The sequence below is a fragment of the Dendronephthya gigantea genome, unplaced genomic scaffold (genome assembly GCF_004324835.1).
Source record: "Dendronephthya gigantea isolate DGI-Jeju-01 unplaced genomic scaffold, DenGig_1.0 000186F, whole genome shotgun sequence".
NCBI lineage: Eukaryota > Metazoa > Cnidaria > Anthozoa > Malacalcyonacea > Nephtheidae > Dendronephthya > Dendronephthya gigantea.
In genome coordinates this window covers 194,083-266,171 of record NW_021163196.1, presented here as the reverse complement: position 1 = coordinate 266,171, position 72,089 = coordinate 194,083, and the positions used below count along the sequence as shown (strand labels likewise).

Genomic DNA, 72,089 nt, shown 5'->3' with positions numbered 1-72,089 from the left:
CGTGTGTAGGCTTAACTTACTCCCTTATTTTTGGTTTTAATAGCAAACACTGATGATCTGACCGACCTATGGGTATCATTAGTCAGGATTTGGTCGAGTAAATTTCTTCCTCTCGTCGCAGACTTGACCAGTTTACGAGGGTTAAATTGTCTACACAGACTAACTTCATTTTGTTAAAATCCCCTGTTATGATCACTCCTACAGAAAGGTGATTTTACCAAGGAAAAAATCTAGGCAATATGAGAGGTTTTCATGCATCTCCTTTTCTTCTTCTGCTGTCTTTCCGGTGTCACGCGAAATTTATAGCGAAATATATGAGTGTCGCAGTTCTGGGCATGCGCAAATGCGCCCATAAATTACATTCTGTTCATAAATTTCGCAACTTGTTTTACTGTTCAACACGTATTCTCTGACTTGTCTCAAAGGAAGATTTTTTGAAGTTTTTTTTGTTTCCTAAATGGCTGCAAATTCAACAACTGAATCAGCTTGCTGTTCTGGCGTTATAAAGCGAAGAAACCTGACTCGGAAATCTGTAAATATAAGGTATGTCATTGTCGTGCAAACTCTGTTTAGTTCGAATTCAAATGTTCGATGACTTCGATCTGACACCGATATTCGGACTGTTGTTTTATTGTAATGATGAAATTATTGTGATCATACTGATCATAACCAAGATATTATTGTTAATGATATTTATTAATTTGTCGTTGTTTTGGCCATGTATTAACACTATATTTGAATGTCTTGCTTAAGAATGCTTAAGTGGAAGAAGTGCTGCACTTCCTAAAATCAGGATGCCAGGAACCTACTCATTTTGCCACTCTTGACAAAGTCGCAAGGAAAAAATATACACACGCTGTCTCGATTCTGGAGAAACTTTAAATATGAAGGTATTATTATTATTATTTAATAACTTCGGATTGAGGCATCGCATCATAATAATATGTGATATGATCTTATAAATTTTATCATTGTTACTTGTTTTATAGCTCTTATTATTCATTAGGCTTTTATAGCTCTTATTTTTCATTTAGCTTATATATTTACCCTTTATGTACACATTCAATAGTGAATCTGAAAACTTACACACATGTCTACTAACTACTGTTTGGAATTTTTGTTGCAGTGCTGTTGGGAGAAATACAGGTGTGTGCAAAATTTGCAAGAAAGATGATGGTAAGACTGGCTTGGGTGTACGTGACCGGTGCTATCAATTCTTTTACGCCAGTTGCAGAAGTGTGGACTTCGCAACAGCACTTTCAGGAAAATTTTAGTGCTAATGTGCAGCTACGGTGAAGTGATGCAAGGTGCAGATGTAAATATATGTAAATAAGACATAAATTCCAATGATGTAAATAATTTTAGTAGAACTGTTAAAATTATCTTGTCAGAAATTAAATGAAGCAATGTACCATTATACTTAAATTTTTGTGGTAGTATGATACCAACTATATTGCAATTGCTATCTGAATCCTTACATTCATTATTGTGATATCCTAACCAAACAAATAATCTAACCACTCTATTACTCAACTACTACCTGACTGTAGTACCCATATCATGAAATGAATACCATTCTGGTACTCATTGGGTAATTATATACCAGTAGATGAGTACCAGAGTGGTGGGGTACTAGAGTTAATTTGGCAAAGAAGTGGTTAAGTTTTTATAGAGTATTCCGCATGATCATGGTAAAATCTTGACAAATCTTGCATGATTTAATAAGGTTTTAGAAAGTTCTTAGCAGGATTTTGTGTAAGGTCTTGCTAGAAATTGACAAGTCAAAGTCAAGTTCTTGACAAGATTGTGATTTGTGAACCTTGGACTGGGTTAATATCGTATAAAACATGCCGTTTATACTTTTTCAAATTCGATAATCTATAGTATTTTAGCGATTTAAATAGCCTTCAATGATGTTTTATTTGTGCTAGTAAATCTTTGCCGGCTTTACACTTATTCCCAAACTTACTAAAATATTGATCAAAATTAGCCAAAACCAACTAAGTCACACTCGGCCGCCGAAATCATAGATTTCGCAATCGTCATGTTTTTCGCTCGAGTAAGCCGCGAAATTCGTGACTCGTCACGCGTGGTCATGTATTTCGCAATGGTCATAAATTTCGCTTGACACCTGGAAGGTGGTAGACACCGACGACGAACAAAATACAGCTAAAAGGTCTTGGAGTTCTAACTGGTTTTAGTAAGAGCCATATGACTTCTTTGTCAGGTTACCCCAGGTACCGGTTATTTAGACGGGTTGTTGGATTATTTTTATGCACATACGCAAGTAATCCCCCGACAGGCGTTTCTCGATCTCGCCGGTGGATATTTAAGTTACAACCCATAATAATTAATTGTAGAATCAGGGATTAATTCCCCCAACCATGATTCAGTTATCATAACCAGTGACGGTTTGTTGTTTAACGTACGCGAGGTTCTACCATTTTCCGGACGCTCTGTTTACGCGAGGTTATCTTAGCAAGTATTTACCCTATGAATACTCAGAAGGTGTCATTTGAAAGCTTAAAGTATCATATTTCATCTGATATATTTGTTTTTGCAATTCATAACTATCCCCGTCTAGATTGAACATAATCCCAAAATTACATGCGACTGCATCGTTTAAAATTGCGAAGAACGGCCACACGTTTGACTGAAAATCAACTAGAATACATCGTCTGAATGATTTTTACCGGTAAATTCGATTTCCGGAGCATCTGGTTTCCTAGGATACACCACTGAGCTATATAATAATTCCTGGAGGACCGGTTCGTCATTTTTCGGTAACTTCGCCGCCATCTTTTTGCACAAAAAAACATGGCGGATTTTGCCTTCTGCGCATTGCGCAGAAGTTTTGCTGACGCCATATGGTCCCCTTTGCCCAGGGTAATTACCAGGCTCAAATCTGAGCCCGCTACGAGAGATGCTCCCCCCTGGTTTATCTAAACAACAGTATTTCCCCCCTGGTTTTTTATGAATATTTTTTTTGCCGTGAAACATGTTGGAAACTTTGCTGTTTTGTATTTTTCGATTTATTTTTGTGCTACAAAGCGTTGCAATAAGGCGTTTATTTCAGTTCTATACAATCGTGGACGCTGTTTTGCGAATGCCAGAGAAAATATTAATATTAAAACGTAAAAAAAAATTGTGGACGAAGGATTTTTATATACGATTAGCTGACAGGTTATTTTATTTATTTATTTATTTTCATTATTCATACATTTCTGTATAAAATTTTTGAAAATACTTGAATATTTTTCGAGTCTTGTCAGAAATTTGGATTATCTTTCGGATATCAATCGCCGACTAAAGGTTACCGGCAGAAAATATGTTGTTATGTGATGTTTTCCTTAGAACATCATGCTTATGCATATCAGCCCATAACTCAAGGAAAAAAAGGCCAAACCTCATGCAAGATGCTGGGCAGCTGATTATATAGTAATAGTACTTCAAGTCATTTGCATAGGATATTTTCATTCAGGTCATTATAGCTAGCCTAAGTTACCCCTATCTTACTGTATCCCAAGTAATGCATTTTCAAATGATTCCCTGTTTGACTCAAGGATTTGATATGGAATCATATTCCAGATAATGCAAGGAAAGGCTATGGTAAATAACAAAAATTTTATTATAGTACCAACTACCAAGAAGAATATGGTACTAGTTGTGCTATTAAACAAATGTCTCATGAATTCATGAAAATGCAACTGAGCATATTCATTCCTCCATTAGTCTATAATCTATTAACCTTCAATTCCTGATTAGCCCCATGATAATATTCCTTTGAATGGTGGGGAGGGTAAAACTGTCCAGAAGTTGCTGCAAATTGAAAACAAACTGCTCAGTCAATGCATGTCTGTATAAATTTATTTTCCATTTAAATAACTATCTTAACTATGACTAACAAAGTCAACATGGTAAAATTAACAGTTTAATGTTCCAGTAATTTGCAAAAAAGCCATCCCCAAATTCAATAGCATCAAGTTTAACTGTACTCAATAGAGTACACCCAGAGGACAGAGCCAGAGGGGAATAAAAACCATTGCAAACTGATTAACAATCAAGCTTGTAGCTTGATCAACAAGGTGCAAGATGCCAAGAAGTCTATTAAGCCATGATTATTGACTTTGCATTTGACAAGGCAAACAAGATAACATACTAGACTTTTAACAACCACTGTTGAAATCTGACAGTAAAATATTTTGTATCAGCACTCACACAGTCATCATGTTTAATGTTTTAAATTCATCTAAAGGATCAATAGAGAGACTAGTAGATTCACTGGGAGGATTGAATATTGATTCATCTTAATTGTTTGGCTGAAAATACTCATGAGTTGGCATTAAATATGAGTGAAAGCTCCAGTGCAAATGTCATAAGAGTTCTATTCAAAAGCCAAAACTGGCAAAACATAGCCAAAACTCAAAAGATCAGTTATTGATCCTTTTTCATAAAGTATAGTTTTTCATAGCGTAACTAAGTCATGTACCATTGATCAAAAAGGCTGTACTCTGCAGCATATTTGCCGTTTTTAACATTAATTTCAAAAGAAATAAACTGCAACAGACGCTTTGGTAGTTGTCTATACCAAAGGCGAAAAACGAAAATGTTATGAAAACCGGCTTACCTGAGGTAAAAATTAATATCCCGATAGGTGAATTAGGCCATTCACAGCATCATATGTATGTAGAGCGAGAAATCACTTTTCCATTTAACTTGTTGAACAGGGAAAAAGAGTCTTTTTAGATGAAACGCGGAGAAAATATATGCCGAAAACAGTACCGAAAACCAAAAATATTTTCATAAAAATCGGGAGGGTGATGGACACGTTTTTGACTTTGTATCGCGGTATGTCAGTGGTAATTACCATGGGCAAAGGGGACCATGTGGCGTCAGCAAAGCTGAAAATCCGCCATCTTTTTCGTTACACTTTTTGGTGGCGAGCTGGTCCTCCAGGAATTATTATATAGCTCAGTGCGCCACATGGTTCCTTTTGCTCATGGTAGTTACCACTGACATACCGCGATACACAGTGAAAAACTGTGTCCATCTCCCTCCTGGTTTTATGAAAATATTTTCGGCTTTCGGTATATATTTTTTGTATTTCATATAAATCCACAGGCAGCCCGGTCACTGCTGTTACGTCATGCTATTATATATGTATATAATTACAATAAGGCTGGCAACTCTCTCGCAAAAAATATAATACATACATTAATACCATCGCTTAAAACAAAAATACTACGCTAGTTTCTTAAAAAAAAACCCATTCGGGCTTCGCACTCATCAACTATCACCTCATAGAAATCTCGAGCTCGTAATCTAATTGTTAAATAAGTAAATATATATAATATATTAATTATTTTGTAGATGGTAATCGGGAAGGGAAGGATTTTAGTAGGATATGACACCGAGTGGCAGCCTGCCATGGCAAGCAGATTATTCTACTTGACCACGGCAGGATTTGAGCCCCCAGCCTTCGGTATACTAGTCCGACGCTCTGCCAACTGAGCTACATGGCCAACACTCAGTTGCTCAGTTGGCAGAGCATCGGACTAGTATACCAAAGGCCGTGGCTTCAAATCCTGCCGTGGTCAAGTAGAATTTTCTGCTTGCCATGGCAGGCTGCCACTCGGTGCCATATCCTACTAAAAAAAAAATATATATATATATTATATATATATAATATATATATATATTAATTATTATAATATATATTATATATATATTTATATTATATATATATATATATACACATATACAAATATAAAGTTCAACTTATACATTGTTTGTATTTCGTGGGCGTGGGTTTCACACCTCGCGACAATCTTATTGGTTAAAAACGTATGACGTATTAGACCACTGACCTGTATATACAAGTCTGTATGGCAGATATTCAAAAACAACCCACGTTAATCATTCTTTTACAAAAGCAAACCACAACGATCTGTAAATTCCCTTAAATTTATGTCTTACGTAATGTTTAGAGTTTTTAATACTTATCAAAGCTGAAACGCAGGCCAAAGATAGGAATTTAAAGCAAAAAGTTAAATTTAAATGCGATGGAACAGCGTGAAATTTCCTGTGACTTACACAAGTAATTCCTCGTAGGGCTGACGCTTTTATCGACGCACTAAAATACTATAAGTAATAAATAAGGCCAATCAAGTATATTGTTAATAATTTAAAGGTGTGTTTTATAAGATGTGTTTCTTGGATGGGTCAAGGTGTGCTGTCAAACACACAAAGGTGTGTTTTCAGTGAAAAGGTGTGTTACTTTACACACCTTAATGAGTAAAAGAAAAGCTGTGCAAATGGATGTGTTTTCGCTAACACACGAAGGTGTGTTTTCGAACACACCAAGGTGTGCTTTCTAAAAGCGCGTAGAAAGGTGTGCACAAATTACACACCATTGCGTGCAATTGAGCACACCTTGGTGTGTAGTCAAACACGCCTTGTGTCTGTTTTTTTTGTGTATATATATATATATATATATATATATATATATATATATAATATATATATATATATATATATATATATAGGCAGTTTAGCAGTAATACAATATATTACAATATTACTTTTACAATATTTATAGGAAATTGGTTTCTTGGAAGGAGACTATAAAGGCAGGAAAAATATGGATCAGGGGTATTATGCAGGTGTTATTCTCGCCATGTGCCTCTTTCCGTCACTTATGTCATTCATCTTTGGTTTAATATTTTGGCGTTTAAACCCTGAAAGCGAAAATTTAATGCCGATATTTTTGAAAAGCATAATCACTAAAAAAATTATCGACCAAAGATTGACGTTTCTTGTTTGCAACAGAAAACTTACATCTGACAAAAGAAAATATTTTATGCTCAGTTCACTTCTAGTCATTACCTTGTGCGTTCAGCTATTTTGTCTTCTCGCTTTTGTTGACGTGACGTATGACTGTAATCACAGCCCAGACATCGATTGTTTCAAGAGGAAAGACGAAGTGAAATTGACTGGCACATTTAGTGCTTTCCACGAATCGCCTATCAACTGTTCATCAATATCTAGTGATATTTTCGTGACTTGTTACCGTATCACGATTTTTGACGGCGAGAGAGCTTTTATTGCCGCAGCTGCTGCATACCTTCTATTGAAGATGTTAAATTTTGGCTTCCTGGTCATTTCCCACATAATGCTACAGGCTGCAAAGAGATGGAAAGGAACAGCAAAGATGAATAACCTTAAACTAGGACTCTGGTTTACACTTACCCTCATTGTATTTGTTCCAATATTTTTAAGAATGTATTTGGACGAGGTTGAATCAGCATTTCGAAAGGTGTCATTCACATTACCGCTGCAATGCGGGTTTGTTGTTTTGTTCATCCTCTATTTTGTTGCAGAAAACCCATGGGAAGAATTCAGTGATAGTGAAGAATATTTTGACAACGCATCGTTACCAATCAACAATGTTACAGACAGCGAAATGACCGTCCGAAGTGAACGGAGCTCTCGAAATAGTGTAGGGATAGAATGAAACCATTAATTACCACGCGTTGCATCGCTATGCGGGCATAGCTCGCGGTTGCCTCCTAATACAATCAATATCCCCTGCCTGCATGCGGGCAGCTGCACTGTGCATTGTTTTTTGCCTGTTTTCACACTAGAGACGCATGACGCGTCTGGACGTAATATATTTTGTATGGTTATTCGTCTCCAGTATAAAGGCGGAGAACAAACACATTATCCGTCTGGAGGATTACCGTTGGTTACGCGTCTCTATATGACGAAAAACTGAATATTAATCATTTGGACGTATGCGCCTGTTGTGAATATTTATGCTGAAGATGAATAACCAGTGTGTACATCTCTAGTGTGAAAACTGCCAATTTGTTAAATAATGTGGTTTGCAATGTGCTATTCTTTTCTTCACGCTCACGTTACACACAAATACACACGCCGAGCGCAGTAATCCTGCACCAAAAAATGCCGAGCGATTTCGAAATGGTCTATTCTGTTGCTATCGTAACTCATCGCCGGGCAACTGCTGTTGGCATGTTAGAAACCTTTATTATACTATTAATCTGTGACCAAGGAACTAATATTAACCAAATAGCCCTCAACGGTCAGCACAAGCAACGCGAGGTTAATGTCTATAGCGGGCACCTTGTCGAAATATGTAAAAATATAACAAAATAAATATAACATAAAATAAATACAATATAATTACAACATAAGACATCTTTAAATAAGTGAAATTTATTCCACTTTTATTTGCACTATATAATTTAAAATAATTTATTCGTTTCTAAAATATTCGTCTTTTGCGGCTTATTCACTAATTTGACAAATTCACAGAAAGTATATACTGTGCAGAAATAACCCCAAAAAAACCCCAGATGATCGCAAGGGAAAAAAATACGATCGCGTTTGCCATTCGTTTCCGATCGGAATGTTATGAACAGCGAAGAACAACAAAACAATAATCAAATCCAAAAAATCTTAAGAAATATCTGTAAGGGTCAGTGAGATGGAGTTTCAACAGAGGTTCAACCTCCGTCTCACCGCGGTTCGACCTCCGTCTTACCTCGGTTCAACCGAAGTTTGCATGGCCTAGTTAACTGCATGCGGTTTTTGTCAGGTTATTTCTGGACAGTAGGCTTATCGTTTTTTTTCATTTCTTACTCCGAATTCAGTCCATTTAAAGAACAGGACGAGAAGATTGGGTGGAGATATGGATTTATGTCTTCGAGTCAAAAACGATACCTTATAGCCACCTTATATACCCTACCTTATATACCTTATACCAAGACGAAGCTGCTGATTGAGGCATGATGCTCGCGATGTTATTTCGACGGGATATTCTTGTGGAAAGATCTCTTTGCTCACTTTCGTCCCCTTCATCGTAGTCGTCAAGGGATTGTAGGTTCCGATGGCCAGTAACTTTAACGATGGACGATCGCTCGACGTTACTTTTTTCAACTTGTTCACCAAAGTCTTTCGAGCGCTGTGGTTTGTCAATTTCTTGCAACTGGCTTCTAATTGTGTTCCTGAAACGATTTTCTTCATCATTTCGTTGATTCGGTTTATTCCCATTGGTTGTGCTTTGTACCAAACCTCGTCTTGGGCTTCGGCTTTGTAGTTGATGGAGAGGTAAAAGGGACCCATTTCTTTCATTTGCACTGGTCGTCGTGACAAGTACTCCTTGAAAAGCGAAACTGGACATCTTTCTCCTCCTGCAGCAAACATTTTTGGTGTGAAATCCCGAGCCTTTTTGGATAAACCACCACCTCTTGTTTTTGTCAGCCCTTCGGTGAATTCAATGTATTCACGACCTTCGTCATCTTTGCCAAAAGCAAAGTCTTCGACTTTCATACTGTGGTGTTCCTGGCGACCACGTAAACCAAAGTATTGGGTGAGTATCCACCATATTGTGCTTATTAGGCTTTCTGGAGTTTTCCGGCCAAGTTCGTCAACTCTCCACAGTACCTCTTCCTCTTCTTCGGACAAGCTTCTCGCTTTGTTTGGACGCTTTCCTTTTCCTTCTTGACGAAGTCGTCTCGCTTTATCCTCAAGGACCTGCTTTGATGCAAAAAATTCTCTGTCCCGAATTATTGAATGTTTGTATCCGTGTTCTTTTAAATAGCGGTCAAGAGATGCAACCATAACTCGAAGACATCTGGCTCGTAGTCTTGCCCGTCTTTATTTCTCACTTCGGCGTAAAATTGTTGAAGTACTATGTCCAAGGCGTTGACTTCGTACAACTCAATTTCTTCCAAAAATCCTCTTTGTTTTTGCCCATGTCTTAAAAACGCTTAGCCAAAAATTAGTGCTGCTTGTTGTGTTTTTATTTTTGGCATTATTTTGTAACTCCTGTATTGTACTTGTCTCAACGTTTGGAAATCTTTGCTCATTGCTGGCGCCCGCCATGTTTGTTTTTAAAAAACACAAAAAATTGTATTTTGGAGGAAATTTTTGGTGAAATTTGATTGGCTATTTTCTTAATTCCAACCAATCAGATACGTTTGTTACAGATTTTTGCACTGTTGTTACAGATTTTTGCACTGTTGTTACAGATTTTTGCACTGTTATTACAGATTTTTGCACTGCTGTTTGAGATTAATTGCACTGAAATCGACCAATCACAGTCGAGAATCATTTCCAGTTATATTATTAGTTATGAAACAAATTTTGTTTTCATTTTGTGCCTCAACGGGCTCCACCACAATGGGTGGGTCAACAATATTTTGTGCTTCAATGTTTACCACCGTCACAGGTGGTGTAGTTTTTTCCTGTACATGGCCAGGCGATATGGTGTGATTTGATCAACATAAATCGTACGAAAAGTCGTTTGCATATTCATGCAATATGAAACATTCACAAAAATCGGTAAATTTCCCAAAGATCGGTAAAGATCCAAAAAATCTTCATCCGATTCTAACATTATAAAGCCACTATTCAGCGCTTTTAGGTACATTTTGTCTCCTTGTAATAAGACATTAAATGTAATTCTTGACCACGACGATAAGGGAAATTTCGGGCTGTAAGAAGCGCCGATAAACTCATAAAAGCACATTGCTTGCCTCTAGAATGATTACTAAAAAGTTCATCGCCTTGATGGATATCAGCAGAAAGAAATGAAGCCATACTTACCTTTATATTTTCAGAAATTTTTTCGTACAATGTCTTTGTGGTTTGCATTCAGACTCAAGCATGTCGAATTTGCATACGCAATAAAGATTATTCGAAGTCGAATCCCCCCTAAATCTCCCAACATACTTGAAGCCTAATATATGCCCCCGGAATTACGACAAACATCTTTCCGGACAGACACAAATCCAAATTTGACAATACATAAATCGGCGCAAAAGCCTGGGTCGACTGGACTCTGGAGAAACCTCAGAATGTCAAGAATAGTGTGCTGCCTCGCTGACGCTCGGCAGCAATAAGATATTTGATAAAATGTAAACTCAGATATTCAAGGGGATATTCATTAGTGCACACATTACGTTCGGATACAGCAGTACCTGTAGTCTCTAGCCGCGGTCAAACCTAAGGCTAAGGGCATTACCTTACGAATATTTTAAAATTTGGTTTAAATTTAATTTTCTATGGGCTGCGCTGCGGTTGAAATAAAATGATGCCTTACAAACTTAAATTGCGCACACCTAGCGCAAGAACAATACTTATACCCTGGCTTATACTTATATAGGCCTATATGATTTTGTGGCATGAGAACCTCCGTCGTGCTATAGTGTATTCATTTTAGTGGATAAAAATTTAAACCTCAACTATATAATAACATCATTAGGACATGGATATAAAAGAGGAGTCGAGATACAAATTTCCAGGCTAAGGACTCTATTCTACAAACAGCGCGCGCGAGGCACTACAAACTACAGATTTCAAACATGCATGGAAAATTTCAGCGCATTAATTTGAAATCCGTTTATAATACTTGTTGATAGGTAGCGATAAAACAACTGTCCGAGCGAGGAAATGTTTCCATGAGACACATAATCGCTATTAAAACAGCTAGGGCTATGAAATCTCATAGCATAAAATTTGAAACTGATCATTTTGTTGATTGCATAAACCATAGCCATATTTTCTTCGCATGCAACAGATGGACTGACTACCTAACTGACTACCTAACTAACTAATTAACTAACCAACCAACAAACCAACCAATCAACCAACCAACCAGCCAGCCAGCCAGCCAACCAACCAAACAACCAACCAACCAACCAACCAACCAACCAACCAACCAACCAACCAACCAACCAACTAACTAACTAACTAACTAACTAACTAACTAACTAACGATTTGGTGGTACATTTTCCCTTACAAATTGTACATCGAATTTGTTGAAATATTTAATATTCGCACTTTGGTTCCTTTTTAATACAAAGTTAATATAAACGTTCAAAATAATTAGGTATATATAATAATTATAACGATATAGTATGTAGCACTTCAGGAAACGCATACATGCATGTATGAGTGAGCGCTTAATTCTGGTCATGGTGATTCTTGTTAGAGACTGGCTGACAAAAGAAATCCACTGAATTCGGTGTATCCTGCACTCCAGCCATAAATGGCATAGGTACTACCGTTACGCAACTCAACCCAGAATGTTGAATGCATTTTACTGATCATATTATTATTCCTCATTAGCCTAACGCGAGAGTTGTATCCATTACGTTGAAGGTACGTTGCAGTAAACTGGTAAAGACCTGCAGTGGGAGCAGTAAATTTTCCGGTGCTTGGATTGTAGCCGTTTCCAATGTTTAAAGCCACGTCGATGAATTTAATTGCGCCGTCGGTGTAATTAGGTCCGATATTACTACTTGTAAGAGTAGCTTGGAAAGCGATCAAAGTCTAAAATTAATGTTAGGCTTTTATTGGGGTGATTAACAAACTATGATTAGCAATCCGACATTTAATTTCGAATTTAGTTAACTTTGCTTACACTATGAAACAATATATAACACTATATAAACATTTCTTATCAGTTAATGAAATCATTTACGGCGTAAAACTCGCTATACCTGTCCTTGAATACCAACGCCTTTTCCATTAACAATGAAATCACGCATACCCTCCTCAAAATTTAGCGTTATACCCCCATTCTATGCGGAAAAAAAACGAATCTCTTTCTCAGAAGGAACTGTGTTAAAGGCATGCGACAACTCTTTCTATCCTATTTTTTTTCTTTAAAGAAAGTATTTAGGTTCCAAAATATTTCATGACTTATCGGGCGGGATTTGTACACGTTCACCATATTTGATAAAACCCAAATCTAAGTTGAAACATATACACGGGAGCGACATAGAACAACTTACCAAGGGGACGTTTAAAGTCCTCCTTTCTGTTACAACGGTAGAGACGCCAAGTTGACCAGTGGTAACAAGCACGAGGCCAAGCAAAGCGAACTTAATAGACGACAGGGAAGACATTTTTTTTATAACCTTCAACTTAATAGACGACAGGGAAGACATTTTTTTTTTATAACCTTCCTTCTTCTTTAAAAGCTTCCTCAAAATGATCTTGACTTTTACTTTAATCAGCGAATTTATGTAAAATCGGGCGGATATGATTGGCTATAAAAACTGAGATATATTAATCTATTTTAAGAATCACATACGAAAATAATTATAAAAACATCTATACCTTCGAATTGTTAGGCAAGGCTTTATCGTGTTTAGAGAAACGCATATAAAAATAGCAGTAAAAATAGGAATATTAATTGCATGACAGGGATGAGTGAATGATTTTTGCCACAAGACGCCTGAGTAAATATAATTTTCGGCCATTAGAAAACATTAAAACGCTTCTCCCTTTCATATGACATGTCGTGGGATTAAATAAGTAATAGGGTGAAAATATTTATTATCCTGTCAGAACTAATACCTGGATAAACAGTCTTAAGTCGTCACTTATCATAATCGTCGCATTCTTTAAAAAAAATGTTCGTGCTGTAGGGCATTCAAGTTCTTATGTCAATCAATTGTGTTTAAAATGTTGCGCGGTCGAGCATGTAAAAGATTACGTCATCAAAAGTTCAATTCGATAAAATAAGAGTGAAAATAGTTTAAGTTGAAAAATATTGTTGACAGAGGTATTGTTTGTAAATTTTACTAGCTGTTGATGATAAATATTTTAAGTTGTGAACATTTTTAAGCATTGATCGATTAAGCAGAAGACCAACTCGACTAGTGCGACAACACCTTAGACAAACAAGATATGAGAGCTGAGCCACATTTCTAACCTACAAAGCTGATTTGTTGAATAAGGATCAGCCCACTCTGGTTGATGACGTGTGAAAGTTTCCCTCTACTATTACTATATAAAAGGGCGTGCACAACACCCGAACCTTCAGTGGACTAGAAGACCAAGAACACAACATTAATGAACATTTGTAAACCACTGTCAAGATCCTACTACTGTACCTCGCATAAATAGAAAATAAAAACTTCTTTTAACAAAAGGGTTTACCAGTGATCTAGACATGCATTGATGCATGTATAGGCAAAATGTTTTCATGTGTTTTAGAGGGAATGGCAGGAAAACTGATCATATAGAAAATGATTGACGAACATAATTTATGCTGGACTAATTCATAACACATACTGGCTCCTGAATTTGGTCTCTGATTGTTTTGTATTTTTCCAACTATATATATTAAGAGTTAGTCAGTTGACTCATTTTCCATTAACTGTTTCTGTCTTGAATTTGAAGTGTATGTAACTCCACTCGAAATTAAGACCCTTTAAAATTTAAATTCTATGGCGTATTACCATATTATACTGAATTCATAACATATTACAACACTGCAATGTGGTTCGTAATTTTTTCAACTATAGGAATTACAAATCTCAGTTCGGTCGCATGGAAACGAAATGCAGCAACTTACGAGGGGGGCGTTTATCAGTAGCAACAAGCACGAGTCCAAGCATTACTAAATGAACAGAAAACATGCACGACATAATTATTTTGGTGATCTTTCGTCTTTAAATGCATGATTACTCTAAATGTACCCGACGTTTATTTCAATCCATGAATTTATGTTAAACTGGGCAGATATAATCAGCCAGACTGCATGTTTATGACTTAATATAATTATCTATATATGCACGCTTGCATTGTGAATATCATTATAAAATTTACCTATATACCATCAAAGCAAGTACTAGTATATAATGTATAATCGCACGAGTTTTTTCGTTCAGAACGTAATTGGTTAAAAAATCGAATATTAATTAATCTTGTAGTATGCAACCTTGGATTCCAGCCCAGAAAGATACTGAAGCATGTGCATTAATATAGGTGATTAATTTAATTATTTTCTTCTTATCTATTAATATGCTGCATGTGGGCGAAATTTGTTTTAAAGGGAGTAGTGGCAGGAAAACTGAGATTCTAAGCGGAATCATATAATCTAATCGGAAAATATGGAATTCACAACACATTCCAGCACCGCAATGTGGTCTTTGACAGTTTTGTATTTTCTTAAACGATAAGAATTACAAATGTCAGCTCGTCCAGCCAGGGCTGTTGCTAGAAGCTTCATTGGGGGGGGGGTATATGATATGCATGCTTGTGAGTTGCGAAAAACAATATGAAAAATTTTTACCTTCAAGGAAGTATTATATTGTCCTCGACTCTTCCTTGAAAATATAATTTATCGCACTAGTTCAAAACATATAATTGGCTAAAAAATTAGAATTAATCTTGTTTATGTAACCTTGGACGCGAGCTAAGAAAATTGCTAAATCATGTTCATAAAAAAATTAAGTTTTTTCGTATACTATCAATTTATTACGCTGTATGGCCTAAATGTTTTACTGTGTTTCAGAGGGGGTGGCAGGAAAATTGATCCCGTGGAAAATGACATCCATTGAACCAAGACTTAGATTCTAAGCGTATTAGGATACTAATTAATAACACATTCCAACACCTCAATGTGATATCTGTTTTGAATTTTTTTGTTCATCTATAGGAATTAAAAAAGTCAGCTCGGCCAGTCTGCATGGAAACAAAATGCAGCAACTTACCAAGGGGACCTTTAAAGCCCTCCTTCCTCTTACAACGGTAGAGAGTGACACAAAATTGAGCAGTAGTAACAAGCACGAGGACTAGAAATACGAAATTAACAGACGACTTCCACGACGTAATTAATTTGGCGATCATCGTCTTTAAATGATAGATAACGGTAACAATCGGCCATGAAACCAGAAATGTATTTACCTATTTCAAGAATCACATGCGACAATAATTTTAGAAAAATTTCTATACCTTCAAAGCAAATACTAATGATTTAATTTTTTTCTTATCTATATATAAGCATTGCCCTGCATGCATGTATATAATTATAGGCGAAATGCCTTCATGTGTTTTAGAGGGAGTGGCAAGAAAACTGATGCCGGGACACCAGCCCATAAAAAGGCAAAACCTCTGAACGATAGCAATATGGCCGTAAAAGGATCGACGGGATTTTTCCCGTCTATAAAAATAACTCATTTGATGATAATTTAGCAATATTAAAAAGGCTCATTATAATATTGGTATTGTTTGAAACGTTACGTTTTCGTTTTCATATTTCCAGACTTTAGATTTCAAGCTAACCGTTTCGACGCTCAGTCAATTTTAAATTCTCCCACTCTGAAGGACGTTTTCTGATGCAATAATAAACATACTTGCAAGGAGGTGAGTCGGTGATTAACGCACCGAAGAATGCTGGAAGTCTCCCGTCTAAACTACATGAGCGAAGATCTTCGATTATGGTCGAATATATAAAGCTCCATATACCATAAAGACGGCAGGTTTTCCTTGCCAAGTTTTATGGCAAGGAAAGCGCGTGTTCGCCATACACACGAGCAAGTGAACTTATAAAGAAAACTTCGTCGCACATGGCTTAAAATGATAGCATGCATTCCCGAGCCGAATAGTCATTGTCAACTTCAGGATTCATCGTAAGTGATATTTATAGTATATTATTTTGTTTTGCATTCATTTTGGCGATTCAACGAGCATTCTGCATTTGGCAACTGTGATTCGGTGATTCAACGATTCAACCTCGGTCTAACCGCAGTTCGACCTCGGTCTGACCTCGGTTCAACCGCGCTTTTTGTTACGTTATTTCTCGGCAGTGGATGTACTGTACATGTCATGCATGACAAACAACAATCTTTCCAGGCCCTCGGCTATATCTTACAGACCTAAATTTCGTAGACTTCAGAGATTTTAGGTTACAAGTGTTGTTTTGAGTAGTTTTTTGCGTGGCATTCCGTTCAGAAGCGAATGCAACCGACTGTATTTTTAAGTGCTGATTTTTCCTTGTGGTCGTCTGCGGTTTCTATTGGTCGACTGCAACCGAACCGCATCCGACCAGCGGCAAAACCTGTGCAGGCTGTTAATATAGGATGGCAATATTGCCAAGTGAGATTTGATAGCGAGATAGCGTTAGCATCTAAAATAAAATGAGGAAATTTGAATAGAGAAAATAATTAAACAATGATCAGTTTCCGATGATTTTTTTCCTTTTGTCGATTTTTAATGTTTGATGCGAACTTTTCCACATGCGTACTTCTCAAATATTTGAAGCAGTCTTTTCCGCAACTCGCAACATGTTCAAGGATCACTTTCCTTTTGTTGCGTGAAAATTTTTTTCCACATGTTTCCAGATTACTGAAGTAGATCATTTCAATAAACGATGATATGCATGCTGTGGTAATTGCATGCACCTCGGTTCCGCAAAAATGGCAGATGATTTCGCGTTTAATACGACGCTTATTGTCCGATTTTTAATGTTGTTGAATGCCCCCTCTTAATATTTCTTATTTGAATACATGCATGTCGGTAGTCAATTGTCAAAGCCACTTTGAGTTGTTTAGATGTAATTTTGTTACTAGGAAGACCATACATGTCATATTTAAGTTTCGCTTCTTTCAGGTATGTTTTCGGTAGTTTCCAGAACGCGCGTCTTGACGCAAACCAGTGCGTTGAAACACGGTTGAAATTGAAAACATGTTTTAGTGCTTAGTAAAATATATGGAGGACAATTGGGCACACAAATTAAATTGGCGAAAAAAGAGCCTTCAAGTGGTCGCTAACAACTACTTCCGTCGCAGTTGAAAGCCAAGCTACAAAGCATGATAATGTTTGCTGATGCTTGCGACTTGCCACGAACTGAAATCACTTAGCACAGAGCCGGAGAAACAACGGGGCAATAAAAAGTCTTGAAAGAGAAACAATAAGTTTGCTCCAGCGAAGATATTTATCAGTTTCGTGAAGTAAGTATAAGTTCCGCATAATTATTTCGAGGTTGCGCGTCAATATCACTGAAGTAATTTGGAAATAAATGTTGCGTTATATCTTTCCCAAACAGCATGCAAATGCAATCTAGCATATTGCTAGAAATCACGGTTTTGATTATGGAAAATTATTCCCTGGAAAAAATGTTACTCTTCCAACTTGTCAACTATGCACTTGTTGTAAAGCGTGGCGTGCATGCGCATGTTAATTGAAGTATAGTTAGTGCAATGCTGACGCGGTTTAAACATTGCACTATAAAGCCATAAAGTCGTTTAATAAAAATGTTGAGCGTGCAAACCATGATGGAATTTTATTATTCGCTTCATTTCTGCCCTTGGCAGACTAAGTGACATGCAGTGCAAGTAGGTTTCACAGTCCATATGTAATGCGTGAGTCTTATTATTTCATGTGTATAGGCTATCAATAGCTTGGCGAAATATCAAAAGTTTCAAGATTGCCAAAACATAGCGGGAAAGCGATCACATCCCAATTTATCATTTTTGAGCAAATTTATCATTTTAGACGTCATTGTATTAGGGTGCCCGTAGATATTTAATATTAACCTTCACGTTACTGCTTATATCAGTTCTTGCTATAAAAAATAAAAATGTGATATCAAGTATCTTATGGATTGTATAGATCGAATAGATCGAGAAATGAAGAAAACGGTTGTTACTATGGTCATTTTGGCACTTTTCGTTGCTTTTGGGGACAGTTTTAATGTCCGCAATCTCTTAGTTCGGTCGGACACAGGTGGGAGTTATATTCACATTTTGTATCTTGAATTCGATTATTAAAATTGAAGGTAGATTCATTATAACCGATTTAATCGGGACTCAGTTAACATCATACATTTAATTATCTTTTATTTCTTGAACTCATGATGAACAGAGCGAATAGCCAAATCAGTGAGTACACTTCAGTAATTACACGGATGGAGATTCCAAGCTGGACCTCACCGTGGAACGAGGGACCAATGCTTTTCAATTACTACAACTGGCTTCCAGGAAAAACCCTTGCTACAGATTCCAGTACAAACCATACAGTAATGGCTACAAAGTCACAAACATATGTTGTCTCCAAGAGGATCAATCAACCAACTTTAAATGGATCGTTTACTAGAATAATAGTCCCCAATATGGTGCCGTTGATGCCATTGTACCGGTTGATAATGACGACATTGCATTCCATTATGAAATATCATATTTCAAATGAAAACACCTTGTACAAAAATATTAAAATATTACAGTAATTTTGAATGAATGACTTCAAATCTTGTCTATATTTGTAGCAGTAAAAAACAGTAATTTAGTTATATTTTTATGTATAATTACTCCGGCGTCAGCGACGGAGTTGAAAATTCGCCTCGGTTTTGTTTTGTTTTTGTTTTTTTTTATTATTTTTCGTCGTCGCAAGTCTGAAATGGCGCGAACCATTCTAGTATTTGAAATGTGTATGTAACCGCATTTATTTACGTCCCAGTCTTATCTTCTAAGAGTTGTGGTGTACAGCTTTGGCTAATTTTCCGATGCGCGATTCGATTTCGCTCGCATGATACGGCAATTCCTCCAAGAGGAACAAATAAACCGTTGTTTTCATGCTGTTCGATTAAGTTTAGATTGAATTGGGGTAAGAATATATTCAATACATGTAGATTCTGTTCCTATTTTAATAATATCGCTGCTATTTCGTTTAACAAGATGATGTGGTGGTGTGTGGGCGCGTTGACACGTCGTAGTTTGCACAGGATTGAAGATTTAATATAAATATAAGCGCGAATTCCAAAGGCAAAGTGTAAGACAAAGCGAATGTATCAAGCGGTTTATTTACATTTTTGAACAATTGAACTTCAACACTTTTTAAAGTACGATGTGCTTCTAAATTTCGCAATCGAACATTTTTAGGTTCGCAACTCGCAAGGCATTTAAATGCGAATATGAACTGTATTGTTTATGTTCAGAAGCTCTATATTAAAGACTGGAACGTGCGCCGGAGTTAACGCCAGAACAGGCGTCTTGTTGGGTTAGCGATGAAGAAATAAAATTAATAAAGACGTATCAATTTTTGGCTAATGCTTATTGCTTGCCTGCGATGGCGCGGTAACAAGACTGCTATAAAAAATTTTCCGTCATAATATTTTCGAAATTAACTTATAAAGGTTGAAATTTTGTGGTTGAAACATCTGGAGAATTGCGAAGAAGGTAATGTAGAATTGTTCGAAATTTTCTGACGCCGGCGGACATGACTATAAACTTTGAAATTGACCCACGGTCTTTGGTTCGCTAGTCCAATGCTCTTCCAACTGAGCTACAAGGTCAAGACGGCTCGAATGTGTGATATTTCGGGAATCCATTTAGTGCCTTAACTCTATATATATATATATATATATATATATATATAATATATATATATATATTAATATATATATATATATATATATATATATATATATATATATATGTATATATGTATATATCTGTGTAAAAACAAGTCTTGCGGATACTTTTCTATTTCATACGTATGGTCTAACATTGATGCATAAGATTTTCCATGCCGTATAATTATTATTGACACGAATTGCCCGACTACAGAATTTAGCCATTAGTTAATGTAATATAATCAGTAAGCTACATGTAAATCCGTACAGACGGGCAAGTCTTCCTTGATGAGTTTGTCAAGAAAAAATTGTCAAATTTGTCAAACCATTGCGTTAGATGGAAGTGCAATGAGGTCCATCGAGTGACCTGATCGACTATCCTTGCACGCGAAGGGGAGTCAGCAACGTTTATAGATGAGAAATGACATGAAACAATTGAAGATGAACATTTGCAGATGATGCAATCTAAAATACTTCTTTCAAGGCATTGGAATACAAATGAGACCGGGCGGGTTGTGAAGTCCACGAGTCGACCAATGCATGAGCGGCTGTTAACGTAGACATGGACCCAGGAGTCCTGGATGCTATCAGCAAATTCAGACCGCACATTGGTTAGAGCAGGAATTGCCTTTGTCACGATATTGTTGGTTAGCTGGTCTGCTTTGCAGTGATCGGAAATGGCGATAGCAACTTCGTAATGGTTCGAAAAGCCATCCCAAGCATAGGATGAGTGGATCTTAAACTGGAAATGAAGTTCATTGCGCCAAGGGAGAAACCGGATCAGGTCTAGAGGAACTCGAGGCGCAGGGAGGGGAGATAAAATTATTCGTTTGGTTTCCATACATCATATCGACTATCGATATACAAGGAATATAATGTGTTTGAGAGGAAGTGGTAGGAAAACTAAATAACCAATCCTATAGAAAATGACTGGCGAACATCATACGGTTTAAATGGAAAAAAATTTTCCTCAAGAGGTGATGAAGTCGCGTTATTTAGTGCCTGGCCAGTCGTGGAAAGTTTCGACACTGTTTTGTGCAGCGAAAGCATTTGAATATACTCTTAAGTATTGTAGCGAAGCCGTCTGTGCTGCCGTCAAAAGGCGCAAGTCTTTTCAGTTTCAAAATTAATATTAGTTAGGCCTGCCGCAGAAAGTTGTTCTAAATATGGGACACGAACAGAGTTTTGTATAAAAGCCATGCAGGCAAGACATTATCCTACATATATTCGTTCGTTTTTGTAATATTAATATATAGCGGGGGGGGGCGCAACTTCGTTTGGGAGGGGGGATATCGAAAATTTCAAAATTTGTTTCGTGATTCTCAAAATCTTGGGGGGACAAGTGCTCCCACTGCCCCCCTGCCCCCCTGTCCCGTACGCCTATGGTTATAATATTATTTAGAAGGTTAGAAACATGAACATAATCAAAATCTAGAATCGGAAATATATACTGAAATAACAAAACATAGCCAATATTGAATAAAGATAAACGTGTGTAAAACTGCCTTCTTTATGCGGATAATTTTAGTTATCTTTTTCTTGGTTTTAGCTATAAACGCTACGGAATAAGAGACCAAATGCAACACTACAAAATAAGACTCCCGTAAGACCCAAAAAATGAAATAATTGCTTTTCTAGTATATTTTTGTCCACAATGAAGTTTTATAAAATGACAACTATGTCATCTTCCATCAATCGCTCACCGTAATTAACAAAAATGAAATGTGTGGTACCTTGCTGTATTCGTAGGGTTTCGCCAGTGTTCGTTGTGAAAATATAAATAACAAAACGCGCGCATTAATCTCTGGTATAGATTTCTATTTCCTTGTAAAATAATGCTTTGCGAGCTTGGCACGTGACCACCATGCAAAGTCCAATCCACAAGTCACATGATCCAAGTCACATGATCCAATTCATAACACATTCCAACACCGCAATGTGGTCTCTGTTTGTTTTGTAATTTTTTTAACTATAGGAACCAGCTTCTTTTCTCTTACAACGATAGAGACGCCAAGTTTACTATTAGTAACTACGACAAGGCCTAGCAAAATGAACGAACCTTTGTCTTTAAATACTACACAAAATGTACCCGCGAGGTTTACTTCAATCAGCGAATTTATGTAAAGCTAGTGGGTGGATAAAACGGGAATGATAGCGGCGATGAAAACAGAAATATATTTGTCTATTTAAAGCATCACATGCGGCAATAATTATAAGATGTATGTATATCATCAAAGAGAGTAATAATGACTTAAATTTTCTTTTAATTATATGAATTGATTGCCCTGCATGCATGCATGTATAGCGAAACGTTTTTATCTGTTTTAGAGGGAGCTCGAGAGACAAGAAGGCTGATGCTATAGGAAATAACTGACGAACATCAGCTATCCCAGACTTAGTCTCAGATTTTAAGTGCATTAAGATACTAATTCATAACACATTCCGGCTCCTCGATTTGGTTTGTAGTAGATTTGTGAAAATTACAAGAGACAGCTCAACCAGCGTGCATGCCTATAACAATATATTTATGCACTTATTCACGCTTTTGAGTTTTGGCAATCATTATAAAATTTATTTATATCTTCAAAGAAAGTATATATTTGTATCGCACGAGTCTTTTCGTTCAAAACGTAATTGAATAAAAAATCGAATATTAATTAACCTTGTTTATATGCATTTTTGGGCACCATTGAACAACTTACCTAGTGGCATGTAGTTAATGACTACGAATCTCTGTCTTTTGAGAAATTTAAAAATCTACTTAATAGCCATTTTGAAGGTTTGGAAACTAGTTGAAAATGGACATTAACAATATCTTTAAGATAATTATATAAATCAACTGAAAGGCCTGTGAATTGGAAAGATTAGTGGACATCTTTACAGATTTAAGCCTTGCTGTTTCCTAATTTTTAAAACTTCAAATTAGTATTGTCACGCTTCTCGGAATATCGGTTGTCAAAAACGAGCTTCTATAAAGAATTTGGAACACGTTCCCTTTAAAATTATGATCTTCCAAGGAAAACGTGCGTTAACGATATTTCGTTGAAACGGGAAAACGAACGGATAACGAACGGGTAGTTAGAGGACGATCTGTCATAACGTTCCAACGAATCTAGAAAAAGTTTTGACGAATTCAGTCAAGAATACGAACATATTAAGTCGAGAATACGAACGAATAAATAAACGTCCAGTCAAAAGCGTTCGAACTATTTATGAATGGTTTTAACGAGTTAGTCTGAAAGCTTGCTGGGCGTGATATGATTGACGCAAAATATTATTGACTAATTAACAGAATTGGAAATATGTGTCAAACAAGTAACATGTGTTGGCGTAAGTATGTATGCATTTAAATATACCTTCATTTGAATGCTTAACTAAAATTATTAGCTATAGGCTACTACCTAAATCACGTCATTTTAAACTATATAAGTAATACATCATGATTGTAAATCTGATTTGTTGAACCATTTAATTTTGGCATTTTGGTTACTTTTTGATACAAAGTGGATATAAATTTGCAAAATTATTTGGAATAATATAAAATTTCCTAAATCCATGATATTATAGTAAGTATAGCACTTTAGACAACGCGCATGCGTGCATGCAAGAATGAGCGCTAAATTCTGGTCATAGTTATCATTTTTGGAAACTGGCAGACAAGAGAAATCCACCGAATTCGGTATATCGATAAGACCCTGTAATGGCATAGGTACTACCGTTAAGCAACTTAACCCAGAATATGTCGCCCTTTTCCAAAACTACAAAAATTGTTTTCGTCAGTTGATCGTAAGTTTTGTGGTGTGCATGTATATCACTGATTTTACCATTATTTTTCATTAGCATAACGCGAGAGTTGTATCCATTAAGTTGAAGGTACGTTGCAGTAAACTGGTAAAGACCTGCAGTGGGAGCAGTAAATTTCTTGTGCTTGGATTGTAGCCGTTTCCAATGTTTAAAGCTACGTCGTTGAATTTAATTGCGCCATCGGCGTAGTTAGGTCCGATATTGCCACTTGTAAGAGTAGCTTGGAAAGCGACTAAAGTCTAAAATAGTTATTATATTAGGATTTTATTCGGAGGATTAACAAACACCGTTCAGAAATCAAATATAAAAATATCCAATTTTTTCTAGCTTTGCTAACACTATAATCATAATACCCTAAAAAATTAATCACCATTTTTTCTCAGTTAATGAAATAATTTACAGCTTAAAAATTACTATACCTGTCTTTGAATACCAATGCTTTTTCCGTTAACATTGAAATCACGCATACCCTCGTCAAAATTTAGCGTTATACCCCCATTCTATGCGGAAAAAACGAATATCTTTCTCAGTTAAAACTATGTTAAAGGTATATGTAACAGCTCTTTCAATCTTTTTTTTAATTAAAGAAAAGTTCTTAAACTTTTCATGACTTATCAGGCGGGATTTGCACACGTTGATCATATTTCATAAAACCCAAATCTGAGTTGAAACATACGGAAGCGATATGCAGCAACTTACCAAGGGGACGTTTAAAGCCCTCCTTTCTCTTACAACGGTAGAGGCGCCAAATTGCCCAGTGGTACCAAGCACGAGGCCGAGCAAAGCGAAGTTAATAGACGACAGGCACAACATTTTTTTTGATGTTCTTTCTTCTTTAAAGGCTTCCTCAAAATGTACTTGACATTTACTTCCGTCAGCGAATTTATATAAAACCGGACGGATATGATCGGCTATGGAAACAGAAATATATTCATCTATTTTAAGCATCACATGCGACAATAATTACAAAAAAAATATCCATATATACCTTCAAAGCGCTTACCAATAAATTAGGCATTGATGCATGTACAGGCGAAACGCTTTCATGTGTTTTAGAGGGAGTGGACGGAAAACTGAACCTATAGAAAATGATTGAGAATAATCAGTTATCCTAGACTAATTCATAACACATAACAGCACCTTAATTTCCTCTGATAGTTTTGCATTTTTCCAATTATATAAGAATTTGCCAGTTCCGTCAGACTGCATGCTTATGACAATATAATTATGCACTTATGCACGCCTCCGTGTGAGTGGTGAACATCATCAAAATTTATCCATTTACCATCAAAGCAAGTCTAGTTTATTGTGTTATCGCACGAGATTTTCCGTTCAAAACGTAATTGATTAAAAATCGATTATTAATTAATCTTTTTTTATGCAGCCTTGGAATTCACAACACATTGCAGTACCGCAATGTTGGCTGTGACAGTTTTGTACATTTTTTCAACTATCAGAATTACATAAGTTAACTCTCCAGTTGCATGCCTAAAACAATAATTATGTTCTTATGCATGCACGCTGGTGAGTTGTGACGAGCAAAATCTTTCAAAGCAAGTACTATAATGTCCCCGACACTCTCTTGAATGTATAATTTATCGCAGTAGTACTAGTCATTTCGTTCAAAATGTATAATTATAGGTAAAAAAATAGAAATTATCATGTTTATGTAACCTTGAACGCCAGCTCAGAAAATTCCAGAAACATGTGCATTAATTTAGGTGATTAACTTTATTTCTTTTTATCTATCTATTACACTGAATGGCCCAAATGTTCCGCTGTGTTTCAGAAGGAGAGGCAGGAAAATTGATTCCGGGGAAAATGACGTCCATTGAGCCTAGTCTTAGATTCTGAGCGTATTAAGTTACCAATTCATAACACATTCAAACACCGCAATGTGATATCTGTTTTAAATTCTTTTTAGACTATAGGAATTACAAAAGTCAGCTCGGCGAGCCTTTACGGAAACGAACTGATGCAGCACATACCAAGGTGACATTTTAAGCCCTCCTTTCTAATACAACGGTGGAGAGTGACGCAAAATTGGCCAGTAGTAACAGCACGAGGCCTAGTAATACGAAATTAACAGACAACATGTACGACATAAGTAATTTGGCAATCATTGCCTTTAAATAATAGATAACAGTAACAATCGGCGATGAAAAGAGAAATGTATTTATCTATTTCAAGAATCACATGCGACAATAATTATTGAAACATTTCTATACCTTCAAAGCGAATACTAAAGGCTTAAATTCTGCTAATCAATGCATTGCCATGCATGTATTGAATTATATAGAGGAAATGTGTTCACGTTTAGAGATAGTGGCAAGAAAATTGTCGTGTATAGAAAATTATATTAATTCATAACACATTCCGGCACATAAATTTGGTCTCGTATAGTTGTAATATTCCAGATATAAGAATTACGTACAAAACATATAGCTCGGCCAGCCTGCAAGTTTATGCATGACAATATAACGAAACACGTATGCATGCACGTTTATTCGTTGTGACAAGTATTCCGAGATTTATTGACCACCAAAGCAAATACTGATGTCCTCGAAACTCTCTTGAACCTATAATCGTAGTTATCATACTATCAAATTTCAAGTTAGCCGCCTCGTCGCGCTTAGCCGTCAATTCTAAATTCTAACATTCTGAAAGACGTTCTCTGATGCAATAATCATCATACTTGCAGGGAAGTGATCAGTGATTAACCTACCGAAGAAGGCTGGAAGTCTCCCGTCTAAGCTGCATGAGCGAAGATATTCGATTGCGGTCGAATTTATATATATAAAGCTCCATAAAGACGGCAGGTTTTCCTTGCCAAGTTTTATGGCAAAAAAAAACATGTTCGCCGTACACACGAGCAAGTGAATTGGTCAAGAAAGCTTGTAAAGGAAAACTTGCCCCGTATATGTACAGGGCTTAAAATGATAGCGTACCGTACCGTCGAGTGATTTGGCGATTCAACAATCCAACCTTGATCTAACCGCAATTCGACCTCGGTCTGACCTCGCTTCAACAGCGCTTTTGGTTAGGTTATTTCTCGGCAGTGCATGTACTGTACATCTCATGCTCGACAAACATAATAAAAAATTATTCTCTCCAGACCTTCTATATCTTACTGAACTAAATTTCGTTGATTTCAGAGGTTTTCGGTTATAATTGTGTTGCCGTTTTGAGCAGTTCGTGCATGCCATTCCGTTCGGAAGCGAATTGAAACCGACTGTATTTTTAAGTACTGATTACTCGTCTAGGGTTTCTATTGGTTGATTGCAATCGAGCCGCAACCGAACCGCAAACGACAAGCAGCCAAACCTGCACAGTTACAAAAAGAGTTCAACCTTCCTTCGGTAGGATTTCAAGTTTTGAAAACCTTCCTCAAAATGATGTTACGACACTGAGTCAAATGGCAACCAGCATTAAGAAATATTTGGTTTTTTGGTACATGCATGTGATCAATTAGAGTGTTCAACTTTGAGCCTTCCTCAAAAACCTTCTTCAAAGCAAACCTTCCTCCGGGTGGCACCTGCGTACCCGCAGCTTTTTTGCAACTCTGCAAACCTGTGTAGAGTTGTAGACTGTTAATATAGGATGGCAATGTTGCAAAGTGAGATTTGATATCAATAGCGTTAGACGATTAAGTTTATTATTGCCACAGACAACTGGAAAATGAGGAAATTTTAATACTGAAAATAGTTAAACAATGATCAACGATATTTTTTTCTATTTTTTTCATTTTATGCAATGTTTGATGCGACTTTTCCAGTTGGCAAAGCTTGGCTTCGTTTTTGTACCTGTCAAATTTTTCAAGCAGTCTCAGTTTCCACAACTCGCAACATGTTCAAGGATCACTTTCCTTTTTTTGCGTGAAATCTTTTTCCCACGTGCACACGTTTCCAGATTACTGGAGTAGATCATTTCAATAAACGATGCATGCTGTTGTCCTTGTATGCACCCCGGTTCCGCAAAATGGCAGATAATTTCGCATTTAACTCGACGCTGATTGTGTCCAATTTTTAATGTTGTTGAATATCCCCTCTTAATATTTCCTACAAACCTGAAATTCACCTTGCATTCAACCGCATCTGTGTCTTCCAGAGAGAAACTATCATAGTCTTTAAAAGGCAGTTCCGGAGTTTTTCCACGGCAAACGATATGGTGTAAAACGACCAACTTGAAGTTATCAAAATAAGAAGATTCATAGGCCAAAATTACATCATTTCTAGCTTTCTTGAACGAGTACATTTCAAGTTCGCGTTATCGGGAAGTAAAGTAAATCTTAAGTATATTTACGCGACGCCACCGCGTACAGAATGTTGCTCTCCCCAGTGCCTTCGTGTTCCGGCAGGGCGTCGCGAATCACAGCGTCGTAGAATCTTAACGTCCCTAATACCAGCATTCCGAGAACTATCAATAAAATTTTAATTTTTACCATAGCTTTCGATCCGTCGACCCCCGATACTATCTTCACAATCACTTCCCATTGGCGATATAATCTCGATATCTCGATTGACTTGCACTGGACGTTCCTGACATCCAACTTAACCTTCCGTATGTATTTCCAATAGACCTTTTTCATAATGACGTCAAACGCGGAAAGTCTGATGTTACGCGAAGTTTGATTCGCTCGATAGTTTTGTGGAGCCAATCAAATTTCGCGTAACATCAGACTTTCCGCGTTTGACGTCATTATAAGAAAAGTCTATTCCTTCGCATTAAACCTAACGGCGTCTGAATCACACACTGAATAACACACCATCACGTTTAAATAACACACACATCATGTTTCCAATTAAATTTTCCTGAAATCCATTGCTTATTCTTCTCTCGAGGTTTCGCCCACACACGATCTCCAATTTCTAACTTCTTGATTGGCTGGGATATTCTTCTACTGTCTTCTCTCTCCGACTGTCTTCTTCTCTTCATGATATGTTCCTGAACCACCGAGTTATCAATTAAGCGCGGTTTCAATTGTAATGATATTGTTGGGGTAATATCCTTTAACTTTCGCGACATCAACCTTTCAGCAGGTGTGTCTAGCAGCGAAAAATATGGATCTTCATGTCTAAATTTTTTATAATATTATATCTCAACTGTAAATCATCCAATCAGAAAGCTCGATTTGCACCCCGTGATCAGTAAATTAATCATGGAGTTCCATCGAATTTTTTCACATTATGCTATAAAAGTCGAAGACCCCGCTGCAGCGGGGTATTCGACTTCGAATACCCTGCTGCAGCGGGGTATTCGAGTTTGCGTGGATGCCACCACGCGTGGATGCCTCGCACACGACTCGAGGTTGTCAACAATGTCAAAATGGAGGCAAAAGAAGCCATTTCACCCAGCTTTTCCGCTGCCTACACGTTGTTTCCATATAATATATAATTTATAGACCTTCCGCTCGGGGAATTCGACGAAATATTACCCCCTCGGGAAGATATATCCCTCGGGCGAAGCCCTCGGGATATATCTTCCCTTGGGGGTAATATTTCGTCGAATTCTCCTCACTCCAGGTCTATAAATGATAAATATTCTTCGCTACTTTAACGACTCCGCTTTGCCATTGCCTTGACTGTAATAAGGAGACTAGGTAACTATTAGAAATCCATTTTCTTTCTCAAGTGATTTATATTCCCAACTCACGAACTGTGGCCCATTGTCACTAACACATTCATTCGGGATTCCATGTCTCGCAAAATTCTTCTTCCAAGCTTTTGTAACCGCATTGGAAGTGGTATTCTTTAAATAATCAAGCTCAATAAAATCACTGTAATGATCGACCATCACCATGTAATTCCTTCCTTGTAGCTCAAGTAAGTCCACACTTGTCTTAGCCCATGCATGGCAATTCAGGCACAGTATGCGATTTCATCGGCTCCCTTTCAACGGCTGCTCTTTCTGAAACTGAGCAGCCTCGTTCCCAGGCGCTTTATATAAAATATAGGAACACTACAGGCTTTTTACATAGATCAGTGGCTAAGCAGAGCGCAAGGAATTTTGGGGAGGACGCAGAGAAAGAAGCGCCTGGCAGAAAATGCATACAACATGGCGGCTCACGATTTATGAGTTCACTTCACTGTTGTTAATTTATTATTCAAAAGTGCAAAAGAGGAACTTGTTAAAATATTAATTCTGCCCGACTTTTTAAGAGCGATACACAGAATTATATGCACGAATGTTTAGGTATCGCATTGTCATCATTTCCAAATAAAGAATTTTCAAGCGGGGCAAAAGGCGAATCCATTCGAATTTGCAAAGTTCTACATGAAGAAACAAGAAAATGTATGGATAAGATATTTGATTATCGTAGAACAAAGGTATGCACCTCTATATACATTTATTTATGAACTCTTATGAAGTTCTAAAATATATCATTTTTGTATTTTTATTAGAATTTGGGAAACGTCCCTTCTCCTCACTGGACAAATCGAGGGAAGTCATCAACAGTGACTGTTCTACATATACATTTGGATCCATATTATATTCCACAATTCATTCCAAATCCGCAGCCAATCTGTGCCTTCTTTTATTGCATTGGCCACTTGACAAATTATATGCTAGAATATAGTAGCCAGTAGGTATAATGCATTAATGCATTAAAAAAGATTCTAAAGATATTTTGTGTAAAAACCCAAGTTCATTAGAAATGTGATAAGAGGTTATATATCAAGTTGAATACATATATTACAAAATGCTTACGTACATGCAAACCTATTGGACTTGGATTAAAATTTCAACAACATGCAGAGACAGCGGATGTTTTCCTGGTCTTTTATTAACTGCTGACTAGTAGCATCAGGCTCTAGATGTCTTTGAAAAGGTGTTTTAAAAACACAAATATGTATCATAACCTGTTGGACATAACCCATGAGGTTGCATGTAAATGGCAATAACACAAAGAACACAAAATATAATTATTACCTAGCAATCTCTGTAACCTCCTCCTCTCTATCTCTTACAGTGTGCAACACCATACATGAATTATAATTGTAATATGGTATAATATAATTATTATATAGTGTATATATGAATTATATTTTAAATTAAATTTTAATCTCCATGCGTTATGGTGGTTTATTGACCCAGACATCCATCTGCAAGAGAAGATAGCTTTAGTTGGCTGCTAGACTACATTTAGAGTATTCAAGCAGATATCTCCAGCAGGAGATAACTATATGAAATAGCTGAAAGTTTCTAACTAGCACACAGTCATAAACAAAAAATAGCAATTGTTGCAGGATTTTCATTCTGGTTAAAATGATCTCCTAGATTGTCCAGTTATTTTACACATTACACATTGGTATATTACAGTGAACATGTGCACAGTATTTATTGTTAAACACCGGAACATGTTGGGGCATATAAATGAAAGACATACTTTGAGGCAAATCAATGTAAATGTCAACTTCAGGTTTGACTGGCAGAGCTGGCCCAGTTAACATGCATAAAAAGTATTTGAAATATACATACTGTATGACATTTAAAAACATAGAAACATGCGCATACATATATTTTAATGTCAATTGAAAATATACCAGCTTAATGTACTCAGCAGATAGAATAAAATTCCAACGCTTACCAACTGACTTACTTTGAACATTTTGTCCCCCAAGCGACGATAAATCCAAATCATCAGAACTTGAAGATGCTATTGTAAGGATAATTTTATCATCAAAATATGATAACGGTCGACAGATATTATTATTAGCATATTTAAGAACAACACGAAAGATTCACTGACAGTCTACTCTAAAAACGTACTATTATAAAATATTATATAAAATGCAACCAAATTCTGTAATAAAATATTACTGTCAAATGAGAACTTCTTCAGTGATTGCTCCAGGTCATTCATATGGCCACAAACCACCAAAAACGCAAGAATGCACGAGTAAAACGCCGAAAAGCTCGATTTGTCAGAGATCGTATTTCTGGCCAAAAACATTTGCATTTTCTGCCAGGCGCTCCATTTCTCCGTCGCGTCCTCCCCAAAATTCCTTGCGTGCTCGCTCTGCTTAGTTACTGATCTATATAAAATGCCTGTAGTGTTCCTATATTTTATTGTATTTAAAGCGCCTCGGAACGAGGCTGGAAACTGAGTACAAACTCTACATGCATCACATATTTGACGAATATCAGCAGCTATTCATAGCCAAAATGTAACTTCTCGAGCTCTCAGCATGCTGCTATCAGCCCCTTGGTGAGATTTATGAATTTTCTTGTCTTATAGGTATAATAAGTTGCTAAGACTTCAACAAAATGTCATCGTACAATGTAATTTCTTCTTTAAAAATCAAAATGGTCGAAGATCTGGTTCTAACCAAGACTTGTCCAATGGCCAACAGTTTTGTACCACCTGCAACAACTATTTCAATGTTAGATCTTTCATCGTTTCATCCTGAACTCTTTTGAATGTCTCATTTGACATCATAGAGGGTTTCAAATTCATTTCTGATATTTCTTTTCGAAATACGGCTTCCGACTCTAAATCCAGTGAATCAGCTTTTTTCAATGCTGCACATGACAACGTATCAGCTATATAAAGTTATTTTCCTTGTTTATACACCAGCTGAAAATTGTACTGCTGAAGATAAAGCATCATTCACTGCAGGCTTTGTAGAGCATTTCCAAGAGGTTTCTTAAAATTTGTTTCTAATGGTTGGTGGTCCGTCTGCACCACAATATTATATTGATGCCACTTCTTCATGCAAGTCGCGATAGCTAAACATTCTTTCTCGATTTGAGCATATTGTTTCTCAGTATCATTCACGTGAAACAAACTGGTTTTTCCTCCTGCATAAATACCACCCCCAATAGTGTCTTCGCAACTAATTACAGAGTAACTGGTAATTTTACATTGTAATATAACGCAAACTTGTACTTGATGCAATCAGTCGCTTTGCAGCAACAAACGCATTCTCTTGGACCCGTGTCCAATTAAATTCAGCGTTTTGTTTGAACAAATTTCATAATGGTTACACTGTCTCACTTAAATTGGGGCAAAATTTTGAAAAATATTCACACAACTGCTGCAATCCAGTTTTATTCACAGGGCTTTGCATATCACAAATTCCACTGACTTGCTCAGGATCCGGTTTAATTCCCTGATCAGTTAGTCTATGTCCCATGAAATTGACTGACGTTGAGTTGAATTGCATCTTTTTTTCAGATAGTCGAAAATCTCCATTTCTACACTTATTCAATTATGCAATTAAATTTCTATCATGGTCTTCAATCGCTTATTGAATTTTTTCACCATGCCCAAAAATACATAATGATATGTCGTCCGAAATATTAATCACGCCATTTAATCCTTCAAGAAACCCCTGCTGTCTTCTCTGATATTTCTCGGGTCCCGATGAAATGCCAAAAGGCATTCGCTTATATTGATATCGTCCGTTTGGCTTTTGAGCTGTGAGCAAAGATGATTCATAATCTAGTTCAATGTTGTGAAACGCTTCCGAAACGTCCACCACTGTAAAAACTTTAGCATTCGTTAAATACGGTAACTGCTCTTTAATGATTGGTATAATCAATCATAAACAGGACGTCTTATAGTTTTTTTAAAGTTTGACTTGGTTCTATACATCATTATGCGAATTCTCCCATCAGGTTTTTCTCGCACAAGCATATTTGAAAATAATATAAGCATAAATGAAAATACTGCCACATTAAAGTAGAAAATAATGGATAGGAGTCTGGTAGGACCTTATTTTTGCAAGAAACTAACGTGTTTGCATTTGAAAATTACGACCGAAAAGTTCATACTATTGTATTACGCCAAATAATAAAAACAAATAATTAAAAAATTATTGAATGAGGTTTAACATGATTGCTGCGAGCGAAGCGAGGAGCATTCTATTCTGTATGCGTATACGATCTCGCTGTTTTGGTATGTATGTAGTGTGTGACGTCATGATAAATTTCATGATGTGTGACGTCATGATAAATATTAAACCTATTTTAGATATGTTTCATATAATTTAGATATGTGTCACATTATGTTATGAAAAAATTAAATAAAAATCGATATGTACATTTCGCAGCACTTCACTTTCTATTAGAAATTTCTAGTATTTAACAGTTATTCTTCGAACTCGAGTCGTATATGAGCTAATAGCCGACGAGGCGCGTAGTTTTATTATATACACAAACTTTGTCGCCCTTTCGGTGCATTTTGGTTTGCTATTATCAACTAAAGCTTGGATTTCTATTTCACTCAACTCCCCAAATCTTTCCGCCATTTTGTTTACTTTCTCTACTAGACACATATGAGCTAATATCTGTTTAGTAGCCAACCAATGAAATTGAAGCATACCTCATATCTGGCGCTTGTGTATATAATAAGAAGAATTATCATGCCGAAGTTTGTGGTTATCAACTGAAGCTGAAGGCTGGGGTTGATAATGAAAAACTAAGGCTCGATAATTCTTCATATCCTTGTGAAAACCGAATTCAATAATTGTTTTATTATTTATTTCAAAGAATGAACACTACAATTTTGAATTGTTCGCTTGAATTTGTGTCGATTTCACATTCCCGCTCTTTTGGGACGTTGATGCCTTCGCCATTGGTGTGATGTCACACGTTATGACGTCACACGTTGGACATGACGATTTCACACATGGCTATCAACCAATCAGAAGCTGTTAATTTTTTTGAATAAATAATAATTACGATTACTTATCACATGACTACCTATACTAATAATATAAATATAGATTCTAGATATAGACAATAAATATAGGCAGTTTTTTTGTAATTTTGTTCAATAGAAGTTAGTTATTCTTTTCGAAAGATTTGAGAATGTGCTGAATGTGAAAATATCTTGAATATGAGAATTATGTTTTGAATCTCACTCCTATATTTCGACAACATCTTGAAAAAAATGTAAACAAATTGTCGCTAAAATACGACAATTTTTCACGTGTGAAGAATATCGTACGTCCAATCAAAAGCCGTCTATGGCATTTTTCACACGTTAAAAATCGTACGTCCAATCAAATTGCATGAAATTAATTGACAGAGTGAAATACGATTTTTATTTCATCATTCTGCTGTGCATAAATCTCTATACACATATAATAAAAACAATATATCTTAACGTTATCCAACTTAAAGAAAAAATATATTCGTAGTGTACCCATTAAGATGAATCAATGAGTGTACCCCCTTAAACAAACAGAATATTTTGCACAAACTGAAAAGATTCCTGTCTAAATATATATAGCACTATTTAGTTTCGCTACGCTTTTATATTTAACAACAAGACGCCTGCTCTGGCGTTAACTCCGGCGTGCCGCGCACGTGCCAGTCTTAAATATAAAACTTTCGAACATAAACAATTCAGTTCATACTCATTTAGATGCTTTGCAAACCTAAATGTTGTTAGATCGCGAAATTCAGAAGCACATCGTACTTTAAAAAGTATATATAGAAGTTCAGTTGTTTAAAAATGTAAATAAACCGCATGATACGTTCACTTTGTCTAACTCTTTGGATTCGCGCTTATACTAACTCCCTTAATCCTGTGAATCAGACAGGATTAAAGACGCGACCAGCGAATACAGGAAAATCAATACACACCTCAAAATTTAGCTAAAACGAATATGAACTAGATTTTATGTTCAGAAAAATTGAAATCATGCGATATTTTGGGGAACTTTTACATCAGAGCCTTGGAGCCCTCACATTTTTACCTGCAGCTAGAACCGTTGCGCAGAAAGGACATAATTAACTTCCGCTCAGTATAATATGACATACGTCAGTGAACCGGAAGTGCATATTCACTAACTTTTCCAACTTCAAAACGCCATATTCCAAGAACCACATCAGGAAGATTTACAATAAAGCTCTCACTATACTATAGTGTAGCAATATTGATCTGAAAAATAGGATCATTTTACGATATGAGATGACTAGGCTATGGTGGTATTGGAGTAAAATATTGGAGACTGACTTGCTGAGACAAAAAAGCGGTTACAGGTACTATGTTTAGTGTATGTGTATTAAACCTTGTCTTTAAGTGCTTCCTACAGAGCATTTACTCTCTTCACAAACTTATATGCATCAGTTATTTTACAGTATGTATATATATATATGGAGAATAATAAAAATTAACATGGCTTTGGAATTTATACTACGTGACTTTCATTTAAAGGAAAGACCCTTCAGGTCTGGACATCAGCTCTGCCCATACTAATGCAGGCCCTCTGATTTGAGCTAGAGATTGCTCCACTTTGCATGTTGAGGATTTTTTCTGGATACAAACTCTAGGTAGTATATCAATAAATCAGATTGCAGAATAGCTCATATACAGTGAGTAGCTATATTATAATACACAATATGACACCACCAAATTGTATTAGATGGAAGATACCAGTAAAACAACTCCTTTGCATATAGTTTGGACTGCTGCAGCATATATACTCCCCAAGAAATAATAGTAAACCATTGGCATGGAATATTGGTATGCTAAGCATTTTGACATTACAGTATGCGTAAATCAATGCACTATCCTAGTTTCAATTAAGCACTTCCTGTTTTAGTCGAAGATAATAGCTGCCATGCAGTGAAATTAGTCTGAGAATGCCCATTGGCTCACAAGCATTATATTTTTTTTATACAACATTATGCCTGCATGCATATGTACGCATGCACAGCTATGATGTAGGCCTGAAAAAAAATAGGTACGCAATACAGGCATAGGTGATACCTGAAAGAACCTGATGATTATGTGTGAGCAGAAGAAGAAAATAGGTTTACTTAACACTAATATTTTTTGTGAATTAAGAAACCAATTTAATTTTTTTTTGTTTAAAGAACATGCTTTAATATCCTTAAGAAAATTCCCAAAAGCAAAGGAAATATATGAAATTTCTTTATAATATCCCAGTTTTAGGGAAACTTTGATATGTACTGTGAATATAAGTGAAACAAATATATAATTTACTACAAAATTTAACGAATTCAATGTAACAATCATAAAACTGATGCTGTTAATTAAGATAAAACTGACAAAGAAGGTACAGGTCTATAATCGATCCCTACGCTTTTATACACCAGAGTGCAATTAAAACAATTAGATCAATTAATAAGCTTTCCTGATAATCAGTACATTGACAATATAGCCAATTTGATACTTGACAGGCCGAGGTAAAAGTCAATCATACTTTTTACATCCTAATATTTTTTGAATACATTGATTTGTTTGTTTCATATATCATAGCTAGGTCACACTTGCTATAATTAACTCCCAACATCAATTGTAGCACAGGGTAGCATAATGTGGATAGCACATGATTTTATCATCTACAAATATTGAGGAAAGGTATTACTAATAAAATACTAGTGGATTCACACAAAAATATTTGATTACACTATTTGTTCTTTAGATAGAATGGGCACATAAAATTGTATTCAGTTGTCTCTACCATGTTAATTAATAAAGGGGATATAATCCTTTGTGTCCCTCACTCTGGTATATGTTGAAGCACATGGGCTTGCATGGGTTTTAAAAACAAACGCTAATGGGCAAATCAACCATCTGTTGTTATGACAAAACACAGCTTGATATGGTGAGTTTTTGTACTGAATTGTACTGACACTAGAACAGTAGAACTAGAGCTAGAAAGTCTATAGAACTAAGTGTCCATACATTTTCTCGCTTTATTTGTAATATATACATTTTTATAAAATGTATACATAATACGTACGGTAAAATTGAAAAACCGCGTGTATAAAGTCATAAATAATAAAATAGCAATCACCTCCAGGTTTAACAGTTCATCGTCCCGTTTTATTAACTGTGATTTTATAGAACCAGCCTGAATTAAACCATTGAATTTATTGCTGCCGAAGGCAGCTTCCTATTCTTGGCAGGGTAGGGCGGTAGGCTAACATTTCGCCAGAGTTCATTCGACCCAGTCTTTAGCGCGACGTATGTATTTGTGTGAGCGGTATGTAGTCAAAATCTCGATTTGTAAATGTCCCTCTGTCCGAGTAAATTTACGCGAAATGAAACGTCACACGACTCACATTTCTTGCCGTCATTGCTATTGTATATTGAGCATGAACTCGTCTGTATTTGTGTATGTAGTCAAAATATCGATTTGTAATTTGTAAATGTGTCTCTCCGCGTTTATGCGAGATCATTGGTATTGATCATGAACTGGCAAGTTCGTTTACGCGTAATGCACGGCTGGACGCATAGACATGCATTAATCATTATAGTGAGGGAGAAAAGATACACTCGCACAAATAACAGAATACTACGTAAGTGGACCGAAATATAACATAACTTTTATAATATATTTTAATTAACCAATGTTTAAAATTAACACAACAATTTTCAATTTTCAACTCAAAAAAGTACAACAATTTTTCCAAGTGGCAGGTATAAAAACATTTAGAGTACTCCTCTAACAGTCCAAATATATTAGGCCTTCAACAGCAATTACAGTAATGTTCACTTGTGATACATGTTCAGCCAAAATACCCAATTTAATGTTCACTTGCTAGGTGCATTCAACAACAATAAAATAATAGATTATTTAGAACTATAATAGATTATTTAGAAATAGATGCCCAAGTAATGTTCACTTGTTCTGCATTCAACAACAACAGTAATACTGTAGTAAATAGTGTAATGTTCACTTGTGATATATAAATTATTTAGCAATGCTCAACATTTTGTACTTTATTACTTAATCGCATACTTTGTTACTTCTACAATAACATTGGTCTATACACCGGGGCCAGTCGTCCAAAGCTAGGTTAGCGCTGACCCTGGGTCAAATTTTACTCAGCTGTTTTGGTTCATGGTTCTGCACCGCTATTTCCAGAACTAACAATATAAGATTTATCCACAAAATATTTATGGAAAAACGTGTTCAACTACATAAACGAGCGATTAACTGATGTAAAAATTTGAATTTACCCAGGGTTAAGCTAACAGGCTTTTGAACAACCGGCCCCTGGAAGCTATCCAAAGTATGAACATCAAAATTTCGTCACTCTCATGTGATTCACTCTATAGCTCGACCAATGAAATGGTACGAACACCACATTTTGACAAGTGGTATATAATAATTCTGCATAATTCACGCGAGCTCGTGCGTCCTCTAGCCACGCAGCTATTTAATTCGCGTCACAACAAAATAAATTGTTATATGTAGTTGCCGAATGACAAGGTTTCAAACTAATCACGGTTGCAAATTACCCATGGCATATTCTATTATGATCCCGGGAGGATGAATATGTCTTTAAAACAGTAAATCTTTAAAAACTTGAAATCTTCAATATGTAGGTCTCCGCAACTATTTGCAACATCCATACCCATTAACGGAAAAGTATATGATCTAAAATCGAAAGCCGATTAGCAGAGATAAATTTTGAACAACGTTAACATGCTCTACAATACAAGTAAATTTTACTCCAGAGGATTATATAGATCAACGATTCAACTTGGCTCCATAAGAAAATACTGAACACACTCAGGATTAAATAAAATATTTAAAAATTCAACTAGGAACTGGGTTAAAATAAACTGCCTTTGTACATGACCCTTCGTAGAGAATTGCATAAACCCATAAACTACCTTCGTGAAGAATTGCCGTTAGAACGAAACCGACATCATGCTTTCAGGCATCATTAATTTCTAGCCAACTCAGTATAATCGGAAAATTCTTTTTGTTGAAAAAACAAAACGTAGCGTGAACCAGTCGTTATCTCATACGCCCGGTCGTTTCGTACCCTTAGTGATGGTCGTTTCGCCGGCACCCAAATTGTAGTCCTTTCGTATAGTCAAATGCTTGATGACGGCTTTTATTGCCATCAGTTCTGGATATACCATACAAATAATAGATATATACAGGGTGTATCAAAAAAAATGTCCCAAATGTAAAATTTCCGTTTTCCAGGATATTTTGCAGAATGTGGCAAATTTTTGTGTTCCTAGAGATAGTTAAGACTTATCTGGTATACCTAGGCCAAGTTTGGTTTTTCATTAACAAAATTATGTTACCGGGGGTGGTTCCTTTCCACTGATATTGAGAGGGCTTGCGCGCAAAATGTGAAGCTGAAATTGAGATATTATTTAGCTGTCTAAAAGTAGGAAAGCTTTTTAATAAACTGTCAAAGTTTCAGGAAAAATAATGCATACTGGGAGCAACGCGCGACCCCTAAAGGTGACAAATATTTCATTGCGCGCAGTGGATTAAATGAATGGTTGATTTTAGCGTGACCGATCTCATGTAAGGCTGGGCAAATGAATAAATTAAAGCGAGAAACTGAACACAAAAACAAAGCGATTTATTCGTGATGTTAATCCTCAGCATGTCCACCATTTCATTCTAAGCAAACTGCTGCTTGTGTGAGCATACTAAACCTTGAACAGCGAACCATTTGTCTGTCGATTCGCCTAGATTTGCCGGTGGTAGCGTAGGCGATTTGCAAGAAAGAATTTCGAACGAAATGGATAATTTGAGGCAGGACAGACAAATGTGGTTCGCCGCTCAGTGTTTACCATGCTCAGACGAGCCGCAATTTGCTTAGTAAGAAATGGTGGAAATGTTGAGTATATACCAGATAAGTCTTATCTATCTCTAGGAACACAAAAATTTGCCAAATTCTGCAAATTATCCTGAAAAACGGAAATTTTACATTTGGGACATTTTTTCTGATACACCCTGTAGAGTGCGTATCTCGCTAAATAGAATAGAAATACCGGAAATTAAAATAAAAAACCCCAAAACAAATCGATCTTTGATATATTGCACAATTCATGCCTAAACGCAAATTGTCATCATATGTGCATGTGCCTCTTGTGTCAGAGGCTTAGAGCTCTACGCCGACGCGTGGTCATTAAGGTAACTAGAAATACATGCATGCATGCAGCAACCCCTCGCCATTTTAAACGAAGCAAAATCTTTCGTGCGCTACCCAGACCTAACTTTCTACGCTAATAATTTATTATGAAAAAACGGGTGCAAATTTTTCGGAAACAAAGACAGTCGTAAAGGTGAACAGAAATCACCTTTTTGCCTGCTGCATTACGTTGCAATTTAAGTGAGTGTTAAACATTTCTATATAGCTAAACCTTTAAATCATCAAAACAGCACAAGCACTAAATTATCATAGAAGCTCTCAACGTAAAATGTTGTTTTTCGATTATCTATTTTACTCAATGTTTTTAGTGACTATATAAGCTGCAAAGTGATATTTGTTTCATCAAAACTCTGAAGTACACTTTTGAAAACACTTTTTAAAGTTTAAGTGATGATGTAAAGCCTTAAACGGTCGGTTAGCTCCTTGTTAAACGACATACCAAGATCGTACTTGTCAAAATAACACTGCATTCTTACAGCAAACACTGAATAACCTACTTCAAAGATTTTAAACTACGACTCGTTCCTTTCAGTGCTGTGACACAGAGGAGAGATTGACAGAGAGTCGACTCGCGGCTCCACGCGTTCCCAATTTTTTACTCGCACGCGCTAGTAAGCGTTTACACCCGGTAAGCTCCGAGCATATTTTTAATAAGGAAAAATAAAATTTTTGCCAGTAAAAATGCAATTAAAAAAAATTTAACCGCTATGGCTAAAATGTTCCAAACGTTTTTTGTAGTGTAGGGTAAGAGCTAAAATATTTTTTCTTTAGAAAGCCCAGGGATAATATGCTTGGTGAAAAATTTAACCGCTATGGCTAAAATGTTCCAAACGTTTTTTGTAGTGTAGGGTAAGAGCTAAAATATTTTTTCTTTAGAAAGCCCAGGGATAATATGCTTGGTGAAAATTTGATCAAAGAAGTTTGAAAAATGACTGAAAAAGTATGTAATCGAAAAGCGACTCTGCTTGAGAAGTAAAGATACATAATTATGAATGTTTTCAGTGAATGTTTGTATCATCAAATGGTAATAATTATTAAAAATTTGATATCCTCTGCGAGTTAAAGCTATATAACGCTAAAAACGTTGTTTTGTTTTGAAATGTTTTGCAATGTATTTTGTCAATATTTTAAAATTAAAACGCGAATCTAGAGGTATTCTTTGAAATTCGTCCTTTATTTTTATTCCACAAATATGCAAACGCTCTGCCTGCTAGTTGACAAATAAAAAAAAAGCAGCTCTGACAACGTTTCACTTTGGCAAACACAATTTGACAATTCGGGTACAAATATGGCAGCCGACAAGGGTAATCAGAACTCACTTACAAAACAAGGATTTTAATACTGCTTTTAAAAACAGCACGATCATTTGAACCCAACAAAACAAACAACTTACCGTTAACCTCCAAAATTTTAGTCCAAAAATGAAGATAATCCGACCCAGTTAAAAAAAATCAATTTTCACCTTTGAACAGCGTTTTTTCTATACTTTTGGTATTGAAATTTGGGCGAAAGAGCTTACAAGAAGAGAATCGGTGGTTTGCGTGACGCGTGGAAATGACGTGGGAATGACGTGTATTTGCCAAAACTCGGGGACGCTCGCATCAGCACTAAATCGGTAGAGTCAAGCCTCTGTCCATATCTCCTCTGTAGCTGTGATGACCTGTAAAATCTTTTAATACTGTATTTGACTCCATGATTTCATTTATATTTTTAAAAAGTCGATTGCAAAATGACGGTTAAATGCTGACGCTCTCATGCATGCTCTTTTTTTGTCTTAGCCAATCAGCAAGTTGTACACGACCGTTCTTTCTTCGTTCAAATTTCGCGCTTGCGCACAACTACCATGACCATTGAACGTCCATGACATTTGGGCAACTTTGGTTCGCCTTTGTTCTGTCAGAATACCCGGGTGTAATTCCTAATCTCCGGGCGGGATTAGTACCCTCGCACGGCGCTTAGAGCCGGCTCCGGGATTAATACTGTATAATTTTTTTATATAATATATGGTATTCTAATTCAAGCGTTGACAGTAAAAAAAACACTTTATTTGTTGACTTAAAACTCTGTGATTTAAGTTCTTCGTTCGGTAGACAGAAATTTATCGCTTTGAAAAATTAATGGTCAAAAAGTCTACACCCACACTTAAGTCTTAAGCGCAAATAGCTATGTGGTACTTTCAGTCTGCAATGCTTCGATCTTTTCCCAAGGATGCAAGATGTGGTACCATTCTCATTGTAAGAACTTGTCTCTAAGAGATTTAAAAATTTTACAAGACCTAACCGAAAATTATCGTGTAGAATGTGTTGGTCATGTCTTCGACTTTTAAAACGCGCCCCAACGGCTGACATGTGCGACCCGTGTTGGGAGGCAAGAAAGTGCTGCCAAAATCGAACGAACGTTTACCAGGAGCGTCAAGTATTTTGACAAAGACCATCGGATTGGAGTTTGGAATCATTCTGAGTTCAGATGTTGATAAAATTATTGTCGTTTACTCCCCCTCAATTGAAGAATATTCTAAAAAAAATGCCTGCAGCCGTGGATATAATGTATATCAAGTGATATATATGCCTCACATTGCTGAGAATATTTATTCCGGCTTCAGAATCGTAATAAGATTTGTCATTGATTTCAGGATTACTAATTTTCCCATTTTACCAATTTTGGGGTGTTATTTCCAGCTGTATTATTACCTCAAAATCGACGTATTTTCCTATTCAGGATTTATTTTAATATGGGAATGGTCCATTGACTTTGGATTTTACATATATCCATGTTGATTACCCAATTCCTGAAGTATATGGAAAGGGTTGGCATGTGGTTGGAACGGTGTCTTAGTTTAAAGGACATTGGCAACAGATTTTTTTATTGCTTATTCTAAACATATTTAATGAGCTGACCATGAATATGCTATTATTCGACCACCAAATATTACTGTTTTCGATTTATACCCATTTTTCTTTACCGGGACTGCGTTTATCAGCCGCCATCTTGGCCCAGATTCACAAAAATTATATATTGCGCAACTTGACCGTCGTGACGTCATCTGCAGGTAAGAGCAAAGCAACAGCACATGTTTATATAGATGAACTTGTTGTCTGGGTGTTAAAGACTTAAAGTCCGAAAGTTTCTTTATTGTAATGGAAACTATTCATAAAAACCAGGTTGATGAAGTTTTACCGTACCAGCATGAGCCAGAAATTGGCGAAAAGTCCCAAAATTTAAGCGAGTATAGCGATTCGGACGTTGATAGTGAATCGCTATCTTCTGACGAAGAACACGACCATATATTCGAAGAACAAAATGCTTGGCGCTTAGAGTCTCTTGATTGGTGCAAGTGTGGCAATTGTAACTTTATGTCGAAAACTATCGAAAGTTTTTGTTGCCATGAGAAGGCATTGGAGTATAATGAGTATGATGCCCTACTTAACGAAGTTGAAACGCTTGGCGAAAAGTGTTTGACAGCGCATAGTGATTTTATTAATAACATGCTCGCTGAAGGAGTTCTAAAGATCGATGTCTGTCGTTATCTTGAAGAAAACTGGCCAGTTGACGACGAAGATTTGGAAAGAACTCATAAGCTGTATCGACTTGTATCGTACCAACGATGTTCCCGCTGGATATTCCAGATTTTAGGCAGAAAGAATCGAAGGCCTTTTTCTGCTTGCGTCTATTTGAAAATACGAGAACAATTTGCATCGCCCGAAGGACTTTACACTCATTTTAAATATTCGAAAACATGTAAAAGGTTAGAATTTTTATCTCACGTTGAAAATTAGAACTTTTTAATGCCAGTTTATATAATTTCAGAAAAATCACGTATTTAATATTTGGAGAATTACAATCTTGAAAATAGTATATCCCTATATATATACTTTACAATGATACCCGCATATAATATAAAAACATTTCTAAATAAATTTTGCCAATCTTGTCAATTGATAAATGTGATTACCAGAAATTTATTCATAAACATAAGCAAAAAAATCCATTTCAATTTGATTGCTTTTATAAATTGCCTTAATTTGCTTAATTTTTGGATGAAACATACCTGGTACTGATATATAGGCAGAGAAACTAAAATTCTACTATAACATGAACTGTTTTTATCCAAACTGATATAATTCACATTTCGTAGTCAATCAAGACCTATTGATACACTTTTCTTGTTTACATTTACAGTCATGAATGCAAAATTTTTTTAGCCTTGCAATTGCACTTTTTAGTTGCACATTTCCCTTTGCATACACATTTTGGCCTGTTTAATTCTTGTTCTCTATTTTGAACAGATGAATGAGTATCTTGAGGGACTGCTGGTTTGCTAAACCGGGACTTTCTTCTGGCTACAACCTGTTCTTTCAATGGTCGCTCTGCTCCTGCCAAGTACTTCTCAACTAATGATGGTGGTTCAGGAGGAAGAACTTCATTGGCATGAACTTTGGCTTTTTTCAAAGTAGGAAGCTTTGAACGCAATGTAACAACTTCACTCAAAATTGTGTTCACATATTCTGTAACAAGAATTTCAATTAAATTAGCATTTTATCATACTCAACCTGCATGCATGTTGTATGGAATTATATATATGATACTCACCATAGGTTGGTTTTTCTTTGAGTGGTTTGGCAACAGCCTTTTCTCCCTTAAATGCCTTTGGGTAAGCAATACTCCATCTTAGCTCCCCAGCAGCAGTTTTGGCTTGTTTTCTAATGCTGTTCTCGTTGTAGTGTAAATTGGAACAGTATAACCTATCAAAATAATTAATGACACATGGATAAGAGTAAACTATGCATGAGAGCAAACTATTGCTTATGCTGTGCAGGCATCAGGGAGCCAGTCAGAAAAACGTACCTTGCAGTTAGTGAATGATAGGAAAAATATGTGTTTTTGGATGCAAGCAAGTTATCAATGGAGTGTTTTGACTCTAATCCTGATGTCTGATGATACTGTGAAAGCTTACGAATTGCTGCAATTAGGCGGGGCCTGGTCATCATCTCAGTAAGCTTTTTATATGGGGCAGAACCTATAATGTGAAAGCAATATACCATTTATACCATATTTCTTTCTCTTACCACTGACAACACCATGATGAGTGCATATCTATAGACACAACTCCACAAAGTTGGTAAAAACTTATTTGCTCTACCAAACACCAAATGAATTAAGTATCTTAAAATTTCCCCAAACCTGTTTTAAGCCAATCTCTTTCCAATGTTTCGTGAAGACATTTTGTAAACAATTTGTTTTCGGGATGTTCATGTATGTTGACAATATGGTTAAGTAAGCTGAGCCATTTCTCCTCTCTTTCATCAGCATTTGTGCTTGAGTTGCCAACCCAATATATATGGTTAATAATAGACTGCAGTACAAATACAGTAAGATGAGTTAAAATAATGGCATTAAATAATGTTTATAATAATAAGTTTTTTGTATACATGTTGATCTGCCTTTGTAGTGACTTGAAAGTATGAACTTGATTTTAATATTATTAAATATATCCTGTGTATTTAATTGGTCATTGTAACTTACAGCAATCCATGGTTGAATTTTTTGGAATTTTTTCTTTTTGGCAACCTTTGTCAATTTTTTCTTTTCCCCTAAAAATGATTTTGGAACATTATTGCAATAAGGAAATAATTAGAAGGTCTTTCCGTATGGTCTAACTAAAAAAGAGAATCGGTTTTGCACCTTTCGCTACATGCCACACATCATAAGAATGTTCAATCTCTGGCTTTTCATTCGCCATGTAGCTTGCTGTTTGAAGATGTCGATCCGTTACCAACTTTGACACTTTGACATTATTATCTTCTAAACATTTTAATTGGCGTTTCAACGATTCCAACTCCATCGCATTGGAGTTTTTCACTTCCGTGGACTGTTAAAATAGGAAACCATAGAAGAAAATTACATCACTGTTATTTTTGTAACACTGTCAGGCTAACAATTTATAAATTTTGAACTTTTCAGTACCTTAATGACTTGTGTATCCAATATGACGTTTCTGTCAACATCCATTGTACTGCCCGATCCAAGAAGACCGGTGTGTCCAGGGCTATCGACACGCATATCTGAAGCAATTACAATCGATCTTCCTTCGACCTCTTTCAGCTTCGAAGTTTGTTCCTTTTTCCAAACTTTAAAACTGATGGAATGACATAACATTTCAATATATTTGACAATTCTCGTTGCTTTACGTTAGGAATCCTCAAAGCAGAAAACAGTCTAAGAACTTTGGATGATTCCAACCCTGTAGCAAGGATACCAGAAGCCAATAAAAGGTGAAATATGGGCATACAATTGTTTGTTGGGCCTGTCGTCCACTTTTGTATATGGTTTTCCTCCACGCAACAAGAGCTAATAACATTGCAAAATGATCCTATCTGGCTTTCGATGGCAACGGTACAATTAGCACCACATTTCCAGCATTTACCAAACACTTGCATGATGGAATCTTCGAACACGATCAATTTAATCTGTTCTTCTGGTAATTTCCCCGGTCTCAGTAAAACACGCCTCTGGTCTGGTTCTTCTTCGTCCGTGCTCTCCGTTTCATTCGATGTTTCCTTGCCTGGTACGTACTCTTCTTCTTTTGAGGAAACTTCACTGATACTGCTGCTGTATTCCTCGGGGTGGACGCTGGTTTCTATCGTGTCATATGTCGACTTCAACTGAGTAGCTTCATCCAGTTGTGCCTGGTTTTGGAGGCTCTCCTGGTTAGGTTGTATATTTAAGGTTGTCGATGATGCGTCCGAAATGGTTTGTGTTGGAGTCGATATCATTTGTGGTTTAGTTGTAGTTTGAAAGAATGTTGAAGTCGCGTCCATGACGGTTTGAGTTTTAACTGAGTTCGACATGATGGTTGTTTGTGTGGACTTGGAAGAGGTATGTGGAGGATTGAGCGCTTCGGTGGTCTGTGTTGAAGCCGTGCATGTCATAGATATTGGGGCATCTTCTTGTTCACGTTGCTGGACGTCTAATTCTTCACCGCTTTGTTCGTCGGATGTAGACGCCTGCTCCTTTGAGGTTGAAGGTTGTCCCTCCGAACACATCTCCAAAATCCCCTAATAAACATGCAATGTAGATTAGAGAGAAAATATTTCATTTTCAAAATCCGTTTAGCAGTTATAAAATATACCTTTTTTCGTTGTCTTCTCAAGGTATGTTCTCTCGTCTTAATGCTTTTCGGTTGGTTGGAATCTGCTAAGGGCTTGTTTAATGTTGGCAATGCATCTCTTTTTAAACGAACCGAAAACTTTTCTTTGCATTCTATTCTCTGAAGGAATTGTGGTGAATTTCCTGGTTCATACGCATCTTCGTTAAAGTGCAGAGAACATATTCTAGTGCACGAAGATGGTGAAAAATATTTCCGTTTACAAAATTCTATCCACGCCTTTCTTCTGTATTGCTGGTCGACTGATTTTCCACTCGGAAACGAAAAAAAATGGATACCACTATCTGTTTTACTGCTACTATTACACCCGTAAACTGGGCAATACATATTTTGCTAGACAGTTCAGCCAAGACTGAATATATGACTATGGTAGGGAAGTAACATGTGTGGCGTTTACACGAGGTGCGCCGTTTGCCCGCTTTGTTCTTTGCCGCGCGTCAGCTGCAAAAACAACTTGCGGAAAATGATAAATACGACGCCACGGTCAGCATGCATTTTGCCAAATTTTAACCAAATGCCCGTCCTTTTTCAGAATGATAGTGCTGTTTTCGGTATCAGACGAGATTAAGATTGGATTATAGTTATATTCTTTAATATATATTCATCCTATAAGATGGTTTTATGATTTATAAGACGAGTGCATTTGGTGAAATGTGATATGTCAACACACTGATTTGTCTCTCTCGTAGCCGTGCTAGGTCGTTTTGATCTTTCCAATTTTCTTAGATGAAGCCATGCCGCCCTATGTAAGGTGTCGTCGGCAAGAGTAATTAAATGTGTCTTTTAGCATTCTTATTCTCATTCTGTCTAAGAGTAGCATTTTGTTAAAAACATCTTATTTGCTAAACTTTAGCGCGTTGCGAAATGTATTCTCGATTCGCGCGTATGACATTTTTATAAAGCAGCCAGAAATCATTGCTTTACGACCCAACGTTTGCGTTTATCGCATCAATGCGGCAGAAAACTTTTGCTGTTGAATACATTTTACTTGCTTCGCGGTAAACTCAATATTAAACTTTACTACATCTAAATTTTTACTCATAAAATGCTTTGGGCACATATATTAATACAGGCCGGTATATTTGTTTACCTGCACATGACGTCACGAAATATTTCATGCATAAATTAACATATTGGAAGCCTTTCAAGATGGCGGATGTCTAATAAATTTAGGAAGACTTTCCAACAACGTTTCTTCACAATTAAACGCTTTGAAAAGCCCGTAACGACAAATTAAGTATTTCGCAGATATATATGTTAGATGTAAGCAATAAAAAAATCTGTTGCCAATGTCCTTTAACTTTGTAATTCGGCTAATATAATTTACTGTGTTGTGACGCGAAAGAGCTGCATGGGTAGAGGAAAATTTTAATATAACACGGTGTATTCCTGCATGAGCTCCACCGCAAAGATTGTCAATATTCGCTGCTTATACTTTTTTATTTCCCGCGCTATATTCTGCTTTTCTTTTTATTCAGGTATCGATGATGTGGTGATGATTTACTAAGATATTCAAGATAGGTTTAGAAACATGTCCTCCAAACACCGTGAGAAAATTAAAAGTTTAAAGGCACTGGATGATTCCAAGTTGTTCAAGGTAGTAATTGCCACGGTTGTATTAAACTAAACTAAATGCACTAAATTTAATGGAACTAAGTTCTTTGTAACGTAATATTTCGAAAACGCTATGTATACTAATGATTGACACAAGAGCCTACATCATCAACTTATGAACGTATGCTTGGCTTTTTTTTCCTACGATGTACCTGTACGACTGATGCCTGTTTCAGACGTTTCATGTGCCGAATCAAATGCAAATGAACATAAAAAAGACTTGTTCATTAACATTTAGCGCATAACAAGGCCCAAGTGTCAAGCATGAAAAAGGTCACTTAAATTAAATTGATTGTGAGTGTCGAAAATTACAAACATGACTTACGCGTGGATGTTGCAAAAAATGATTCTATTTATAATGCTAAGCACTATACAGAGTGTCCCAAAAAACCCCCGAAACTATTGAATTCACCTATTGTTAAAATTTAAATGATTCGTTCGCGATTTTTCGCCCATGGGGATTAACACAACTTATAAAATGCCAAATAGGCCTACAAAAGTAAAAATTTGCTAGATAAGAAAGAAATGTCGAAGAACATCGTGATGAGCTATAAATTTAAATATTGCTATCCATATTTGTAAAGTGTTTTGGTAATAAAAAATCATTTGTGGTTATACAAATAAATTTTACTGTCATCGACCCATCATTTTAAACATTTATCACTTTATATACTTGTGGGTCCCATTTTATTACTTTATACACTTGTGGTTCAAATTCAGCTATTACATTTTTATAGGTGATTTCAAATGTTTTGGGGTTTTTTGGGACACCCAGTATTTGCTACCCAGTATGGTTTATGACATTTTGTAAAGATATTTATTATTATAGTATTTTTTAATCGATTTTCTGGAACGAGATGTTGAGACCTTTCCCAAAACATTCCCTGACGTGATTCTTGTCCATATTTAAGTGAATGTCGCAATGTCGAAAAAATGAGAAGTTTTGAATAATCGAGAAATACTGAAAAGCGCAAAAAATAGTACGAAGAGGTCCCTCGCTAATATGCTTTTTTCAAGTTAACTTTTGACAAATTAACTTTTGGCAACTTAATTTAGCTACTTCTGAGAAAAATTTCATTTCGTTCGCGGTTTAAATAGCCGTCACTTTGCATCGCTTTTTAAGATATCTTTTAAGATATCAAATTTACATTGGGTACTACGATCTTGCTCATCCACAACTTGAGAATTTTAATCTCACCCTTCAACAAAAACTTTTTGTTTCTCGGCAAACGCGGAGTCTTTCCCATTCCTTTAAGGCAATTCTCCATTAGTGTTCGCTTCACCCGCGCGGGCGAAGCGGCTTTTGAAATTCTGTCCATGTGACCGTGACGGGCCTGAAAAACAAAGGGCGCTTCGCCCGCGGTGGCGTGGCGGACGTAAAGGACAATCGCCTTTACGCATCACATTCACATAGACCACGGCGTGAGGGCGACATATACGCGTTTCAGCTCTCGTGTTTTACAGCACAATGATTCGACGTAGGCTTTAACTAACTCTGGATTCCGGCAAACTTTTCTTCAATCAATGATATACTTTATGTGTGTATTTTATAGGCCGAATCACCAGTTAAGTACTTTTCTACAGATAAATCCTTTTCGCTCGGGAGTGGTTCAATGGGCACATGTGTTTATCTTGGTGTTATGGAAGATGGTAGTGAAGTGGCTATTAAAGCAATGATACTTCAAGTATCTGAAGAAATAGCAGAAAATGAGAGAAACATTCTATCTCTAATTCAGACAAAAAATTCGCAATTTGTTGTAAACTACCGACATTTTTTTCGAGACAAGACTTTCATGTATTTGGTTATAGATCTTTGTGAAGAGACGCTAAAGGATCATGTTCGTTCCCAAAGTCCAGACGATCTGCGAAAACATGCTCGACGTATGATTAAAGAGATCTTATCTGGTCTGGAATTTCTTCACAATCAAGGAATTTTGCACAGAGACCTTAAACCGTCCAACGTCTTGGTCGACATTGGGGGTCATATGAGATTGGCAGACTTTGGAATAAGTCGTATCTTAAAGGCAGAGGAAACTACAGTTTTACTAATGCAAAAGGAACTCCAGGATGGATGGCTGCGGAAATAATTGAAACAATAGATCACGAAGTGAAATGTCGCTTTAAAAAAGTCTGATATTCAAGTTTCTGGAATGATTGCATTCTTCATTTTAACCAAAGGTGATCATCCATTTGGTTCTATTCATGATCGCATGGGGAATATTATGAAAGGAAATCCTGTAAATTTACAAGTACTTAATGATAAAGATGCCCGAGAGTTTGTTTTGAAGTTGATCTGCCATGAAATTGAAAAAAGACCGTATGCTTTTGAAGCATTAAGGCATTCTTATCTTAACGAAGATAAAGATTACTCAACGACATTGATTTCACAAGATATTGATCCGCCAATGGCAAAGAAAAGAAGGAGTGATGGTGATCATGACGGTGATGATGATGGTGACGGTGATCGTGATGATGATGACGGTGATGGTGACGGTGATCGTGATGATGATGACGGTGATGATGATGGTGATGGTGGTAGTGATGGTGATGGTGAAGGTGAAGGTGAAGGTGAAGGTGAAGGTGATGATGGTGATGATGGTGATGATGATGATGAACATCATGATGATGAAGATGATGATAATGATCATGACATTTTTCAGGATGAAGCATATGATTACAGTAACGAGGACGACCATTCACCAGATATTATTGACAAGTACGATTATGACGAATATGATGACGGCGATGATGATGATGACGATTATTCTTCTGAAAATGATGAAAATCATCATTCTTATGATGACGAGCATCATGATATGGACAATTACGAGGATGATTCCCATAGCGAAAACGACTTTTCCGGTGAAGAGGAATCTGAAATACATGATGATGTTTATGATATAGATCAGGGTGAATATAATCACTCGGATCCCGACGAAAACGAACTTCCCGAAGAAATGAGTCTTAGCTCAGAAGAAGAGGATACATTTTACGGAGAGGAACTTTATTAGTTAATGATTCATCTCAATGATTCATTTTTAGTGCAAAGTTTCTGTGAAACTTTGCAGTATTGTGGTGAGTGGCGAAAATTCACATCAGACAGTCAGTCAGTCAGTCAGTCAGTCAGTCAGTCAGTCAGTCAGTCAGTCAGTCAGTCATAGTGTAAACTCCGGGGGGCGGATGTTTTTTGTTTGTCGTCTTTGATCCTATGTGGGTGGGTATCAGGAAGTTTGTTTGATCAAGTATATAGTTTTCTGATTTGTATATTCTTTTAGCATTTTCCAATTTAAACAAAATATGAAAGAATTACTGTGGTTATTGTAAATTTTATAACATTCGTTACGATGATATGTGTGTTGTTCCCCCGGTACACCCGATTTCATCTTGAACAGCGCATTAATGCGCATAAGGCGCGATTAATATTCAGAAGCGCAAAATACAATAAGGAGCGATGGAGCGACGAAGTGTTGTTTTGAAATATTTTAAGCGAAAAGCGAGCAAATGTTCGAGAATTTGTGAACTCACTAAACGCAGAACCAAGAAAGAATACGTCCACATCCACTATCGTATTTTAACTACACGCATAACATAATATACACGACTTATTTTGATAATGTACTTCACGAATCTAACATGTGTTGATAGCAATTGATACTGTTGTATAATCGACTATGGAGGTTAAAAATTTTTTAACCATAACAGTGCTTAATAATTACTATTTGTTATAGAGAAACAATGGAGCGAGACAGTTCTGTTTAAAATGTACAAATCTGAAGCAAATGGCGATATTACTAGCAAGTGCCGATCAGTATTATCAGGTTAAATGGTATGCTAAGGTGCTACACGACATGCACTATTACTACACGTAATAAACACTGTATTTGAACTGATCCATTGATGCGCGCATCGTGTTATAAACACACGCATCGAATATTACACTGCACGATTTATTTAGATCGTATACTTCATTGAATAGAGTGCTAGACAACACAAACTTCATGAACCATAGGATTGTTTTGTATTTTACGTATTGCAGTTAATTCACGCTAAGATGTTGACAATTAAGTGCTAATATTATTTAGTTCGTTTTCTTACAGCACAACTTCATAGAGCTATATTTATTTAGTGCTTCGTATTTATTTAGGTAGGCTATAGTGCGATTGCGCGCGTATGGCTATGTAAATAGACGGATCGGTTTTGAATATATACAGGCGTCCAATCAGTCCAAAAGAAGGGCAAAGTAACTATTACATTAATTACGTTAGACCATGTTTCATCTGCGCGACCACATTTTAAAAGTCCCGTACGCCTATGCACAAACCAATTTTACTGTCATAAAAAATGCTTCAAATGAAAACTGTGGATCCACACAGTAGGCATTCAAGGCTAATTATATTGTTATGGTTGATATCCATATATAATATCGCGACTATAGTAATGTAATTTGAGTATGTTTGGTTATATTTTCGTGCTGTCAGGACAAGTGATCGATTCACGCATCGCTTATGTAAATCATGCAAGGTTTATTTACTTTAAGGTTTATACAGTATAGTGCAATTTGAAAGTATCTTGTGGGATTCTTCTCAGAAATATTTTATTATAAAATTTTTCCATCATTTATTTAATACTCCAGTTCAGGCGAGAACGGGTTGTTTGTTTGAGCTATATTCCTCAAAAGCACAACTCGCAAAATAATGATGTACGTAAAAATTGAGCTAGACGCACACCTTGCCGTAGCTTTTGTTTTCTTGATAAAAGATGAAATATATTGATAATATAATACGCATCACAATAATATTTTACCTCGGAAGTTGAAACATGAGGCGTCAATTCACAAGTAAACTGCAGTGTAATATTAGTAAAAATAAACGTAATATATAAGTAGAAATACCCCTTGTGTGCGAAAATTGGGATTTTTAGGACTCTCGACCTGATACTTTCGACTCTCGACTTTATACTCTCGACTTTATACTCTCGACTTTATACTCTCGACTCTCGAGTTTATACTCTCGACTCTCGACAATTACCTAGACTCACGAAAAAGCGTTTTATTATACTTAAAACGGATAATATCCAGGTGATCTGAAATGGCGGGAAAGGACTAGGACTAGTTGTCATATAAAAATCCATTTCTCGGTTGAAACAACTTAAAATCTCGTGAAATATACTCTATTTAGGTTCCAAATTTATATCAGAGCTATAGTTCTTATAACTAAACATAATCACAAAATTTCGAATGGTTCCATCAAGAATAACAAAACATATAATCGATTAAACACTGCAAGATGGATTTCTATTTTCACAAACTTTCTGAGCGCTGATTGGCTGAAATATGAGCGCGAGATCACCTGGATAACCGCGCATTTTTGCACAATCACAAGTATAACAGCATTTGCATTATAGCTAAAACTTTGCACTATCCTTGGATCCCTAGTTTATTATTGCGACAAAAGCCTGTATTTTTACGTTATGATATATGAATTTAGGACCCCTCCACACGATGCCAGAGAAATTCGAAAACGCAAAAAAAAATTCTGTTGTTAAAACCTACTTGGTGAGTACGCGTCGTGTTTTCCATCCGCGTGTCAGAGTGACGAATACATGCAAACGGAAGAAAACCAAATTAGGCCCAACTTTCAATTCAAAGGAAACTTTGGTAAGAGGAATAAAATCTAATAACAAATTAACACCGTTACAAAAACTCAAAATACACAACTTAGAAAAAAATTTAAAATCAAACTATACCTGGCCATACCACCTCAAAATATCAATAAACGAAATCACTTATAAAGATCCGATGCTAATGTATCCACTTCCAATACCACCACATCTGAACAAATACCTTCCCAAGAAACCCTAGAATATAAAAATAGTATACAAACAGACATATCATTATTAGAAAAAAGACTTGAGACAAAATTAAGAACGAAGTAATCCGGAATATAGTTTTGAAAAAATTCAAGATATCAGGGAAACTCTACGCACCTTGATCCCACGACCCACATCCCACCTATAACGACGTTACAGATGCCCTCAACAACAACATGTACAAGGAAGACCAAATTTCAACCATTTCCTCTTAGATTATGTCCATCAAACGTTTTATATGCTAAGGAGTACCTCGACGATTCCAGGTTCTCTAATTTTTTACAATCTGACATAGAGCAACCTATCAGAATATAGTTGTCACACAAACGGATAAAACATCGGTTGGACTCTTCTGCCATCTTGGTATAGAAACGAATATGCCAGACACCTGAAAGATTCAGTGTAAATACAGTATATACAAAAGATTTTGAATTGAATGTACACATCGCAGAATGCAACCCAATATTTGGAGAATTAAAAACGCGGTTCAGCGAAAAACCTCCCCTCTCTTACCGGAAGACGTATAATCACACTCTTGGTCCACTTCAGATATCTCAAAACGGTTACGCTTACATTTGGATAGCATCATTTTGAAATTTAAAGATCTTTTTGCTTCCATGCAAGCAAATTCATTTTCCTCTTATTTACAACTATTTATTTAGAGCTTGTTAAAATCCTGTGTCAACATGCTATTTACAATATCAATAACTATAAATATTTATTAATATCCTTTTATTTTTCTTCTCTCTACACTAACATATATTTTCTAGATACTGCATGTAAATTCCATTATTAATTGTTGTAAATTGCTCAAATTATCTACTTTCTATAGAGATTTCTTACTTAACATCAGCCAATTTTTGAAAAATAGAAACTTTTTTCTGTAGGAGATCACATGCATAAACAAATTTATGGCATCGCAATTGGTATAGTTACCATGCGCTGTCGATCAATGAAACGCAATGTTAGTGCTTTCACTAGTACTATCGATAAACTTTGGTTGACCCCGTGTATTAAACATGAAATAATAGCCAGACAAAAAGGCTTTAAGGCCCTCACCCACTCATCGCAAAAACTTACTCGCAAGCTCGCTGCAATTAGTTTCGTCCAATCACAATGCTTGTCAGTCTATTTTAATTAGATGCAAGAACTCGCAGCGATCTTGCGAGTTGATTTTACGATGAGTGGAAAAGAGGCCTTACATCAGGAAACAAATTAAGGCATAAAGTATTATGCGATAAAGTTTCTTCACTTATATCCAACGCTAAGAAAAACATACTATCAATTGAAAGCAGAAAATACACGAGAAATTAATCCGGCAAAGTGGCACAAAACTATTAACGAATTTGCTGGCATTAACGAATGCAATTAATTCTCAGCATGCAGACATGGATAACTTACTTAACAAAAGTTCAACATACTTCTTTATATGACTTTAACATGCTGATACAAACTAAACTGATGTCCTGTTGTACTTGAGTGTCTTTGAAAATTATAACTTGCAGGACTGGGCTGAAGGCTTACAATAAAGCTTTATTAAGCCTTTGCAGACTGCCATACGAAATGAAATTCCAAAGTTGGGGGAAGTTAAATACCTGCTCAATAACACCACGCCCGCACAACCTTCGACTGGTCAAATCAAGGCAGTTCTTAAGCACCGAACCCCTAGCTACTGGTTCGGACGATATTCCAGCATGGTTACTGAGACGTTACAGCGCAGACCTTGCTCCTGTTATCCATAACATTATCTGCCGCAGCATCTCTCAGTCTCAATACCCGACCTTATAAAGTTATATAAACATGCTTTAGTCATCCCTGGTGATTATTCCTTACCTTTCGGATGATATAGAGAATGACTTCCGGCAATTTCTGTACTACCGCAAATGGCAAAAATCCTAGAAACCATTCAACTCAAATAATTTTTAATACTTATATAGCCCTATTTACAGTGATAGATCAATAGCGAAACTGAATAAATGGGACCTTATATATAAGATTAAAGATAATCAACACGCACTTACACATGGTAGATCGACAGTATCTGCATTAGCGAGTATTACCTCGACAAAACTTGTACCACAAAATTAAAATATAACGCTATGGGAGAGTGGGGATCTATGTTTTATTTATCGATTTTCGTAAAGCGTTTGATATGGTGGATCATGGTCTGCTTTTTAGGAAACACGCGGAATTGAATGTACTAAAGCCTTTTTGACTATGGACGAGGAGTTTTCTGGAAGGAAGGAGCGAGCAAGTAAACATTGGAGAGAGGCTATCATCTTCTCGGCCTTGTCCCTCCGGAGTCCCCCAGGGTTCTGTTATCTCACCAACACTGTTTAATGTCCATGGTAAGTTGGTAACGATCTCGAAGATTGTCTCCCAAAACACCTGCAGATTGCACTCAGGATGAACCAATATCATATTGCTTTATAATTTATACTAGCAACATGCAAACGGTGCTTGATTTAATGCGTGCACATTCAGAAATTAGATGGAACTTAACGCAAGAAAGACGCATAAATATCTTGAGGCGCTTTAGGTAGTATTATTCACTTTACTTGTTTATTCAATCTATTTTACTAATTGTAAATACATAGCAAATGTAGACTAAAGTTGGATATCATCAATAAATTATTATATACCAGATGATTCCTTATAAACATACATTGAGTATCCATGTTTGTAAACTAACACAAACTTTTCCTTTCAGAAAAAAATGATGTCAAGGATTTTCGATGATATCACATGAAATATAGACGCCTTCACAGCTTTGGCCATATCTTCAACATTCCCAAGCTTTTCCCTCACGGCAAAACTATAATAGTTCTGCAGTGCATCCAACACAGTCATACTTTTCTAGTGGTTAGGCGAACTTTGCCACACAATTTTTAGAGCAAACTTTACTGACCAGGAAGGTAGGAGGGTGTGTATGATGTCACAACTTAGACATGCTTACAGCTTCTGTTAGCTTTGACGTACAGAATGTATAGACCTTGAACAAAAATATTAGCACAGATGCTTCAAAAGCTTTGAAGATAAAATCATTTGGAGCAGGATGTCTAAGCTGTATTAACGAAGTTCTTCATTGAGGTCGAATAAGATGGTATGCATTCACGAGAGTCGTTGTCAACGTCAGGATTCATCGGTATAAGTGTTGCTTATAGTATAATACTAGAAATACATGCATGCAGCAACCCCTCGCTATTTCAAACCAAGTACACAATTTCCTGAGTTAACCTGACCTAAACTTATATTATGAAATGACACAAAACTCAAATCAGTCTTAAAGTTTCCATCATTCAATACAAAAATATAATAAATCACAAAGCTAGTGTAAACATTGCCCGTTCAATTTTGCTGCATTATACCATGCCAGCAATTAAGTAACGGTTTAAAATCGAAGTTTCAAACGATTAAAACAGTACAAAATCTTCACAGACAAAGAAAAAACTTCAAATGTAATTTTATTCTGTAATTGCAGTCAACGCCGGCGGCTAAAAGTTTCAGTATACTTTATAAATATAGTGTGTATTTTTGATACCAAAATTCAAATTACACTTTCAAAAACACTTTTTGAAGTTAAAGCAAAGGTGTAATAGCCCTTCACAGGTTTATGCGTTTGCAGAAAAAGCTGAAAATTTAACAAATAAACGGCATACAAAACTGAAAAGTATACAAATGCGGCTCATTCTTACCGCGAAACAAGTACGAGATAAACAAAGTAAACACGTACCCTTTGTCTTTGAAAACATTTATAAGCTTGCAGATTATGAATTATTCCTCTTACACGGCTTTGTTTTGACTGTATTCACGTTCATCTTTGCTATCTGTCATGCTTCATATATCTTGTTTCTTCTCGTTTTACTTTCTTTGCACAAAGTTTATGAAACGCTTTTACAAAAATTTTACGAAATGACAGTTAAATTGCTGACGTTCTCATTGAAATACAAACTTTCTGTCTTAGCCAATCAGAACGTTCGTTGATTACCAGTCTACACTCGTTCGCATTTCACGCATGCGCACAAGTACCATGACCATTGAACGTCCACGGTCCACGACATAGAATTTGAGCAACTTTGGATTCCGCTATGTTCTGTCACAATACCCGGGTGTAATAAATCTCCCAGCGGAATTAGTACCCTCGCACGGCGCTTCGCGCCGGCTCGGGGAAAATCAATTTGTTTTGTATTTGGTGATTCAACGACCATTCTGTATTTAGCAACTGCATGTGATTAATTTGGTGATTCAGCGATTCGCGATCAAAGATTCAACCTCGATCTATAACCGCAGTTCGACCTCGGTCTGACCTAATAATTGTCTTGAAATTTTGAGCAGTTCCTGCATGGCATTCCGTTCAAAAGCAAATCGCAATTAACCGATTGTATTTTTAAGTACGGATTTTCTCTTGCGATCGTCTACGGTTCGTATTGGTGCACTGCAACGGAAACGTGACCGACCAGCCGCCAAACATTTGTAGGCTGTTAATATAAGATGGCAATATTGTCAAGTTAGATTTGATAACGCGTTAAAAAATTAGTTATATAATTGCGAGAGACAATTGAAAATGAGGAAATTTGCATGTGTATAAAAAAAAATTAAACAATGAACATTTGTGATGGGTTTTTCCCTTTGTCCAATTTTAATGTTTTATTACAACTTTTCCGGATAGTGCCTTGCTTTGTTTTTGTACTTGTCAAATTTTTTAGGCAGTCATTTCCGCAACTCGCAACATGTTCAAGGATCACTTTCCTTTTTGGCGGGTATTTTTTTCCACACGTTTCCAGATTACTGGCGTAGATCATTTCAATAAACGATACATGCCGTAGTTCTTTGGCAGATGATTTCGCGTTCAGTTCGACGTTCATTTTGTCCAATTTTTATTATTTGTTAAATGCGCCCTGTTACCTCATACCTGTCGGTAGCTGATTGTCAAAGTCACTTTGAGATGGGATTTGTTTAGGCGTGATTTTGTTACTATGGAAGATCATGCATCTCAGAATCAAGCTTTGCTTCTTTCAAGTATGTTTTCGGTAGTTTACAGAACACGCGCCTTGACGCAAACCATACGGTTGATGTTGAAAACATGTTTTAGTGCTTAATAAAATACACGGAAGGCAATTGGGCACACAAAATAAAGTGGTTAAGAAAAAGCCTTCAAGTGTTTGCTCTCAACAACTTAAGTGCGTAGCATTTGAAAGCCAGCCAACTAAGAATGATAGTGCATGCTGATCCTTGCGACATAGCATGAACTGAAATCATTGAAATATATATGTATATAGATTGCATTTGCAAGGTGTTTGAAACAGAATTAACACAAGATTTATATAATTAGATGGTCAATATATTTGTGTTGGATATATATAGCGATAAGGCGTCATACTCGACTTCAACTTCGACGTCTCCACGTTTCGTCTCCTGGCGAATTTAAACAACTTAAGGCCCTCAAGTCGTAACGTCCAGTTTTGTGTATTTTAAGCTATTTTAGGTTATACCACAAGTTATTTGAAGACAATGCCACGCTGCACCTGCCAACTGGGTCATGCATTTTTTTACCTCTCTAAAATGCACAATTAACTCCCTAGTTATAACTCCGTAACTCCGGATTTCCGTAGTTTTCTATGTCTTTACTGTATATTTACAGTGGCAGAGTATAATTACGTATACTATTCAAATTTTATAATGCAAACTAGGTACATAAAACTTTGGAGATCTGAAAAAATTCTTTATTTTCAGCCTAATAAGACCGTTCATTTATTGGTAAAAGTGGAAATGGTTCGCTCTTGGGGAATAGGAATTAATTAAAGGGGTGTAATCAGTGTTATTTTGAAAAATGTTTGGAAACATTTTTTTGTTAGTTATATGTGACTGAATAAAAGATTGTTCAACATGTATACCGTCAAAATGATTGTTGATTTACATACATATTAACCACAAGGGAGGTTTGCAACAGCATCTACGCGATTGTTCATCTCGAAAAGTAACTTGATTAATGATTACCCAAACTTCGCATGTCTACGTTTTATTAAGAACATAAACTATTGGTCATATTTTTTAGGTTTTGCTATTGCGCTGAGAATTTTACATGCGAGAAGGCTAACGCGTTTCCATGGATGTTGTTGAATGAAATTTTAGTTGTACGGTATGAATTGGTTATGCAAGATACAGCAATAGTGGACAGCGATCGAATATTAATGCTCGTTGGTAATACAATTCCATAATCAAAACGAGGCTAACGGAATTTCTATATTTTTAGGGGATTATGTTTATGGCAGAAATTTTAAATGTTAAACAATCACAAGCAGACAATTTGATAAGAAAGCAGCAAAAACGGCGTGCAGAATGTCTGACTGGGATATATGCGTAGTCAACAACTGGCGACAACAATAACGACAACGCAACGCTATACAAGATTAACATATAAAGTTCATAGTACGCGTGCTGATTGGTCGAAAAGCTATTTTAAATGAATGTGAATGTTCAAATCACATATTTTTCTCGTCGCTCTTTTTAAAATTTAAAAACATACACAAAACCATTAATAGGCTAAAGAGGATTCCCTGCACAACCTATACAACAATATTTCAAACTTAGTTCTGTCATAATTATACTGTTGTTTGCGCCTACAATTTTCATTGCAGTTTGAGTGACCCTATGAGACCTTGTTTATATACTTGGGATGATTGCATGTTTGCGGAAAATAACACATTTTAGACGAAAAATCTTACAGTTTCTTATTGCTAGACTCGTTAATGTCAAAATGTTTTTATTTATTGTAGGCATGCCGCTAAAGTTTAAAAGACTCAAGTTCCTTTCACATTTTTATTCAGAGTTATGCACTGTGCGAGAAATTACTAGAAATGCGAGAAATTGCTAAGCATGCATATTCTCCGCATGCAATGCAGCATCAACTGCCTAAAACAGACAAACACTTCTGTACTTCTCTACTTCTCGAGTTAAGTGTCTTCGTCCGGAGATCGAGTTAGTATGAAAGAAATTAAGGAAGAACACATGTTTAGTATGGGGGAAAAACGCGTGACAATGGGCCAATATGAAACAAAAATTAAAACGCCTTATTGCCAGCTAAAAATAGCCCGTAATAAAGGAATTCGAGAACTGATCTGGCAAAGGCGATATATTACATTCCGTTTTCATGTAAGCAAAACCTGACCTCCAAGTCTGTGGATGTAGTGGCGTAACGTGCAAGGGTTGCTACACCACTCCTAAAGAGATATGAACCAATGTGTCCCGAATATTTTTATTGTGCCGAAAAGTGATTAGAGGTTATCGCAGAAAATTGAAGGTGTCTCGGAATCACTCTCCAGGATGATATGGAGCCCAAATAACAGTTGAAAAATCGGTAAAAGAGCATGTTTTATATTAGCCATGCAATGCCACACGGGAATGCGCTATTGCCTAGGCTCTGTTCTGCAAGCCAACTGACTCCGCAGCTACCTCATATAAATTATTCTTCCTTCTTCTCGAGCTACACTAAAAGATCTATCCTTCTTTCGCAATTCCTTCGTTTTTTCGCATTTGCAATTAAAATGATGACTTGCAGTCGAAAGGTCTTAAGATGAAAACAATCTTTGTCAATCGCGGTACCCATCTAAAGGCTGGTTTCCATTTAATCGTCACGATCGCTTCAGTCGTTACGTTCGCTAGAAAAATTTCGTAACGATCGTGATGGCTGAGATAAAAGAAGTTCTATCTCAACCATCACGATCGTTACGATCATCGTGGTCGCTGGGATCGCCAGCTAATTGATTTTCATTTAATCGCCACGGTCGAAAGTAATTTTTTTAGGGATCGTAATGACTGAAGCGATCGTGCGATTAAATGGGAACCAGCCTTATGGCCAACTTCACTTATTGACACTGCCTTATCACATAAAAATTATGTACATCGCACGTGTGCCCTATACTATCGTGTATTGTGTATCGCATACACCGCACTTGTACCCTGTCGACTATGTTGTGCATGGATACATCTTCTGTGTCGACACATTTTGATAATTAAATAATATTGGAGGTCTAAAGTTTAGTGTTATTTTACTTCGAGTTGTAATGATTATGCTGTTTTATTGAAATTCGTTCATTGAATTAGATGATTGTGTGACGGTAACAAGTAGCAGGTATAACCGTATAAGTATTTATTTTGAGTGCCTGCATGGGTTTAAGACATATAATTGATACAGTCTACACACACACACCTTTAATCTAAATTCGCTTTATTGTTCTTTGTAGATTTCTGCTGCGCCATTCTGCAGCTGTATTTTTTTAGTTTATATTGCGTGAACCGCTGTTGCGGCAGTATGAAAGCCACCTGGATTGTCACTAGTGCTAAAAATAGCATAAGGGTAGATCGACTTTGCCTCACCTCCCTTATATATGAATTTAGCGCCATGATGACTTATATGACCAGACTTAACCAAGATCTTCGCTGCAGCGTGGACCGTGGAGCGTATACAGGTAGAAGAGCCTTGCCTGCGAGGTTGGGTAATGTAGCAGTAAATACAATTTAACTAGGGTTACCTGCAAGGTAGGGATTGCTGCGAGCATTTTAGGGTCCAAGTGAATTGTTATATGAAATGTTAGTGAACTAAATCCGTTTTAACTAATAGCAATAGGCAATAGCAGGTTTAAAAAACGCAAAGTGAGCCTCTATTGAGCGTTAACTCCCTGGGGCTGTAGATGAATTAACACCTATTAGCGAGAACACTGTCAATAACCTCAATATTTAGGTCAATATATGCTATATCAATGCTGTCTTGCGAGTTGCAGCTCGTTTAATCAAAGTCTTTAGAAGCAGGTAGTTTTAAAAATATTTTAACATACGAATCACAACAGGATATTAACAATAATAGACTAATAGTAATATTAGGTCGAATTTTGCGCGCGTAGAGACATTTTCCCCGCAACAAAGAGAAAATACAGGCCCAGTAGAGCACATGTTTAACAAAATAGAACATTTTTTGGTAATATGGATATTTGTTTTTTAAATATGCTATTTGTCTTTGTTGTGTCCATGTAAATGTTTGACTTCATGTGAAGAGTAACAAAACATCACTTAATGCTTTGAACTTTGAACGCGCTCGAGAAGACGTGTAATCAGAAACCACGTGAAGATCCGGTAAAAGCACTAAATAACAAAAACATTTAGCTCATTGTAAAATAGGAATAAAAACATATGCCTATGCTTACAGTAACCCAATTTTAAATAAGTCAAACATTTCACGAATCTGAGTGATTCAGTCAGGCAATTTAGACGATCAATTGCATATTTTATCTGCGACTGTGTCATGTTATTAAACACGACTCGCAAGCGTCAAGCCGCATACTTAAAACATCATTTGATGCAAAATATGGAAATCAGCAAAAGAATACAAATGTCAATGGATAAAAAAGACTTTAAAGCATCTGTATGTAAGACTTGATTTCCTTCACAGCGCTGACAGCTCAACTGCTCAAGCAAAGCGAATTAGCAAATTGCATAGTACATCTTAATATTCTAGAATAATTTATATAGTTCGTATATATACAGCATGATTCTAGCTGTGATCGATTGTACGCTTTTAGCGTTTCATAAATATACCAGTTAATTAAAATTGTAAACAACTGTAAACGTAACATATGAACGAAAAATGAAAATATCTTACCTTGAATAGTCAAAATAGAACAGAAGCTTTAAAATTTAACAAAAATTTGAAGATCCTGTCCATCGAAATTAAAAAGCACATGGATTTGAGCGAGTTTAAAATGTGTGTTCTACGCATAAAAAACGCGCACGACCACAATTCCTTGCGCTAAATAAAATTTAGTTCAGAACCCCCTCTCTGCACAAATTAGACTGCTGCTACGCTCGCTCGCTTCAGGCTCGCTCGCTCCGCAGCAAAAATCGATATGGTGCCTATTTTGTTTCCTACGTATGCCAACTTACAAGGGCCCAAATCATTTTATGGACCAAAAACTCGCCCTACGGGCTCGGTCTCCCACTGATTATTTCTCGTTCTCACAAACTCCACGCGTGTTTCCATAACTGTATAGAAACACGGAAAATGTTTTCTATTTCTTAAGTGTTATTGTATTAATTTTGGAGTTGTAATGATTATTATGCTGTTTTAATTGAAATCCCTTGTTTCAATTAGATGACTGTTTTATGGTTGGATTTGTGTTCATCAGGTTGTAATCCCCGAGCCGGTGCGAAGCACCGGGCGAGGGTACTAATTCCGCCCGGAGATTTTAATTACGCCCGGGAATGCAAATGCGAAATGAATGTTGTCCGCCATTATGTCAAGGACGTTGGGCGTTTTTGTAAGTTATGCGCATGCGTAAGTTTAAGACGAGTTAAAACTGGTAACTAACAAACGTTTGGAGTCGTGCGATTGGCTCAATTAAAATTTTGGTTCGCGTCAGCATAACTGATATTTTGAATTATAAAACTTTTTTAAAAATATTTTCATTTGGATGGTATTGAAAATATACGGAGAAATTCAATCGTAAAATTCATTAAAATGTAAAGTAAATGATGCTTTCGGATTGAAAAACTTAGATTCAAATAGATGGTAAAAAATCTACGATTTTAAAGCATTTTTGGAGTGTTTTTGAACAGGTAAATGGGTGGATTTTGTATTTTAAAGCATGCAAGTATTTCGTAAGTTTAACTTGTAGATTTATCAACAAATGTACGGCACCTCTTTGAATTTATTCGTCCGTTTTGTTAAAATTATTTTGATTGGGAAAGCATTTATTTTTAACGGTGAATCTGTTTAAAAAGGAATTGAGATTTCGCTAAAAATTGTAGTATTTAAAACTATTCGTAGCAGAATTAATGAATTACGATTATAGTTGAATGTGATAGCTCGAGAGTCGACTTTCTAATTGTACTTGATATAGAATTTTACTCATACGACTTCGACCATTCAGCAGAAACGAGTATTATAGAATTTCACTAATCGAAATATAGGTTTATTACTTCAGGCGAGGGGATTTTGCATGCATGTATTTATAGTAATTAATTAACATCTCACTTGAAATACATGCATGCAGCAACCGCTCGCCATTTTAAACGACGCAAAATATTCGTGCGCTACCCAGATTTAACTTTCAATGCTATAATATTACGAAATACCTCGTGCTAATTTTTCGGAAACAAAGACAGTCGTATAGGTGAACAGAAATCACCTGTTTGCCTGCTGCATTATGTTGCAGTGTGCAAAAAGGAGCATGATTGTAATCATTAGCACTACCATACAAGTTGCCACTGGATGATGTCGGTAAATTTCTAAATGTACTGGGTGCACTGTGGGAATTAGAACTTTCTATGCATGAATCCTTACAACAATGTAAGGATTCAGGCATAGAAAGTTCTGTATTGTATTGTATTGTTTGAGCTTAAATCAATGTTTTTTTCCATAGGAGCAATATCATTGTGTGTATTTGATTGCGTACTAATTGCGTCATTTTCATTTAAGTTAGATTGATAATTGTTTTCAATGGTGGTTATATCTTGTGTCGGTGACATATTAATGAGAACAGCCTTGTTGGTAGTACTCACTGAACCATTTCGATATGTGTTAATCAGCTCAATTTCCTGCTGAAGACGCTTTATTTCTCGCTTTAAACACGTATTTCTAGATCTTTCATCTTCTAAATCTAGTTTCAACAGTTCTATTTCGTTGCTTAATTCACACACTCTCGGTGTTACTGCGTTCTCCTGCGAATTTAATGGACTTTGTATAGAGTCCACTCTACTTTTCAAAATTTCCATATCTTAAATTTAAGTTGTCTAAACTCTCATTCTCAGCAGCACAGCTAGCTTTATTCATCTTTATATCTATATATTGTTTTATTTAGCATTTTTTAGCTCGCTTACCAATTTCACCGTTAAACGTCAAGGTGTTACACTTTCCAGGATACTACGTAACTTCAAAATCAAATGCGGTAGAATCAAATTTTTTCGAGGCTTCGAGCTACCACCTGACGACCTCCATTTCCCATGGGATCGTGCACGAGGACAGAAAATATTTTCGATAAAAACTTTTAACGAATCGTAGTTACCAAACCATTTAACTCTTGTTCCATCGTAGGCAACGCTATTTGATAATATGAACTCTTTTAATTTATTAAGATCAAAGTATTCACTTGGATTATTCACCAAATTATCGGAGCTAAAATCAATACAACTGTCCGCTATGATAATTTAGTCAATCTTCCCGTCTATCAATGTTCCCGTCCGTCTATACGGACGTTATTAAATCACCCATCATGGCGGATGGACACAGTGTTCATAGCTCCGAGTTGATAAATAAAAATCTCATTGATGCCTTTGATTTCCTCAATATAAATAAGTATATAACATCGGATAATATTTCTTACGATGGTAAGCGAGTTAAATGGCAGGATAGCTACGAATCCTTACAAGATTTTGTGGCGAATGCCTTCGGTCAACAAGGAAAGTGGCGGCGGTCAGGAGGCAGTTCAAAGTGTTTTGATGCCCATAGTACAGATCTATCTAGACATGGTATCCCGGAAAGTTAAATACCTTAACTTTCAAAGGAACAGCTGGAGAAACAGCAAAAGCCTGTTTGATCGACCTATTGACGCCACCCAAAGATGTGCCGGAAAATGCTTTCAACAGTATTGTCCATCATGATAACAACTGTGTATATTTGGAAAGTATAATGTTGGAGATTGAAATTCTGAATAGCAAGGTCGACTCAATGCAGGCCCTGAGGCATGGTAACATATCCAATGGTCTGGGTCACGAATCGGTGCTTGAATATCAAAACCATAACCGTATAACGAGGGGCTTAACAGCTGCTAATGATTCAGTCATCATTGTTACTGATGACGAACAAATTAAAATGATCCAAATGCTGGTCATCTCCCTAATGCAAGTAAAAGCCACCACTGTCTTAGTCCAAATTTTGATCAACTAAATGCAAATCAACTAAATGCGAATGATTCACTAAGACAACAGGTTTATCATTACCGCGTTAAACAACACAAAGCATTCCTTCAAAAACACGATTGTGAAAGCGAATTGCGCAAGATACCTTTCCCTGCAAGACCTAGACGTCGCGGCTCTATACCTGGAATTCAAGACTCAAATCACCCCTCTATAACTGATCGACATCTAGTCAGAAAGATCCAACTAAAAGATCCAACTGCTGGTCATCTCCCAAATGCAAGTAAAAGCCACCGATGTCTTAGTCCAAATCTAGATAATCTGAATGCAAATCAACAAAATGCAAATGACTCACTAAGTCAACAGGTTCATCATTACCGCGCTAAACAACACAAAGCATTCCATCAAAAGCAAGACTGTGAAAGCGAATTGCGCAAGAAGCCTTTCTTTGTAAGACCCAGGCATTGCGGCTCTATACCTGGAATTCCAGACTCAAATCACCCCTCTATAACTGATCGACATCTAGTTAGAAATCGTGATCAAAATTTCTTATTAAAAGCGTCCAGGAAGGTTGAAATGGGTGAAATATATCTTTACTGAGGATCTGATCAAAATTTCGTAGGCAAAACCCTTGTAGTGATTCAGTCATGCAGGATCATTCATAATGATTCTGTTTTTAGTGGCCTGAGCATTTTGTTGGATGCCGGACGTGTAATATGAAATGCAGAATTATACTTCAAACCATCTTATTTATAAGTTTTCTTCGTTTCTTCATCAAATGAAGTTCGTAACCTAAAGGTACTTGAATAAAAATTCCAAAATCCTGCAATACCCGCGAACATCGTCTGCTCTAATATGCGATTATCACATGCTCAACTCCTGCTGAACCTAGCTGCTTTTTCTGGAACTTCCCAATTTCATCAAACCGCCTAAATCGATTCGTTGTCTTCAAGCAGTTTGAATAAGAGTGCTTATGCCACCGTTCCTTCTCATCGTTAATGACCAAAGCTGCTAAAACCTTGCACGATTGTTAAATATACAAACTTCCATCAACACGATCTTATGGAATAGAATGCAATAAGTTCATGAAATTTAATTTTATGAATAGCTCGGTTATTTATGCCCGCATGCATACCTACAACCTGCTCGTGTTTTCGTCTTGAAAATAATTGAAACAAAAAATGCTCTGAATGCAAAAACTTGGTGTTATTACGGTTCCTATGTATAGTCTTTAGTTTATTATAAACCAATACTGGATATTTTTGTTTGCTGAGTACCTGCTGGTATACACGAATAAGTTTCAAAAGAGGAGAATCTATATTATTTTTACCAAGAGTGTGGTTTACCCAAATAATTTCCAATATTCAATCTGTATTTGTCTGATTCATAAGCAACACTAAACGTCCCATATTTAGCGTAAGCCTCGGTGCCATTGAAATCCATCAAATCAACTCTTAGAACATTTTGACAAGATTTGGACAAACGATGTATTTTATCAAGGCCCAGCCAGAACTCCCCGTTAAGATCACCGAAGCCTGCTTTGTAGTCTGACCATCCAAGGAAGAAATTTTGACTTCCATCTTGTCTTCTTTGAAACACGGTCCAGCCTCCTCTGTCTCTGTTCATAATACAATAGACTTGAAACGATCCCAGGCCATCAGGATTGATCATATAAACACCATTATGCCTCATTCCGCATTTATAATAATGGGCGCAACTGGCTGCATGAGTTCGAACACAGACGTCTAGAGAAGCATAAATTGGCACTCTATGAACCCGGTGTAATGATTTAAGACGCACATATCCCATTTAATGATCAATTTACGGCACCTTTAGCTTCCAAATTCGGAGTCAGGTCATCCAAGTGAGCCGTAAGTTTTGCAAAGGCGGAGTTAAGCAAGTTTAAGCTATAAACGACAAAATGACAATGGCCATGTTACACGTGCAATTTTTCTTGCAACTTGCAATGCAATCCTATTTTCAAGAGATGTATATTAGTGCAAAGAATTCAAAATGTATGTGTAGGAAATGTACATGGGGTGTAATAAACATAAAGGTTTCGTAGTTGCCAAATTTACATTTATCAAAAGTAGAATTGCATTGCAAGTTGCAAGAAAAATTGCACCATGTAACATGGCCTTAAATCTTATCATAATAATATAATTACGAACTTATTTTTAAGGGGGTCAACTAGTGATTTGCAAAAAAACTGAACAACCCTTGAGGAAAAAAGAAAAGCTGGGAAAGTGAAAATAAAATAGTCTCAATGTACATAATATTAGTCTAGGAAATCTGTATTTTGACAAAAAACTATTATGCTTGCATTGAAAATTATGCCCTGAGAAATCGCGATAAAGAGATACAAAAATTTTATCATGCACGCTTAATAATAAACAAATAATCATGCGATATTGCTCGAAGAATTAGGGATTAATACTACTCGCTCCGGTGGCTGGTACAATTATTGCAAATTTCTAAACATCATGCACTCGTACTATTAATCCCGATTTTACTCGCCATCGCACGATTACTTATACAAATTTTGACGCTTTGATGATAGGTTAGCAAGCTATATAACACGGGACTTTGCAAAATAGGAAAGTAAAAGAAAAAGAGAAGCGAGAAATTTTTGACTAAAAATACTATTGTAGGCTTAAGATTAAAATTATGATTGATTAGTAGCTACAAGGTTGTATGGGAAAGGTGAAAAAATGATATTCTAGAAATGGCTCCTAACTTTGATAACTACTACCTTTTTCTCTTCTGCAATTGCATTCCATCTTTCATTTGATCTTACATAAAGTTTTTGATTGTCCTTTCGAAATTTTAATATTCCTAGGACTGCTGGAATTTTACCAACAGTCTTATTATCAGGAACAACTATAATCTGGGATAAAAAGGGATATTCAAAAATTATTTTATTAAAGCTAGAAAAATAGTATACAATAGAAAGCACAACAACAATTGATAGTAATGATTTAAAAATGAAGTCGTAATGGATCAGGGCGGAGAATTATTACTATTATATCATGTTATTACTTACTCCATCAGTCAAAAGCGGCTCGTTTCAGGAACAACGACCCTAAAAGAAAGTAATACATAATTACTTGGAAGGCCCGGCCGCTTTCCGCCACGGACAGCGAAGCAAAGTTCGTGCTGAATACAAATGGTATTCAGGATTTGTATTCAGGCAAAGTTCGTGCTGAATCTGTGGTATACAAATAGATCAATCAAAACGAAAGTTTACAAAAAATGAATATATTTTTTGAGGGCTCAGACATTAAAAATCCCTACCCTAAAAACTACAAAATTTCACCTGTTTCGATACATTCTCGTCCCAGCCCTGGGGATGAGGATGGTTTCGATAATAACCCGGTACCCTAGCTGTTAACGGTGTCCAGGATTATTTGTACTCGGCTTAACCCTCTTGGTTAATGATGAGGTCACTATATAAGCTATTATTCTAAATACGATAGAGTTTTCCGTTTATACGTGAACTTAATGTCACTAGTAAGAAATGTTATAAATAGAAATTTGACCAGAAATAGAAATAAATAGAAATAACCACAGGTATAATATTAGCATAATCAAAAGCTTAAAAATATCTATAATATTAATTTTATTGTTTTACAAAGAATCCTCGCGGGAGTGAATCGTCTCGCTAT

At 36.3% G+C, this 72,089-nt stretch overlaps 7 protein-coding genes and 1 pseudogene across 7 annotated transcripts; 2 read left to right on the top strand and 6 right to left on the bottom strand.

Moving 5' to 3' along the window:
* Positions 1-7,719: 7,719 nt before the first annotated feature.
* LOC114538505 lies at positions 7,720-9,642 on the bottom strand (annotated as a pseudogene).
* A 2,371-nt stretch (positions 9,643-12,013) lies between these two features.
* Positions 12,014-12,936, bottom strand: LOC114538504 (complement C1q tumor necrosis factor-related protein 3-like). Its single transcript, XM_028559682.1, has 3 exons — positions 12,823-12,936; positions 12,529-12,609; positions 12,014-12,358 (listed from the first exon to the last, which is right to left on the bottom strand). Exons 1-3 carry the CDS (start codon positions 12,934-12,936, stop codon positions 12,014-12,016), a joined length of 540 nt encoding a protein of 179 aa, XP_028415483.1.
* A 10,745-nt stretch (positions 12,937-23,681) lies between these two features.
* On the bottom strand, positions 23,682-24,810 carry LOC114538492. The gene is made up of 3 exons (XM_028559672.1): positions 24,675-24,810; positions 24,395-24,475; positions 23,682-24,214 (listed from the first exon to the last, which is right to left on the bottom strand). Exons 1-3 carry the CDS (start codon positions 24,786-24,788, stop codon positions 24,008-24,010), a joined length of 402 nt encoding a protein of 133 aa, XP_028415473.1. The 5' UTR covers positions 24,789-24,810; the 3' UTR covers positions 23,682-24,007.
* Positions 24,811-35,792: 10,982 nt separating this feature from the next.
* LOC114538502 (cyclin-dependent kinase 20-like) lies at positions 35,793-51,737 on the top strand. Its single transcript, XM_028559679.1, has 4 exons — positions 35,793-35,969; positions 37,379-37,561; positions 49,515-49,633; positions 51,204-51,737. Exons 3-4 carry the CDS (start codon positions 49,568-49,570, stop codon positions 51,735-51,737), a joined length of 600 nt encoding a protein of 199 aa, XP_028415480.1. The 5' UTR covers positions 35,793-35,969; positions 37,379-37,561; positions 49,515-49,567.
* On the top strand, positions 43,934-45,309 carry LOC114538490. Its single transcript, XM_028559670.1, has 2 exons — positions 43,934-44,616; positions 45,158-45,309. Exons 1-2 carry the CDS (start codon positions 44,009-44,011, stop codon positions 45,159-45,161), a joined length of 612 nt encoding a protein of 203 aa, XP_028415471.1. The 5' UTR covers positions 43,934-44,008; the 3' UTR covers positions 45,162-45,309.
* LOC114538491 lies at positions 46,494-46,948 on the bottom strand. The gene is made up of 2 exons (XM_028559671.1): positions 46,836-46,948; positions 46,494-46,740 (listed from the first exon to the last, which is right to left on the bottom strand). The coding sequence occupies exons 1-2, from the start codon at positions 46,929-46,931 to the stop codon at positions 46,525-46,527; spliced, it is 312 nt and encodes a 103-aa protein (XP_028415472.1). The 5' UTR covers positions 46,932-46,948; the 3' UTR covers positions 46,494-46,524.
* On the bottom strand, positions 46,970-48,499 carry LOC114538503. The gene is made up of 2 exons (XM_028559680.1): positions 48,001-48,499; positions 46,970-47,926 (listed from the first exon to the last, which is right to left on the bottom strand). Exons 1-2 carry the CDS (start codon positions 48,361-48,363, stop codon positions 46,970-46,972), a joined length of 1,320 nt encoding a protein of 439 aa, XP_028415481.1. The 5' UTR covers positions 48,364-48,499.
* An 18,013-nt stretch (positions 51,738-69,750) lies between the features above and the next one.
* On the bottom strand, positions 69,751-70,116 carry LOC114538501 (fibroleukin-like). The gene has a single exon (XM_028559678.1). The coding sequence runs from the start codon at positions 70,114-70,116 to the stop codon at positions 69,751-69,753; it is 366 nt and encodes a 121-aa protein (XP_028415479.1).
* Between the last annotated feature and the right edge of the window lie 1,973 nt (positions 70,117-72,089).

What these genes read in the sequence shown, in the direction of transcription:
- LOC114538502 (XM_028559679.1), top strand. Translation starts at nt 49,568, where the DNA reads ATGTCCTCCAAACACCGTGAGAAAATTAAAAGTTTAAAGGCACTGGAT. An exon ending in ATGATTCCAAGTTGTTCAAG is followed by an intron (nt 49,634 to 51,203) that starts GTAGTAATTGCC and finishes TGTATTTTATAG; the next exon opens with GCCGAATCACCAGTTAAGTA.
- LOC114538501 (XM_028559678.1), bottom strand. Translation starts at nt 70,116, where the DNA reads ATGAGGCATAATGGTGTTTATATGATCAATCCTGATGGCCTGGGATCG.
- LOC114538492 (XM_028559672.1), bottom strand. Translation starts at nt 24,788, where the DNA reads ATGTTGTGCCTGTCGTCTATTAACTTCGCTTTGCTCGGCCTCGTGCTT. An exon ending in GGGCTTTAAACGTCCCCTTG is followed by an intron (nt 24,476 to 24,674) that starts GTAAGTTGCTGC and finishes TTTTCCGCATAG; the next exon opens with AATGGGGGTATAACGCTAAA. An exon ending in GCATTGGTATTCAAAGACAG is followed by an intron (nt 24,215 to 24,394) that starts GTATAGTAATTT and finishes TAACTATTTTAG; the next exon opens with ACTTTAGTCGCTTTCCAAGC.
- LOC114538504 (XM_028559682.1), bottom strand. Translation starts at nt 12,936, where the DNA reads ATGTCTTCCCTGTCGTCTATTAAGTTCGCTTTGCTTGGCCTCGTGCTT. An exon ending in GGACTTTAAACGTCCCCTTG is followed by an intron (nt 12,610 to 12,822) that starts GTAAGTTGTTCT and finishes TTTTCCGCATAG; the next exon opens with AATGGGGGTATAACGCTAAA. An exon ending in GCGTTGGTATTCAAGGACAG is followed by an intron (nt 12,359 to 12,528) that starts GTATAGCGAGTT and finishes CATTAATTTTAG; the next exon opens with ACTTTGATCGCTTTCCAAGC.
- LOC114538491 (XM_028559671.1), bottom strand. Translation starts at nt 46,931, where the DNA reads ATGCGTGTCGATAGCCCTGGACACACCGGTCTTCTTGGATCGGGCAGT. An exon ending in TGGATACACAAGTCATTAAG is followed by an intron (nt 46,741 to 46,835) that starts GTACTGAAAAGT and finishes CTATTTTAACAG; the next exon opens with TCCACGGAAGTGAAAAACTC.
- LOC114538503 (XM_028559680.1), bottom strand. Translation starts at nt 48,363, where the DNA reads ATGTATTGCCCAGTTTACGGGTGTAATAGTAGCAGTAAAACAGATAGT. An exon ending in TGAGAAGACAACGAAAAAAG is followed by an intron (nt 47,927 to 48,000) that starts GTATATTTTATA and finishes CATGTTTATTAG; the next exon opens with GGGATTTTGGAGATGTGTTC.
- LOC114538490 (XM_028559670.1), top strand. Translation starts at nt 44,009, where the DNA reads ATGGAAACTATTCATAAAAACCAGGTTGATGAAGTTTTACCGTACCAG.